This window comes from Trichechus manatus, unplaced genomic scaffold (assembly GCF_000243295.1).
Source record: "Trichechus manatus latirostris isolate Lorelei unplaced genomic scaffold, TriManLat1.0 scaffold00226, whole genome shotgun sequence".
In the NCBI taxonomy this organism is placed as follows: Eukaryota; Metazoa; Chordata; class Mammalia; order Sirenia; family Trichechidae; genus Trichechus; species Trichechus manatus.
Genome location: NW_004444162.1, coordinates 2,905,914 through 2,978,002, shown reverse-complemented (window position 1 = coordinate 2,978,002; position 72,089 = coordinate 2,905,914).

Below are 72,089 nucleotides of genomic sequence, written 5' to 3'. Positions count from 1 at the left end.
CTGTCATCAGTTCACACTAAATGCTAGAAATTGGGCAAGCGGAAAATAGCATATTCGTATTTTCGATTATAAGGGAGAGTACTTACAAAACTCCATGAAAATGAACTTTATGAAGCAGTCTTCTTGATTTAAAAAAATGAGGCCTTGACCAACAACCTAATAGAAAAAAAGGCAAAAAATATAGTAGGAGATTCATAAAAGACAATAGACAATGTCTCAAAAACATATGCAAAGATATTCAACCTCAGATAAAGAAATGCAAAATAAAAGGAAAAATACAATTCACCTATCAGATTGGCAAAAATTAATAAGATTGATAAGAGCCACTGTGGTTAAAGGGAAGGAAGCAGACACTCTTTTGCATGATTGGTGTAATTTTTGTGTGATGGGTTGTTGTTGTATCTGAAACCTTTTATCCATCACTTCGGATACTCTCGACCTCATCTTTGTCTTGTTCCAGTCACAGCTGTGGTGGCTCAGCGTGGGCTCAGGTCGACTTCACATGGTGCAAGTTGACTTGTCTCCTGTCCCACCCGGGGCTTCTTGATTTACCCTCAACAAGGGACTAATCAGGAACATGCTCAAGGGCCATCAAATGTGCAAACCAGAATTGCGGAGAAATGAACATCCATGGGGCAAATCTTTGCTCAACGGGGGATGGAACTTATGGATAAAATGCTTCTCCCCCATTCCCCTTGGATGGCTCTGAAATCTGTTTCATGTGGCTTCTCAGACAATCCTGAGACATATTTTTTCTAACAGCTTTTCAGAAATGTCTATGAGATTAAGCAACACGTGAAGTGGCAGCCAACCCAGTAGGGCATCTTGGTATGGGCTCTTCCTCTTTCCCCGCTTCACTCCATGTGCCTCCCTCCTGTTCTCTGGGATCACACTCCTCAGAAAGTGCTAGCACATAGGCCTTTGTCTCAGACTCTGCAGGAACCTGCACTGAGGCAGGTAATAGCTAGCATGCTTTTAGGGCAAGAGCTTTAGCCTGGCAATCTCAATTTCTAAAATCTATCCTGTAGACAAGCTAGCTACAGTGTGTCAGAGATATATGTTCAAGAATGTTCACCTGCAGTATTCTTTGTAACAGGCAGAGAGGATCATGCTACTATAGAAATAAGTGAAAAGAACCAAGTTGCAGGATGAACACACACACACATATATATACATACATACAAATGTATATATAAATACAAATATATACATACAGATATATATGAATATATATGTGTATATATGAACATATGTGTATATATACATATGAATATATATGTGTATATATAAATATATATTTGTTGTTGTTAGACGCCAGCAAGTCGGTTCTAACTCATGGCGACTCCATATGTGCAGAGTAGAACTGCTCCATAGGATTTTCAAGGCTGTAAAACTGTAACCTTTTGGAAGCAGATTGCTAGACCTGTCTTCTAAGGCACCTCTGGGTGGGTTTGAACCACCAACCTTTTGGCTAGAAGTCAAGCACTTAAGCATTTGTGCCACCCAAGGATATATATATATATGCGTACACACACACACACACACACACATAATCTCCTTACATATTGTATGAACATGGAAAAAGTCTGCAAGAAGGAACACCTAACTGGTAGTCATGGTTTTCTTGTAGGATGTGAAATTGAGAGGGGGTACCGTTTCTTCTTTACATTTATAGAAATACTAATAAAGCCAACCCGTAAAGATTAAAAAGACATAAGGCTTAGACCTTTTTAAAAAAGAAAATAAACCTGATCCCAATATTTTTAATGTCATCAAAAAGAAAAAAAAACTATAAATATATACTTAAGGTGTAGACGCAGCGGAAGTTTGTTTTCTTCCCCAATTTAAAATTTTTTCAAGGCTTTTGTCTCTTTTTCCCTAACAAATCGCCACTCACTCCTGGTATGAGAATGACTCACCTCCTACTTTCTCCTTCTTATCTCCAAAATCGTAAAAATTTAGTCCCTCTGAATTCCATTCCTTTAGGGTGCTAAGCTACAGGGGTGATAATTCATGTACAGAGTCAGAACTTCCCAGCTGAAGGATATCTTATCATTTTAGAGATGAAGAAACTGAGGCTCAAAGAGGCCAAGTGATTTTTTTCAGAGGTGCGTAGCCACAGAACTGGGACTAGAACTCAGGGCTCCTGATTCCTAATTAGGGGCCCTTTCCATTAAATGGTAATCAGGTAAAGTAATTAGGTTATAGCAAGGGCTAATATTGTGTGACTAGTTGATTTCATCCCTCCAGGTAATGTTATTGTTGTTGTTAAGTGCCGTCGAGTGGGTTCTGACTCATAGAGACCTTATGTACAACAGAAGGATACACTGCCCGGCCCCTTCTCCAGGGACTGGTCTCTCCTGATAACACGCCCAAAGTACGTGAAATGAAGTCTCCTCATCCTCGCTTCTAAGGCGCATTCTGCCTGTACTTCTTCCAAGACAGATTTGTAATAGAGTCCTTTAACCTACTTCAAAAGCACACATCCTCAAAGGGAAGGAGCAAATCTAAGGAAAGAATGTCAGTTAAATATTTGAGAGTGAGGTTTTCTGCTATTGCGCAAGTCACACCTCATGGGAACCTGGCAGTTCTGTGTACGTACTGCCCTCAGTTCTACAAAGAAGGCCATTACCAACCATGCAGTCACCATTGTGCAAGGTGGGAATGATGGCAGATGCTTTGATATCACTCCACAGAATTTCACTTCTTCTATAATTGCCGAAACAGGCCAAGATTCATGTGTGCCTTAATGCCCAAATGCATAAAAACTCATGATTGCCATCAGGTTCTTTGTGATAATTTTCCTTTGATTTGCCAACCTTTCTTGATGCAATTTATCTTATTTTTTTCCTCCTTTGGGGTAATGTCTTTCTAAACATCCATGTTATAATTGTTGCTGGAACTCACCCATTGTGCATGACAGAAGGAACTTAAAGAAAATTATGCATTGCTCTGATCTAGCCTAGGGCACACAAATCAAAGCCTCCACTGTAGACAAGACATAGTAAAATTGAAAGTACAACACTTTATATGGAAATTAGCTGCTCCTAGAATGTAATATAGTTAAGCATATATCAAAACCAAAGACAACGAACATACGATACATATTTCTGCACTTGGAATGTTCCCTTCCCCTTTTCTTCATATATACAGAACAATGCTTGGCGTATTACATTACACCAAACATTTTAAAAGTTTATTTTCTTAACATAAACATATACATGGTCAGTATTTTTGAGATGATTTAGAAAATTTTCTTCTTTGTTTTTTTCTTTAAGTAGTATTTCATGGAGGCTTCAAAAATAATCAGAACCTTAAGCACTAATTTGAAAACCTGTGTTCTGAATGCCTTTTGCTGATGTAATCAAGAAAAAAATGAGAAAAAGTGTATCTTTTTCCTCCAGAGGAGATATATGCAAATGAAGATCTTACTTTATTTTTCTCCTTGATTGCTTTTTCTTTTTAAATTACAGAAGAAAAATCTATAATAAGGTTAAATACTTATTTTCTTAAAACAAGTATTCAAAGAAAATTTTAAAGGTAAAAGAAAAATGGTTTTGTTCAAAATAACTGTCCTATTCATAGGTCACTCTGCACCTAGGGTCTGGCAATCAACAGCCACCTCAAGTCGACTCTTTGCACCTGAGGAAAAAACCCATTGCAGTCGAGTCGACTCATAGCGACCCTACAGGACAGAGTAGAACTGCCCATAGACTTTCCCAGGAGCACCTGGTGGATTTGAACTAGTGACCTCTTGGTTAGCAGCCGTAGCACTTCACCCCTATGCCACCAGGGTTTCCGAACCTGAGAAAAGAAAGGTCCAAACCTCGGGGATTTGGTCACTTCTTGCAGGTAGCGGTAGATGACAAAGGTTGCTGATCTTCAAAATTCTTGGTTTAAGTGAGATGATAACCTAGCTTTTTATTCTCTTAATATACTTCTGTTTTGGCTTGCAACAAATCAAACCACTTTGGCTAGTTTACACAGAAAAGGCATCAAAGGGTATCATGTGCTTCACAGAAAAATCTTGACTGGCCAGGGAGTGAAGCGTGGAGGCTGTGCAGCGCCCAAATCACCCAGCGGGACAGTGACAGCACCAGCAGAGATTCCATCACGGTTGTACACTGAGGTGCAGCTCTCAGCTCTCAGCTCGCATTCCAGGTGCCAGGCACCTCTTCAGAGACTGATCGAAGAAAACATGGCACTCGCAGGCAGCCTCGTTGCTCAAGGCCGGAATCCATTCTCATTAGCCGGTGCTCCATCACGCTGTTGCTTAGTATTTTTAAAATCACACAAGCATATACCTATTATATTAAAACAACTGAGTTATTACATTTCATAAAAAATTATGATATATGCTTATATGTTCGTATGTACCTAGAAAATATAGTTTCTTTTGGGAGTGAGATTAGGGAAGGATGGGAGTGGAAGGGAGAACTTAATTTTTTCTTTATAGATTTCTAGAGCTACGGCTGCTAACCAAAAGGTCAGCAATTCGAATCCATCAGGCTCTCCTTGGAAATTCTGTGGGCGGTTCTACTCTGTCCTGTAGGGTTGCTATGAGTCGGAATGGACTCGACAGCAACCGGTATGTTGCTTAAATTTACATGGGCATGCATTTCTTTTACAATAAGTAATCTGGAATAAAGAAGTAAATTATTTTTCTTCTTTAACATATTTAAAATCACTTTCATTTTTATGGACTACCGTTTATGAACCATAATCATTGACTATTAGAATTGAAAGAGACAGCTAAAGTGCAACTTTCCTAGCCAAATCCCCATAAGAAAAAACAAAAACCCAAACCCATTGCCGTACAGTTGATTCCGACTCATAGCGACTCTATGGGACAGGGTTCAACTGCCCCATAGGGTTTCCAAGGAGCAGCTGGTGGATTTGAACTGCTGGCCTTTTGGTTAGCAGCCAAACGCTTAATCACTGTGCCACCAGGGCCCCAAATCCTGTAAAAGACAGTCTGCATTTACTGTTTCCAATACTTTACCTGCTGGACACACTTAAAATAATTCTGACCTCATTTTTTTAATTAAAAGTAACTTTTTGTATTTAATTTAATCTTACTTTAATTCATTTTCAGTTATTTATTTCCTTGTGTTGTCATAGGAAAGCTACAGAGCTTGACTTTGCCCTTTAGGGTAAGGTAAGTCAGCTGCAGTCTGTGTGTTGACTCTCTGGGCTGACTCCTACCACTACCACAGCACAAAAACTTCTCCGGAAAAGGTTATGCGGCCTTGCAATTGGAAGTTAATGGAACTTTTCCATTTCTCAATTTATTTGACTGCATAGCTGCAAATAAGGAAATAAGCTGCTCCTTTTTAATTTCTTTGGTCTCCCTAATGGCATTTCCTTCTGGTTCTTCTAGATCTCCAGCCATTCTATTTCAGTCTCTTTGGATGGTGTCTCTCTCTTAACCCAATTCTTAAAAGACTACTTGACTGTCTCCTCTCTACATATATAACCATGATCTTACTCATACTATAGGACTTCAATCACCATCTGTAAGCTGTTGACCGCTCAATCTGTATCTCTAGTACTGACTCCTCCCCTTAGTTATTCATCATTTCTCCCTTGGATAGGTACAGCAATGTCCTAACAGTCATCCCTGGTAGGGGGCATCCCTGCTCTTGCTCATTTCTATTTTATTTTGGGTCTTTTGAGAGCAGGAACAGAGAACGACTCAAAATAGTTCAGGAAACAGATGCTACAACAGGGCTAGACCTTAAGGAGACTGGAGTTGGAGGGTAACTCTGCCTTCCAGAAGGCTCTGTAGACCTCAGAAGAAGAGTTTGCAGATTTGCAGATCTTCACACTGATGTCCTATCACAAATGTGATTTAGCTACACCCTTTCTATCTCATTAGAAATGCAAAATCTTGCCTTGTTTCTTAGTTTCATAAGAGAGAATATGACTGTTTAAACCCACATTTTACTTTTTTCTCCCTGTTCTCAAGTGGTTAGAGTTGAAATAATCATCCTCTGACACACTACCATTTATCTACACAAGGCCAAATAAATTGTTTTAATATTTCTCTCTTTTATTTCTCATCCTCACTCTTTTCCCCTTCATTCCCGTCAAAAACATTGACTCTAATATGTGTAACATACGTCCTTGGATGGTATGGGTTTTTGAAAGATATATTGTGTTGCCTTGTGTAGGTTTCCATTTAAAATCTATAAAGGATCGTTCGGGAGCAGTGAGTGTATATTAAATGGGGGAGGAACAACTCAGAAAAGGAGAGTGAGAATGGTTGCACAACCTAAAGAGTGTAATCAATGTCACTGAAATGTACGTGTAGAAGCTTGAATTGGTGTATGTTTTTACTGTGTATATTCTCAACAACAAAACAATAATATAAATTATTAAAAAAATAAAATCTATATAAATGATGCTATATTATAGTCCTGTTTCTATTTCCTTTTTTACTCAACACTTTTTAAAATTCATGTTTCTTTATATACATCCAGTTCTGACTGCTGCAAGGTATTTCAGCTTATGCATCCATCATATTTTACTTCTTCATTCCCGTAGAGATAGACATCTGGGTTGTCTCCAACTCCCTGCTTCCAAAACAATGTTGCAACAAACAGTCTTGTATATGTCCATTAATTCCTCTGCTTTAACATATCCAGGAGTGGGACTGCTGTGTCATCAGATAGATGCATAATTAATTTTATTAAATATTGCCAGCTTACTCTCCAGAATGGCTTACCGATTTATACTTCTCTCCACGGTGCTTGAGGGTTCCCGTTTCTATACATCCTCATCGATACTTTCATGATAGCCCTCAAGTTAGCTTATCTTTTGAAGACAGTTAACCCAGATCCAAGACTGGCACTATCATGTGTATGTAGCTAGTGAAGGGTGGAGTCATATGGTAGAGAATATTGCGACTTGCTTTCATCAAAGACAGTGAGTGGGCAGCTTCTCTTAGAGGGGTTTGTGGATGGGGCAAGTATTATGCCTCTTTAATTCTCCCTTTAAGCCTTCTCTGTTGCTAGAGTGATCCCTCCAAAATGCAAATCTGCTCTGCCTTATGCCCATAGGCCAAAACTCACCTTAACATGCCCCATCAACTCGTTCCTAACCTCTTCTCTGGCCACACTGAACCCCTCTGATTTTCCTGTTGGACTAGGCTCTTTCATACCTCTATGCTTTTCCTCTTGCTGCTTCTTGTGCTTAGAAAGCCTTGCTGCACCACACAAGTCACCCTTCTATTGCAATCCTCCTGGCAAATCCTAGTCGTTGTAAAGTCTCTACTTTAGACTCACCAAGCCTAGAAACTACTTTATGCCTGTCCCAAGCCAGGTGACAAAAGATGTCCCCTCGTTTGAGTTCTTTGCCTCCCCATCAGGAGAACAGTTATCCCTTTCACCGACTCGATCATGCCTTAGTCCCCTTCTGCTTGGTTAGTAGTCAAGCACTTAACTGTTTGTGCCAGCTAGGGACTCCTATACGGTGCTATGTAGATTTTTCAAACTTGCCTTTGGATTTCCTCTCCTCTACTGAAAAATGCTGGGTAGTATGGAAACACAAGTTCTAATAGCATTTTTGAACTGTAAAATATATGAAGAGACTCACCGTGGATCTTCAAACTAAGAGTAGAAATTCCTTAAAGCAAAAAATATACGTACTAATTTTTCAAAAGCTTACGTCAAGGACTAAATGATATTTTTCTCTTTTGTTTTAATTTTTTCTACTGTTCCTTAACTATATATCAGAGATACAGCAATCAAAAACTTTGCAGAGGAGTTTACAGTACTGAATGTACTGTTATAAAAGTATGTCCTTTTCAGTTGAAGTGTTTTGCAAAAATTCTCCAGCCACTTCAGTTCTCTCCTTGACCTAGAGCTGAGGAGGAGAGAAACGTTCCTTCTTTTTTCCATCCATTCCTAGAGTCGTTCAGCTGGAGCTGGCCATGAGCGTGGCCGTTAACTCCAGGCATTTTCCTTGCCACTTTAGAAATCTGACAGACAGGTGTCAGAGCCAGGGTGTGGGGCTTCAGCAGCAAGACCAAGGGACTGCTTTGTAGCTTTTCTAATGCCTTCTCAATTTACACAGGGCTGCGGAAGGGCATTAGCTCACCATAGCCCTGAGAACACAGCTCATTATTTCCATGCTGTCAATTACGGAAAGGAATAACAATTATCTATACAAATTGAGGGAACTCAGATGCACAGAGAAGTGATGTCCTTGACTGCAAATCTTGCAATAGAACGGGGAACTTCTGATTCTCAGCTTCTCATTTCTCGCCACTAAAAAAAAAAAAAAAAAAGTTGCCTTTGACTCGCTTCTGACTCCTGGCAACTCCTGTGTGTCAGAGTAGAACCGCACTCCATAGGGTTTTCAATGGCTGTGAAATTTTGGAAGTAGATCACCAGGCCTTTCTTTCAAGGTGCCTCTGGGTGGATTTTAACCACCAACACTTTGTGTTAATAACTGAGCCCTGAACTATTTGCACCACCAAAGGACTCCTTCCTTGTCAGTAGGAAAACAATCTTCCATAGATCAAGAGTGATACACAGGTTGAGGGACCTCTGCTCAGAATTCGGAGAGTGTGGCCAATACCCAGAGTCTGGAGGGCAGACCATTGTGTAAATGGTCTCAGAGAACAGAGGGTTGTTTTTCAAGCCTTGAGAGCTAATGTAATGTGTTCTGCCAGACTTGCTTGGTGCCTGTTATCCCTTCTTTCCCTCCAGTTTCTCCCATTTGTAATGGAAATGTCTAGCTTGTGGCCGTTCCACCATCATACTTTGGAAGCAGATAACTTGTATTCTAGATTTCACAGATGAAGAGGAATTTTTTTTTATTTTGGACTTGAAGCTGATTTAAGACTTTTGCTGTAATGGGGTGAATGTGTTTTACATGTGGCAAGGATCTCATACCACCAAGAAATAAGAGCCAGGAGAATAGCATGTCCCTTGGACCCAGGGTCCCTGCGCTAAGAAGGTCCTCGACTAGGGAAGATTGCTGACAAAGACCTTCCTCCAGAGCCAGCAGAGAGAGAAAGCCTTCCACTGGAAAGACACCCTGAATTTGGACTTGTAGCATACTAGACTGTGAGAGAATAAATTTCTGTTTGTTAAACATCCAGTTGTGGTATTTCCGTTATAGTAGCACTAGATAACTAAGACAAGTCACCTCCGACTCCTGACAACCCCCATGTGTGTCAGAGTAGAACTGCTCTCCATAGCGCTTTCAATGGCTGTGACCTTTTGGAAGTAGATCACCAGGTCTTTCTTCCAAGGCGTCTCTGGGTGGATCTGAACCATCAACACTTTGTGTTAGTAACTGAGCACTTAATATTTGCACCACCCAAGGACTCCTTCCTCGTCGCTAGGAAAACAGTTTTCCGTAGATCAAGAGTGATACGCCGGCTGATAGCTTTAATATTTATAACCAGAGGTATTACTATTTTTATGTCAGAGGCAAACTAGAAAATTATTTATGATGTAACTCGTGTACCATTTAAACATATAGCAATACTCTTTCTGGGAATACTTGTGAAGGGTTTTGATGGGAAGAGCTGATGGCCAAAGAAGTAGGAAGTAGTGGTGGTAGTAGGACTGGTGGCCAATTATTTGGTTTGGTTTTGTTTTTAAACACTGATAAAATGATTCACAAACCGAGCCATTTGAAAATCACTGCATTTAAAGCATGTCATTTTCAGGAACAAACTAATAACAAACATAATTATTGAAAACCTGAAAAATGTACTTTGGAACTACAGCTTTTAGAGAGAATACCTGGCTAATTAACATATATTAATCAACTAGATGCTTGGCACATCATTAAAAAAAATTTTGCCTTTTGCCCAAAGCGTAGCATAGTTTAAGACACAGAAAGGGTCTTTTGTGGAAAAGAACTGTTTGTGGACTCATAGACTAATTGAAGTGGGCCAGTTAGTTTCATCACAATAAAACATTAAAAACTATTAAAAACTAACAGAAATATTTTCTCAGTTTTACAAGAAATCTGTTTTTGATCATAGGAGTATATGATAACCATACAATAAGCACAACAAACACAATCTTTAAATCATAGTTTTTCTGTGTTACCCAGGACTTGGTGACTTCTAAAGACAGGGAAAGACAGAAGAACTAGTCTCTACTTGACCAGGACTGTATTAGTTCTATTTAGCTGCAGACTGAATCTTTAAACTTAATTTTTTTTCCCCTGAATTTGGACAGTTTTCATATAGCAAGAAGTGCTCAGGAAAATTTCAAGAAAAAATTTATTTCAGCTTTTATTTCTTTCTTTAATTCATAGATCTCATAAAAAGTTAGAAAGATACATTAAGTTGTCTAGGGTTTCATCTTGTGCCATGACAGGATTGTGATATGTCTAGTCTATATTAAAACACATTTCAAAAGAGAAAGTTCATTCTCTTTTTGTCAGCTAAACCTATGGGAGGGCTTGATGAGACCCACAGTGCAAATCTTTGATTTCTTCTATAGATTAATTATGGGACGAGATAGGCTTTAAAAAGGTATTTTATGCAGTCCCATACATTTTGAATAATACTTTACTGAAACCAACTACAAATGATAACTTCTTTTCTTTCCATTCCTTAAAATTTGCTGAAAAAGGAAATGTTTTAGATTCTGCTGACAATTCACCCCAAAAGAGGATATCTTCTACATAGGGTGGCAAATCTTCTGATCTACAAAACGTTCCTCTACTGGCTTCCACTGTCAGCATCTGTGAGTGCTTGAGGCTTTTTTTTTTTTTTTTTTCCATTGTTCTTTAGTTGAAAGTTTACAGCTCAAGTTAATTTCTCTTACAAAAATTTGTACACATATTGTTGTGTGACATTAGTTGCAATCCTTATAATGTGACAGCACACTCCCCCTTCCCACCCCAGGTTTCTTGTGTCCATTCAGCCAGTTCCTGGCCCTTCCTGCCTTCTCATCCTGCCCCTGGACAGGAGACACCCATCTGGTCTTGTGTATCTGATTGAACTAAGAAGCACACTCTTCGTATTATTTTATGTTTTATAGTCCAGTTTAATCCTTGTCTGACGAGTGGGCTTCGAGAATGGTTTTAGTTCTGGGTTAACTGAGCATCCAGGGACCATGGCTTCAGGGGTTCCACTTGAGGGCTTTTTAGACTCTGGTATGTCTGTCAGGATCATGGCATTCTCACCAAGTAGAACATAATCAGGTTTTTGTCCTGGTGTCTCCTTGTTGAGGATTTAAGAAGCATCCTCAGCCTCCATTTTCCTTGTGAACCATTTGGAATCTTTTAGTCTGCAGTCCACCAGAATGTTCTACTTTTTATTTCTCCTCCTTCTTGGATGATGACTGTGGGCCTCAGGTGCCAAGCTGTGGAACATAATTGTCTACTGACGGTGACATCTGGTTCTTTGGCAAGCTTCTTCCAGAGTTGTTTTTTTTTTTTTTTTTCCCAGTGAATAAATGATAGCTTAGAGCTGTGTAATAATCTATTGTCTCCTAACATGTTTGGGCCAGGTTTATTTCAAATTCATTAGCTATGCTAAGAGTAAGCTAGGAAACAATGATAATTCTTGGTGCAAATTATTCTTCAGAAAGTCTTGCAGCCAGAATTTGCCTGGAATAAACTCTGCAGCTTATTTTTTTAAAAAAACATTTTTTCTATCTCAGGGGATGCAAAACAGGGAAGAATTTTGACTCATTTACAAGAGAAAAAAAACCCAACATTTACAATTGTTAACTGCTAAGCCAAAGTAGGAACAGGATACTTTTGTGAATTTCCCCCAGAGATAAAATTTACAAAAGATTTCTGAATTTACATGATATAGACACAGTCTAGCGAGATTCTTTGCGCTTATTAACATACTGCACTCACTACCCCTGTTGTCCTTTTAATATTTCAGGGTTGTCTTTGTTAAATTACCATCAGACACAACTTGGCCTTAAATTTACTGAAAACGGAAGCAAACTTATGAGTGTTTACAAAAGACAAAACAGTAAACCAAGTTACTATTCAAAAGTAAAAAAGCAAAAATTATAATTTTTTTAATAAATACAAAGAAAATACAAAGTGCTAACTAATTCAGTTGTAGACATTTGACCTCAACCTTCCTGGTAGTATAATATATAGCCCATGAATGTGTTTTTAAAGACAGAAAACTACGTGTTACAAAGTTCAATACTGATAAATTGATAAGCTTCTACTTGCTCAAATAGCATGTCTGCTACTTTATCATTTTACCAAAGAATTGATACAAATTACACTAAAAACTACGTGACACTACTATGTGGCATTTTTTTCTTAACAAATAATTCTTAAGGAGAAAAAGATGATTCAGAAAATGTGAAATGTCACAAAGCTCAACACTGACACATTTGTGAGGTTGTATTTGCTTAAACCTATTTTCCTAGTAAATATTTGTTATATGCTTGTTCTACAAAGCCTAGAAAGAAAATACAATGATTAGAATAGCCAATAATCAATGTTACCATTTTCTAGAGCTTTGAGGCTAAAGCTACAAAGGGTCAAGAATAAGATTTAATATATAAACCAAACTCAGACTTAAGTAAGGGTGTAGCTGTAAGTGGAATCAATCCCTGAAGAGGTGGGCAGATTGTCATAGGAAATAACCTGGAGCCAGAGAAGATAATAGAGTAGGAGGCTGCAATATTCAAAAGAGGAAATAGTAAGGGCAGAAGAATATCTTGGCAGTGAGGCTGAAAAGGAATAAAGTAGCTGTAGAAATACTACAGGAAAGTGTTGGCAAACGTGGCAATTGCCTGGAAGCAAAACGGGAAAGAGAGAAATTTAAAAGGACTATAAAGGGAAGAGCAGCCTGGTGGCACAATGGTTAAGAGACAGGCTCTAACCAAAATGTCAGCAGTTCGAATCCACCAGCTGCTCCTTGAAAACCCTATGGGGGAGTTCTGCTCGTCCTACAGGGTCGCTGTGAGTCAGAGTCGATTCTACCGCAGTGGATAAAAGGAGGAAGGAGCCATACTGGTGCAGTGGTTAAGAGCTTGGCTGCTAATCAGAGGTCAGCAGTTCAAACCCACCAGTCAGTCCAAGGGAGAATGATGTGGCAATCTGCTCCGGTAAAGATAATAGCCTTGGAAACCGTATGGGGCAGTTTTACTCTGCCCTATAGAGTTATGAGTTGGCATCACCTTGACGGCAACTTTTTTTTTTTAATAAAAGGAGACTGGGTCTGGGTAGTGCAAAGCTTTAACACACTCAGCTGCTAACAGAAAGGTTGCAGGTGTGAGTCTACCCAGAGCTGCCTCAGAAGAAAGACCTGGTGATTTATTTCCAAAAAATCAGCCTTTGAAAACTTTATGGAGCACAGTTCTACTCTGACACACATGGGGTCCCCATGAGTTGGAGTCAACTCAAGGGCAACTGGTTTATAAGAGAAGACTTTTAAAAAGGTTAACAGTGAAGAGTTAGTAAAAGCTGTAGCAGAGATTTAAAGAAGCAGACCTTTAGAATGATGGATGTGGCTGGGCTTTCTGAAATAATGTCTTTGAGACAGCCTTCCTGACAACCTTTCTCTCCTTCCCTGAATCTCCGAACTATTGTCAATTCTCCTTTCACCTTCTCACCCGCGACTCCTGTTCTTCTGCTTCAGCTTCCATTCCTTACTGAGATGTCTCTTCCCAGGGGCTTTTGCTCACTCTCTTCCCTGTTTGACACTGCTGACTAGCTCCTCCTGGCTCTGCTGATTCTCCTCCTCCCTCTCCATTGCTCCTTCCCTGGCTGTCCCTCCTCCTTCTGCCCCTCAGTGTGCTGTCTCTGTTTTCTCTCTACACTCTCTCACAGGGCAATCTTGCACAATCTTAAGATTTCAGTGACACCTCAGTGCAGACAAGCCCTAATCATTGCCTCACTCTGACTTGTCTCCCAAGCTCCACCCCCACACTTGCCTGCTAGACTCTATCTGGATACCTCACTGGTACCTCAAGCTTAAGGCGTTTGAAAAATAATTACCTCCTCATCACAAAACTTGCTTCTCTTCTTATGTTCCCTAACTCTGCTATTAGCATCACTGTCTTCTCAGTCACCCAGGCTCAAAAAGATGGATTATCCTGGATGTCTCTCTCTTCTTTGCACCAACCCTAGATTCAGATGTCAATAGCTCATATTCATTCACTGTCATTGTAACCACCCTGTCCAGGCTTCCATAACAATAGCTTTCTTATTGTTCTCCCTGACTTCAATATCTCCCATAGTATGGGCCAATAGTATGATATGAATAATATTTGCTGGGTTAATAAATGCTATCAATAGTCATTCAATCAACACTTATTTATCAAGTATCTGCTATATGCTGGACAAAAGTCAGGGAAGATAGGGAGGACAATAGAAGTTTCTTACATTTTTTAAAGAGAATATCAAGTTTTCTTAAATAAAAATTCTGCATTTCTCATCTGCTACAATAACAGATAAAAAGACTGAGGAATATGGCTGTATTTGTGGCAGTATAAATTTAGTAAAGAAGAACTTGTTGATGGCAACATCGGTTAAATAACGAAATTAAAAAAAAAACAAACCCGTTGCCATCAAGTCGATTCCGACTCATAGCGACCCTATAGGACAGAGTAGAACTGACCCATAGGGTTTCCAAGGAGCAGCTGGTGGATTCCAGCTGCTGACATCTTGGTTAGCAGCTGTAGCTCCTAACCACTGCACCACCAGGGCAGTTGCTTATAAAGTCTCCTTTCTTGAGCATTTTTAAAAATAGGATTGATTATTCATGAAATAAACACTAGGCTCAGGACCAAAACAAAACCATGTGAGTAAGACTCAGTGTACCCACTGATCCATCTACTGTAGTCTGTCTTGTTTCCATTGGCTTTTACACTGGGATCCATGCCTGTGGGTGACCTCTAGTACATTTGCTGGAGGAAAATGCTGCTATTTTCTTTGCTTATTGGTAACCAGAGAAAGATGTGGCTATTGTTCAAAGGGAAGTGAATAGCCTTAAGATTCTCTTTAAAAGCCCCAAGTTTTTGGTTTAAATGCTGTTTTGAATAGTTCATTATTGAAAATATACTTCTGCTTTCAGAAAATGCCCAATCGCTGCATCAAACGCAAGCTGCTGATTGCTAAAGGAAGGGTGTGGTACAAGAGTGAGCCAAGTGTTGATTACAGGGAAAGGGGAAAGCTTCCAGCTAGTTAATGAAGCAACCTGGTAACAGTTTTCTGGTTGGAAAAAGTGATCAAGACCTTTCCTGTAGACAAACAGCATCATTTAATTTCTCTCACTGTCTCCTCATCGGAAGATTTGTGCAATAGAGTGGGATGTTGTGGAAAGAGCCTGCATGGGATTTGCTAGCAGACCGGGGGTTGAGCTCCAGTTCTAGTCTCTTAATGCTTGTATAATGCTGAGCAAGCCAAACTCCTCCAGCCTCAGTTTCCTCACTTGCAAAATGAGAATAACAACAGTCACCGAGTTCAAATGGCTGCTGCGAAGATTTCAGGTATGTCAAAGGGCACCATGAGTTAAAATATCCTAAATTACCTAATGCAAGTATTAACTAATAGTAATAATTAGAAGCAAAGTACAGAGAACCAAAATAGCATTTTTGGTTAAATCTGTATCTGAAAACAAGCTGACAGTCATAAAGTATAAGGAATAGCAAGAAAGTTCATAATCATATTCAAGTGTTTATTTAATTCCACTCCAATGGGAATTCCAATTTACTTATGAGTTGTGCTCCAAAACTCATTTGTAGATCAGTGTTTGAAATGCAGAGCATATTTTCTCATAGAAACAATGCTCTAAATAACTGGTTAAGTTCCCAGCACACCCTAAAGACTGCTTTACCCCAAAGTAACTGAAACATAGGCTTTTGCAGGTTGATCTGGGACCCTAACCACTTTTTATAGTGTCTCCGTGCAGCAAAAAAGAGGGAATGCAGAGGCTTGGGGATCCTTTGTGCTTTCACTGCTGCTCCTTGGAACATGGGAAGAAGGGATCCTGTGAAGAAGAAGGCTCAGATGGTGGCTGTGCCCTTTCCATATCCCCAGTGCATGATCAGAAGGAAACACGGCTGCTTGAGAATATCTACAGCCCTGTCTGCCCTTCACCCAGAATACATCTTCACTGAGGCCGCATTTCCCTTCCATTCAACCTGTACTTCCTGCTTGAAAATAAATGCTTGGAAAAGGTAAACGTTGTGGTGGAATCACATCCACCACTGCTTCTCCTACAGCAATTCCTTAGGGAATGTTTCTCTCTGTCATGACTCCAAGAAACTTCAGGTCATATGGGGAGGGGGCAAGAGGAAGTAATTAAAGGGTTTAGGATGCCTGATTCTTCTCAGAAACTTCTTCCTCTAGCACAGAGTAGAAGGCATATGAGTGAACATTTTCAGTGGTAAATGTCTAAGTTATAAGTCCCCATGTAGTATTCTTTCACTGAATTTCAATTTTCATTGAAAATTCTTGTATTATTTTAATAGAGGGAATATTTTTGCTTTTTGAAAGAACAATCAAAAGAAAAGGCACACTTGTTAATCTCTGCTAAGTCTGGTCAATAATAAGGCATGACTTTGATAGCTATACCCATATAAAATTATGAGAGAAATGTCTTAAAAGATACAGTTCAGTGATGGACAAATGAGTTTGACTTAGAAGACTAATATATATGGGTTTCATGGTTAAAGCAACAGATGTAGAAGACTCGTGATAATTTATATGATTAGGAATAGCTGGGGCAATATTTTCAGCTTGAATGATATTGTAGTGATTACTAAATGCTAGAAATTTCCAATATCCCAGATTAAATACGATGATAGAGCTGCCATCTATGGTTGTACAATTTGTGCCTGAATGAAGGGAGTTTATCTGGAGTTGAGTGGGGTTGAAATCCAGTCAAGCGCCTTGGTGCAGACTTGAGCCAGGAGGAAGAGACACCCTGATATTAACACAAAGTTACTGTATATGCTAGCAACTAACCTGTTTGGAGCCCTAGTGGTGCAGTGGTTAAAAGTTTGGCTGCCAACCAAAAGGCTGGCAGTTCGAATCCACCAGCCCCTCCTTGGAAACCCTATGGGTCAGTTCTACCCTGTCCTATAGGGTCACTATGAGTCGGAATCTGCTTGACGACAGTGGGTTCAATTTTGGTTTGACCCTGTTTGGCTATCATCAAATGCCATATTTTCCCATCTACCTGCCAAAAGAAAAAACTGCAGCCAGGGGACGTCCTAAGGGAATTAGTATAATCAACTCCATTAATCTCTCTATTCTACATTACAATTGACATTTTGGGGAAAGAGGAGAGGAGCTAATACTTGTTGAATGCCTACGATGCGTTAGACACTGGGCTACTCTGATGAAGGCTACTGAATCGCTTTAATCAAAATGGCAAAGGAATACAGCAGATAATAATTACATTTTAAATGCCTTAAGTTAGCATATTGCTTTTCACAGCATATGAATATACATTATCCTATTTGTTTATCACAATAGCTTTGTGAAAAGACTGATATTTTCTGCATCTGACAGGCGAGTTATAGAGAGGTTAAATGACTAATAAACATTTGCTATTAGATTTACTAATAGATTTAGCCCAAGCCTCCAGACCCTTAATTCTGTGCTATTTTCCATCATGCCATTAATAGACAGATTTCAGTAAACCGAAGTCTGATAGTGTGGAATCCTAAGGTAGGAAGTAATGTGTTGGGGTTGAGGTTAGGGGGACAGACCAAGACTGGAAAAGCATTAATCCTTGAAAATAAATTCTAAAGTTAACAGAAACAAATGCTAAATACAGCTTGGACCTGAAAACAGTGCAAGTAAAGGAGGAAAACAGCCAGAAATGTTTTTTAACGCCCTATGGAGAGAATACAATGCTCTCAGAACTTTTTGTGTAGCAAGTACCTTAAAAAGAAGGTCCTGCCACTGTGAGGTGGAAAAGCTGGAAAAAATAGGCACAGGTTCAGTCTGAAGGAGAAAAGGAGGGCCAGACATCAAAAGTAATTTGTGCATTTAACAATTTGGATTATCATCCCAGGACATTATAAGAAACATAATAATATTGACTTGACCTAGCTGATTGTAGCATATTTGTTTGCATAGATAAAAAAGCTTAAGATAATTGCATGATTATGAATAAAATATATGCCTAAACATCATGAAATTATGGAAGACATCACAGTAATAAACAAAATCCTGGGAAACAGAAGCAATTCAGAATTTTCAACTGATGTGCAAATTCACCTCACCAAAGAGAATCGTAGTTAAAAACACAACTTTTGATTAATTATGAGTTGAATATTTCAACTGGATTTCTCAGAAATCTATTATCCAATTTCAACATACTCTCACTACATAGCTTTTATCACCGTTTGTAATTAAGGATTTATTTATAAAACTGTTTGATTAGTACCTGTTTCCTCCACCTGAAGTAAGCTCTGTGAGGGTAAGGAATGATTCTGTGTTGCCTACAGTCATAGGTCCATGCCTGGCACAGTGCTTGGCACAGAGTAGACAGTCAGCATTTACTGAATAAAAACAGCAAATGGATGAATGGATGAATAAGCACAACTAAAGAAATTAAAATATAGGTACAGAATTTTCACAAAGGCAGAGCATCAATGTTGTGTTAGACATGTTTATTTGTGTTAGAGTGAAAGAAAAGCAAGGAGAATGGAAACTGACTGCCAATTCAATTTTATTGCTATAGATACAATGGAATTTTTAAGAATTATATTCTGTCAAAGAAATATCTCTTGTTAAAATCCAAAGGCTTTTTTCAATGTGCTAATGTTAGTCAGACCAACCTCTTTCCATCTATCCTTCCATCCATCTGTCCTTTGATCTTTCATCTATCCCTCCCTTCCATTAATCCATTTTTTCATCCATCCATTCTTCCATGCATTTCTTCATCTATCCATTCATCTTTCTCTTTATTCTTCCATCCATCCATCCATCCACTCATCCACCCAATAATTCATTTATTGTTTCTCCCCAGCAAAAGCTAATTATTTGTTGATAATTAGAAGTCATGAATAAATAGCACTGGAAATCATAGCTGCATTTAGATGTGTAATTTGGAGAATGTATTAATTACATCATTTATTGTTGTCCTGGTAGCTATGTGAGCGAGCCCTGGTGGTGCAGTGATTGAAGGGCTCGGCTGCTAACCAACAGGCCTGTTGTTCGAACCCCCCAGCAGCTCAATGGGAGAAAGATGTGGCAGTCTGCCCCGTAAAGATTTACAGCCTTGGAAACCCTCTGGGGCAGTTCTACTCTGTCCTACAGGGTCGCTATGAGTCAGAATCGACTGGACGGCAGTGGGATTTGGTAGCCACGTAGCTAGTTTATCATACTGCAGTTCAGAACTGAAAGTAATCAGATAAAATTATCAAGCTTAATTTAATAACATTTTCTATTTACCATTTGCATTACTTGTATACATTATGAAAACTGCCATTTCAGTTTCTTAAAGTACATTAAATCCATCCTAGCTTTCCTGATAAAAGCCCTTTATTATTAATTTTAGACAAGTTCTACCCACTTCTGCAACATTTCAGAAATGTATTTGTTTTCATTTATCAGCTTTGTGGCTAGAAATAATTTATTCCTTTTGTATAATGCTTTACAGTTCACAAAGCCCTTTTTAGATCCATCATCCCTGACTCTCAATTAAAAGCAAACAATATTTTGCATATGTTTTGCTGCACTTCTCATTTCATCTCAGGTAAGCCAGCCGACCCTCGTTCTCCTCCTGGGACGTGCCCCGGTGCTGTTTTCATTAACTTTCCCCTGGTGTTTGTTTGGATATTCAGATGATGATGAAGTGGATGTTGTTCTCATTATTCCTGCCTCAGGATGTGGTGGACCACCATCTGCAGATGCCGTGTAAGTGATCATCTTGGCACTGACCCATATGCCACCTTTGTAGTTGTGAGTATTCTATCCGAGAGATGCCATCTGGTTTTCACGGAAGTCGATGGAAAAGCGGGGGGCTATGTTTTACCACTGATACGAGCGTTCAGAGAAAAAATTGAACATTTTCCACTCCCTTTAGGGACAGAGCATCAACTTTTGTATTCTTTGCATCAAATTTTCTCATAGCTTACACCTTAGTTGTTACAGATCTATTTTTTATCAAAAGTGTTAAGAAATCCTCTCCTCTCTATGGAGTGGAGCTGGGATTGGGGTTGGGTAGGAGAAAGAGGAGGGGAGAACAACCGCACCAATCACAGAACTTAAAGATCTTACATAATTTAGCCCAATACACGGATCGTAAAATTTTAGTTATTTACGTACAGATAAGTCTTTAAAGTTATCGTCTTTATTTGTTAAATTTTATTCAGAAACGATTTCAAATTACAAAAGAATTACAAGAATGATACAAATAACCCTCATATATCCTTCATTCAGAGTCATCAGTGACTAACATTTTGGCACATTTGCTTTATATATATATTTTTTCTGAATAATTTCATAGTTAATTATAAAAATTGTGCCCCATGTATCTGTAAGTACTTCAGTGTATATTTCCTAAGCAGAAGACATTCTTTTAGGTAACCATGGTGCAAAGTTCAGGAGATTTAAGAGATACAGTATTATTATCTAACATACAGTCCATATTTTTAGGACTTAAAACCAGTGCTAAAATTTCAGAAATTCACCATATTTCTGCACGTATCAGGCCGGTAAAATTTTTATAGCCCTTCTTGCCATTTGGCCCCTTCTGCTATGGAAACTTGACAGCTTTGAATGCCCAGTACACTTAGCTTGTAGCGTAGAATAAGTATGGAACAAATAGAAAACCGCTATACACTTGACTCCTTACTGAGCCCCACTTGTAGAAAGAAGTTCTTTTGTCCTGCAAAGTGTTTCTCAGATTTGGACACATTTCAGTTTCTTATTTCTTTCTTTATCTTTTTGGCCTCACTTACCTAGTGCAAAGTTGCAGCCAGAGCAAGAATCTTAAATGCTTGCTTTTTTGTTTTGTGTTGTTTTGTTTTCTGCCTTAATCTCTGGTTCTTTCTCAGGCTGTACTTAAGCAAGGCAGCCTTGTCTTTAAAGTTGTTTCTTCTTATTCAGAAATACACCCACTCCTTCAGTAATGAAGCTCCCAAATGATCAGATGTTAGGCGAACAATATATACTTTTAAGGATAGCATCATTGATTTTCTGGAAGTCTTCAAAAGGAAATGCATAGAAGTAAGCATTATTTTTAAAGATATCTTTTTTATAATCAGTAACTATTCATCTCTTCTATTAACAGGTTTATCAATCACAAAGAGGGAAACAGGCACTTGAAAGTAGCTGGCAATCAAGAATACCACAGGAAGCTTGCTTCTGGCAGTACATATATTCTTACCTATTCCCTTATCTATTTTGTTTCATAATTTATTCCCATGCTTGCTCATTTACCCAGATAAAGGTCTTCAAACTACAAAACATGATGATAATTCATTACAAATATTATTTCTTATGTTTACTGTGTACTGATAATAGCTAATCTCATATTTCAAAAGGAATGTTTTCTAATACCTTTTTTTTAAAAAAAGTGGTAAGACATTGAGATAAAAGACCCCAATCTGGCAGAGTAATTAGATGGTCAACTGCTTTTTTATCAAATAAATTACTTTTCTGTCAAGTGACAACAAATGCAATTTGAACTGAGATTAATTATGTAATAATTATGCTTAACATAATTGGTTAAATAGAAGTATTTCTTATGAAATGGTAGATTCTTAAATTTATACTAATAAGACCAGATGGTGAACAGCTAGTTTTAATTAAATTAGGTTTGATAATTATAGGTGATTAATTTTAGATTTGACTCAGATTAGAAAGACTATATTAAGGCAATTATTTTTAGTTAAGTTTTTTTTTTTTTTTCACTAGGATGATACATATTACAATGATTATAAACCTTGATACCTGGAATCAAATGAATAATCCCTTAATTTCACTTTGATAAATAAGACCCTGGAAATGGTTACTAACAAAAATTATAGGATCTCTTTCCTTGGAAGTCTTTAAGATTCAATCAAACACCTGTTTGTATAAGAGGTTAGGTTTTTTTTGAAAAACAGAAATGGAGAGGGGTGTTGGGAAGATGAACTAAATGATTCCCTGAAGATAATTCTAATTCGAGAATGTGGTGACTAAATCTACTATTGTAGAATTATGCATGTTATATGTATCACACTCCAAAAATGGCTTCTGAAAAGGATGTAACAATCCCACAAAAGCACATATTCTAGAGGAAGAGTTTGTCTTCCCATTTCCTTTTCATTCAGAAGGTCGTTTCACATGGTTTTTCATATGAACTCCTGCACAAGGCATCTGTGAATTGCTTTTAACCACAGGAGCCATGTGTCACTCAATCTGTGAAAAATTCTGAATCTAAAAGTGCAAAAGAAGATAAGCCTGTCTCACTGAAGGGCCTGTCCCATATGAGGGAAGATTCATTTTCATTCTAGATGAATAGCTTTTAACTATGTTTGTTCGTTCATTCATTTATTCATTCATCAAATATTTATCATGTGCAAAGCTCTGTATCGGATGATGTGGTTTTATTAAGCACTTTCTTTCAAAATAAAAACTGTTAATGCAGAAGCTCATGTTTTATATTTTGATTGTCTTTGGATGCTTCCAGCAATATGTCTTCAACTGATCTTACTGTTTCTTTTAATAGGAAAGCAAAACCCAACTTTAGTTCAAAATCAACCTCATGCTGAAGTGGCCTGAATCTTCAAATGGCCCAACCAGGAGAAGAGTTGCCAAGACCAGATCTCCAAATGAGAGCACACAGAGAAAGTCACATGCAAATGGTCGTGTGTGTGAGGATACAGGTAAGGCCACTGGGCTCTTTTGGGGCAGCCTCCCAGGGAGACTCCATCATGGAGGATCAATAGATCAGATTGTCCAGGTGGGGGATTAGGTCCTGGTTCACTGGCTTTTGCAGACCTCATCCTGGCTAAAGCAGCCATTCACTTTGGAGGGAGTGGGAGAAGGGGAACCATTGCTTGGGAAGCCCTGAGTTTCTGTTTGTGGTGATGGAAGCCTGGCACAGATTAAGGGTAATGATTGTACAACTGATTAATGTGATTGATATTACTAAGCTGTACACCTGAAAAAATGTTGAACTGGTAAGCGCTGTATTACACGTCTTTACGAAAAAAAAAAAGCAGCTGCTATTGCTGCTTGCGTACAAGCAAACACCTCTCAGGATTCATTTTCTTGATTTGGAGCATTAGAGTCATGATTTCATGGGACATCTCAGTGAATTGGCCTAATACTATTTTTCTTCCTAGTTCATTGCATAGTGCCTAGGGTCTTAAAAGCTTGCAAGTGGTCGTCCAAGCTACAACTATAGGTCTCCACTCACCCGGAGTAGCAGAAGAAGGAGAGATAGGAATTAGAGGAGAAAATGGAATGCTTGTCTGGTTGCCTCCATGAATAACTGCCTCGTATGTTATAAGACCAAAAGAACTGGATGGTGTCTAGCTACCATTATTGAACATTTTGATCTAAAACTCTACAGAAGAATTTTGATCAAAAGGGGGAAAACATCGGAATAGAGTTTCAAATTCTCAATGGAATTTGAGCTTCTGGAGCTATTGAGGCTGGATGAATACCAAAAACTATTGCCCTGAGATAGTCTTCAAACCTTAAACCTGAAACTAAAATGATCCCCTGAAGTCTGCTTTAAACCAATTAGTAGTTTAGCTTAATTGATAAAGCATGTCTGCCTTGAGCATTGTGCTCTTTCAAAGAATTATCTGTGTGGGATAAAATTGACAGCAGCATTTTGAAAGGTTAGATGAGAAGCTTAGGGAGCAGTGAGATCATATTAATGGTGGTGAAATAATACGGAAAAGGATAGCAAGAACAGTTACATAACTTGAAGAATATAATGAATGCCACTGAATTGTACATGCAAAATTTGTTGAAATAGTGTATCTTTTGCTGTGTATATTTTTACCAGAAAAATAAAATAAGTTTAAAAAAATTATACCAAGTACACCAATGTTCATTGTAGCACTATTCACAAGAGCCATCAGGTGGAAACAACCTAAATGTCCATCAACAGATGAAGGCGTAAACAAAATGTGGTCTACACATACAAAAGAATATTATTCAGCCATAAAGAGAAATGAAGTTCTAATACATGCTGCAACATAGATGAACATTATGCTGAGTGAAATAAGTCAGTCACAGAAGGACAAATATTGTATGATATAACTTCTATGAAATAGGCAAATGTATAGAGACCAATGCTTATTAGTGGTTAACTAGAGGTGGGAAGGAAGCAATAAAGGGAAGTCATTGCATAACAGAAACTGTTTCTGTTAATGGTGGAAAAGGATAGTGGTAATGGTAGTACAGAATGATGAATATAATCAACGTCACTGAATGTAATGTAAAAATTGTTGAACTGGCAAATATTTTGTCATATATATTTTCACCACAATAAAAGAAAAGAAAAAAGTTATACTGATACTTTTTTTAAAAAAAATTATACTGGTAGCTTTAACTGGCCTAAGACTGTATTCCTCAAGCCAGCAAGGATAACCTTTTAGTTTTGAGGTAGATTCACTAAATATGCCAGATTATATTTTAGAAGAATACTTTCATGAGCATGAAATTAGGACACGAGAGTTGGATCTTCTAAAGGACTATTTTTTAATTATACTTTTTGCTACACAAATCATTTATAAATATCATAGAAGAGTTACCAGATATCAAGAGGCAAAAGAAGAAACAGTCACTTTCAATCTCAACATTCAGTAAAAACCACTCTTGACATTTTGGGGATACCTCCTTCTAGATATTTTTCTATGAATATCTATTTTTATTTTACAAAGAAAAATGTGATTCTATAACCCACTCTTTTCATTTAATAACATATTGTGAGCATTTCTCTGTGTCAATATATACACTTCAGAACAACCATCTTTATGAAAGCACAGGATTCCATAATATGACCCATATTTTACTTAGTTGATCCCTTATTTTTGGACATTAAAGACTCTATTTTACTTTTGTTTTTAGCCTGGTGCCTCTCCTCTTCCACTGTTGCTGAATTTCTGTCCTGAGAACAAGGGGTATTCATCTGGAATTAGACTACTCTCCGGGCAGTGTTGGTGAAAATAGCAAATTTAAACTCTACTTCTCTCCTGGATTCATTCCTTTTTGCACAAGTGATTATAGCTTATTTTTATTGAGTAAATTTTAGGTTAGTTACCTCCTGGTGACATAAAATAGCACCCGAATTTAATCAGTAAATTATATTAGCATCACATGGACTAATAGGTTAGTACAGAAAAGATATCTTGAATCAGTGGTTCCCACCCATCGCTGCATATTAAAATTAGTTGGAGGAGTTTTTAAAAATCCCAACACCCAGACCTCAGCCTCGTCCAATTAAGCCAGAATCTCTGGGTGAGGGTCCTGTGCACCAGTCTGTATTTTCAAGTTCCCCAACCATGGTTGGGAACCACTGTTTCTATATGGAGTCCCTCACTTTTTTTGAAGATGAAGTTTCTTTAGATTTCCCTAAACGACTAAATCAAATAGTGATGAAGATGGGGTGGTGGGACTGCCATGAAGTGGGAATTAGCAGATGGGGAAGAAGTGAAACTCAGATGCTGCCTGGCTGCTTTCCCCTGAGGCAGAGACTGGGGGTGTGGTGGAGCAGCAGCTGTCTCTGAGATCCACAGATAAAGCCTTGCCATGCAGAAGGGATAAGCTGTGCTCTTGACTGTAACAGCACCAACAAGAATGATGGCTGCTACAGTCGTTAAGTCATTCAGTGTTCACAACAGCTCTGTGAGGCTGGTGTAATGACCAATTCAGGCAGTAGAGACTAGAGGTGAAAGTACATACTTGGAACCTGACACCTGGTTTGTTGCTCAGCTCTGCCTCCTAAAGCTGTGTCACCTCCTAGAAGTTACTTAGTTTCTCTGCGCTTCAGTTTCTGCATCTGTAACATGTAGATAAGAATAGTACCCACTTCTCTGTTTGCTGGGTTCCTAGGTAGCACAAATGGTTAATACGCTCAGCTGCTGATGGAAAGGTTGGAGATTCAAGTCCACCCAGAGGCGCCTCAGAAGAAAGGCCTTGTGATTTACTTTCAAAAAATCAGCATTGAAAACCCTATGAAGTACAGCTCTGCTCTGACACACATGAGGTCGCCCTGAGTCGGATTCAACACCATCTGGTTTTTCTATGTTCGTTGGCAGAAATAGATAAATTAACACTTGAAGAGCTCTTAGAAAAGTGTCTGGCACTTATCACAGTACACTAGAACAATGATTCTCAACTAAGGGTTGAGGCATTTGACAAGAGACATTTGAGAATGTCTGGGGACATTTTTGGTTGCCACAATTGGGGGGGTGAGTGCTATTGGCATCTAGTGGGTAGAGACCAGAGACACCACTAAACATCCTACAATACACAGGACAGCCCCCCACACCCCACATCAACAAAAAAATTATGCAGCCCAAGCTATCAACAGTAATGAGGTTGAGAAACCCTGCAGTTAGATATTGGTTATTTAGCTCTTTAGACACCAATTTATTGAAGTTGAGTAGCTTATCTAAGGACATACAGCTGGTAAAGGATGAGGCTAGGACTTGAACACCAGCTGGAAAATGCAGGTGTGTCTTTATTATGCTATGAGGACATTATCTACGGTTGTAGGACTTAGCTTCACTTTCTAGAGTGTGGGCAGTGCTTATCCTCATCCCAGATTTTAAGATGAGGTTAGGGTCTCTGGCTTTTGGTCTACTGATGGCATTATGGGTGAGTGTGTGACAGAGACACATGTGTGCTGTGCTAGAAATGCTGACACTCTTCGCCAGCTCTGATTACCGTTATCTCTCACTCTTTCACGTTTATCTAGGACAGAAGGAAAAAGGAAGCTGAAACGAGGTGATGTAAAAGTTAATATAAATGCCATTATAGGCTGTTTGCAGTTGCTAGGAATATTAAGATAGATGTGTGCCTTCAAAAAGTGCACCAGATATACCCAGCTTCATCCTTCCCTGGAAACCCAAGCACACTGCATATATGTCGTCGTACATTTACTGACGCAGACAAACCTCCCCCTGGGTAATTTAACAATAGTACGTATTTCAATTTCTAGGTGATTTCATTCATTTTCCAGACCCTTGAGTAGACAAGAACTGTAATGAACAGACTGATACATTATAGCAGGCCTCCACAGTTCAGACAATTTAAAAGCCAGTGAAATTAATAAATGGTACATCAAAGTGTGCTTTTTCAATCTGTTAAAGGAATGGGAAATTGCATAACACCTAGCAGAGAGACTGTAATAAGACAGAACTACGTGACAGACTTTCTATGCAAGTTATGGTCACCTCTGGTACCCATTGCGGAACTTAATGAATCCCTCTTAAAGCATCATTTGCACTGGAGGTTTCTTGGAGCAGCTCACAGGCTGGGACACAGGCAGAGAGCTGGCTCACGCCCCTCGCTCCAGAGCCCCATCCCTTTTGTGTGGTGCTCTGTCTGAAAGCCTCTTTCTCCATTATGTGTTTCCCGGTACAAATTTAATTCTTCCCCTGCCTTTTCGTCTGTTGAAAGCTACATTCTCCTCATGCCCATTTTTTCAGCCATATCAGCTATGTAAATCAGCACATCTTCCTGGATTGATTTTCTTTGTGAGCCAGGAGCCATTTGTGGTGTTTCTGCCTGAGAGTGTAATTTGAGCTGTTTCATTGTTGAGTTTTTCAGAGGCTATTTTAATTTCCATACCGTAGGTCTTCTTTCTTTCACTTGTCCCAGATCTCAATCTGTTTCTATAGAGAATTGATTCTGCATTTGATAATAGCCTCACTTACAGTACAGTATATTCTAAAGTTTCCAACGTCAGACTTAGTAAGTATGAAATGCATGTACAACGTAACAGTTTTTCAACACTTCTGAACGAGGCATAATGCTTTAATGCAGGAATAAAATTACCTGTCTGGTAATGGATAATGGAGAACACAATGATCACTGCCTTTTCATCATGAAAATATTAAAAATGAAATTTAACAATGCCGCTTATTTGCAAACAGTCTCTCATAAATGTAAAAAAAAAATCCTATATAGACTAAAATGGGAGTATTTGATGGCATACTATGCTTTTTGCATACTGGAAATTAGAAATCAATTACAATGTATTAAACTAATGTTTTACAGAAATGTCAAATAAATTTATTCAAGACTTGAAAGCACCGCAAACTTTCTCCCCAGTCTAGATTAAAAAAAAAAAATAAGATTGAAACATATTAGTTACTTGGAGCAAAACAAATAGCCTTATTTTTCTTTACCTATTTTTTGCGATGTGGGGAGAATATTATTACAAGGATATGTTTCAAGGCATGAGTCTATATATTTTTATTTTTATTCCATTTATAATAGTTCAAAAATAATAGCCTTGGCAGAGTTTTTACGCTGACTTTAATAGATATGCAAGAAGCCCTGGCGGTGCAGTGGTTAAGTGCTTGGCTGCTAACCAAAAGGTCAGTGGTCTAAATCCACCAGCCGCTCTGCAGGAGAAAGATGTGGAAGTCTGCTTCTGTAAAAATTACAGCCTTGAAACCCAATGGGGCAGTTCTACTCCATCCTATAGGGTCGCTATGAGTCGGAATTGACTTGATGGCAATGGGTTAACAGATATTCAGTAAATGTTAATTTTATACTTAATAAATCAATTTGCAATTTGAGCATTTTATATTATCATGTCAGTTTTCTCCGTGTTTGAATACAGAAAGACTAAAAATGTCATTTGTTAGAAAATAAACTTTAGCTAAGACTAAAAAGTAATTACAAATTTGTAATCGACTTACGCATTTAATTGCAAATAATCTAACCTTTAAAGTATCTCATAAAAGCAATGAAATATTCAAGACCGAAATTTTAAATTAAATTAAAAATCATTATGTTGGTTCTGAACAAATGTGTGAAGCTTTTATGTTTAATAGTGAATGTTAATTTTAAACTGAGAAATTTTAGCCTTTTGAAAATAGTCATACAGTTTTGTACACTACTGAAATCACCAATGTACAGAACTTAAAATTATTTTTCTTATTCAAACTGCAGAAAGAAAAAATAGTTAATTTTTAAACAAAACAATCTTGTTATAATAAAAAGATAAGTTATAAGGCAAACTGTAGGTAGAAAGGGTTATGTGTTATTCTTTGTATATATTTTAATTCAGTGATATGTTGTTGAGACTTATTCATGTAGCTATATAGTTCATTCATTTTTACTGTTGTGTGTAGAGCTTCCACCATATTAATATGTAATGCCATCATTTATTTATCCATTTTAGTATCGGTGGGCATTTGACCTGTTTCCATTTTCCTGTAACAATCAATCCTGTAAAGGATATTCTATTCATGTTCCCTGGTACACATAAGCAAGAATTTTTCCAGCATTTATATCTAGGACTGGAAATACTGGATTAGAAGGTATGTGCATTTTCAAACTTCTAAGTAATTCCACGTTGTCTTCCAAAGTGATTGTGCCAGTTTGCATTTTTACCAACATGGAAGAGAGTTCCTATTATTTCACATTTATGCCATCACTGAGTATGATGTTTTTAATTTTTGCTATACTGTTGGCTGAGAAATGAATTTTACTTTGGTTTATTACATAAATTGCTATGATTGTTAACAAGGTTGATTGTCTTTTCATATGTCAGTTTGATGTTTTGTGTTCCCTCATCCGTGAAATGCCTGTTCAGGTATTTTGCCCACTTCGCTGTACGGATGTTTATCTTTTCCATATATATTTCTAGGAGTTCTTTATATATTCGGGATATTAATCCTTTGTTATATGTAGTGTTATTCAGCTGGAATGTACTGGCAGTGCTATAATAGTAGTTTATGATTGGCATCCATTCTAATTGACTGATTTTTATGCAACAAAAAAAACCAAACCAAACGCGTTGCTGTCCAGTCGATTCCGGCTCATAGTGTCCCTATAGGATGGGGTCGAACTGCCCCATAGGGTTTTCAAGAAGTGGCTGGCAGATTAAACTGCCCACCTGATGGTTAGCAGCCTGAGTTCTTAAGCAGTTCTTAACCACTGTGCCACCAGTCCACTGGTGGTTAAATACTTTGAATAACAATTTCATTTATTTGTATTGCAAATACCTTTCTCCAGTTGGTGTTTATCTTTCTACACTCCTTTTTGGTGTCTTCCAGGGAATAGAAATTCTTAATTTTAATGGAGTTGAACTCATAAATTTTTTCCTGTAAGTCTAACACACTTTTTATAACTTGTTTAAGAAATCTTTCCGTACACTGATGTTGTAAAAAATTTATCCTGTATTTTCCTCTAAATGTTTCAAAGTTTTGTCTTTCACATTAAAGTCTTTGATCCATTTGGAATTAATTTTGTGTATATAGTGAGGTAGATATATTTTCATATGATTAACTGATTGTCCCAGCCCTCTCCTCAAACACTACCAAGATACAGTGTGAGACCCCCCCACCCCCCAAATCTATCTCTCCCCATTAGCTCTATTTCTTCCAATGGTCAGCAAGTCCCTGCTCACTGCCTCCATCACCACTTTGGCTGATGTTACTACTGCTGTTACTGTTCCTTTCCATTGATTTATTGCCATTTCATCATCTCGCTTCTCTATCGTAATACCATTTCCCTTAAAAACTGTTTTGACCCAGTTTTGAGGCCCCAGTTTCGCTTCTTGAGTAGCTAATTAAGTCCATTCTCCAACTGTTCCCCTCAGGTTCTCACACTCCTGAGTCAATATGAACTCATCCTAATCACCCTAGGGCCAGGTACCCAACAACTATGACAGAGACTTTATGCTCTCTGAGTCTGCAGAATCAATCAAAATGCCCAATCCCCAGGAAGTCCACAAAGCCTAGCTAACCCCACTCTGCTTACCATACATAAGCCCTCTCCTAAAATTCCAAGTTGTTGTTACCTTGTCCCCAAGTGCAACCACCTGTATGGCCTTCAGTCATGGCATGTTGTGCCTCCCTGTCTCTGGGACCTGTGAGTAAGAAGTTCTATATGTTTTCTGGCCTTCCTGCATGAATCTCACTTCCTGTGTCATATCTGACAGACTATCAAAGACACCCACAGACCCCTTTGGGTCAAACTGAACATACTTCTTCACTGCTTCTTACTTCTGGGCTCATACCCAAAGACTCACCTTTTAGAGACATTGCCCACGAATAAAGAGATTCCTCGTTTCCTGTGTAATGTTGTTATAATATTTAGGCCTTTGATCCTTGCCTTTGTCATTTGTTTCTGGGTGCTCAGAGTCTCTTTATTTATATCTTTCCCTTTCCTCTTGAGTAATTTTAGAAGACTGGTCTCCATAAAGTACTTTTTTTTATTATAACCATATCCAAGATTTGAAGAACAGACCTAACACATAATTCAACACCCATGCTATGTTAATGACTTATAGGATCCAGATGGACCTTTAAAGGTAAGCACCCTTTTCAGTGTGGAGTCTCTGGAGTCTCACTAACCTAGGGATGGCAGGCCAAGCAGTAGATGCCAAGATTGAGTTAACATAGTAGTGAGGTGTAGCAAAGTGAAGGGGTCATAAGTCTTAAGTATAACAGGTAGGATTTAAATTCCAAATCAAGTAGAGAGTGACTATGTAGTTTCTTCCTGAAATGGTCAGTATCTCCCATCCTGGCCAATTCACCCTCTAGACAGATCAGTGCTGGCCAGAACCTAAAGGACTGACCTCCTGGGCTGCTGCAAACAATTGGAACGGTTCTCAACAAAACCAGTAGGAGGGAGCCAGTCCTGGGTGATCCAGCTGAAAGCAAAAGGAGAGAATCTTCTCCAGAAGGCAAAACATGGTGCCGCAGGAGTTTTACTCCAAACGAAAAGAAGCTAGCTGTCTTCAAAGGACAAAATAGCAGATGTCCAGGACAGTTTTAGGGACAGGAGTCTCCAAACCAGTAAATATGTGAGAAACAAGGCAAAGTCACATAGCCAGCGGCTATGTCTGTTAATCATCTCCTTCTCTACCAATGAATATTCTCATGGCTGCCCTTTCCTGCTAGGTTACATGTTGCTGCAGTCTTTTGGAAGACTATAAAACATATTTTGCCCATACAGAATTCATAGTCATAAGTTATTACAACAACAAAGACACAATTACAAAGGCAGCTCTTCAAACTGTATTGATGTAAGACCCTGGTCCAAAATTGGTCCCTTAGGTCACTCTACCCATACATGCAGCCGCCACTCCCACAGAAAACTATCATCTGAACAATTAAATAGTTCCAATTTCCCAGAGGATGATTAAACTGATCAAATTGTTTCCAGTCTAACTATTGAAGTTCAAGCCTTGCCCAAAATACATACCCTTATTGATATGATTCAACAATTCATTCTCTCTTGCATTCCTTCAGTGAACATCTGTTTCATGCTAAACACCGTGCTAGGATCTGCAAAGAAAGTTAAGCCTCTGGTAAGGCAAATGAAAGTAAAAAGTCTCCCCCACACTGTTCATTTAAAGAGTACACAGCTTTTTGAAGCAATGAAGGCAATTCTTATAGGACAGGAACCCCCTCATAGCCACAGGAAAACTCATAAAATAGAAAAAGCTCTTTATTCTCTGTGGGTCACTACATGTAAAAGCTTGTAAGGCCAATTTTATAAAACTCAAGTTTCCACATACACACACACAAAAAACAACATCACAGAGTCACAAATTCATTTCTTAAATGTGAAGGTGAGTGGATACACTGACAAATTATATGAAGTCACATAGTTAGATGTATAACATTACAAAGAGGGCAATTTCTTTTCTAGACCCATGAAAGACTTGCAAAGTCTAACCATCAGCCTTCTGCACATGGAATCGCTCTGTACCTTTAGGGCATTTGTTCAAATACAGGCAGGACAAAACGTGAACTTGACAGGTAGCAATGAAATGCTCTTCTTTTGCCACCACACTCTTTATCCTCCAGCTCCCACTTTTTCTGGCTTGAGCCTTTAATATTGTTCAAAAAATAGCTCTCTCATTTATAGGACATAACGCACTACTTAGTGAATGGTCTTGCTTGTTCATAACAAAGCACTTGTCTATTAGAACATGTTTAGTTTTGGATGCACACCATTCAATATTTAGCTTGGAGTTAATAAGTGTTGGGGCACAGTGTCCATGACTGAACACTTACATAATGGATATTATGTCCTTTTGGCTCAGCAATCATCTAATAAATTCATATTTGCGGCGTGATGGATCGTTGTCATATGACCTTTCTAGCCATGGTCTTGTAATTCCCACCAAATGACTGCGCAAACCAAAAACCAAACCAAACCCATTGCCACTGAGTCGATTCTGACTCGTAGCAACCCTATAGGACAGAGTAGAACTGCTCCATAGTGTTTCCAAGGAGTGGCTGGTGGATTTGAAATGCTGACCTTTTGGTTAGCAGTCATAGCTCTTAAGCACTGCACCACCAGGACTCCAAATGATTGGGTGGGTCTATGCAAATAAAGTGTTTGTAGCCCACTAAGGGGATTGGACAGCTTGCTAATAATACAAATAAGGTCCAAGGCACCCTTGTGGGAGTGGGACCATGAAAATAAGGTGTTTGGATCCCTAACAAGGGGATTGGTCAGTTTTGCCATCCCGATAGGCTTAAAATGAGCCAACTCAGAGGCAGAGATGGGGGTCCTCACTACAACCAACAAAGAAGAGCTAAGAGTGGTGCGTGTCTTTGGTCCTGGGATCCCTCTGTTGAGAACCTCCTAGACCCAGGATACAGAGAGAGCTGTAACACTGGAGACAGTGAGAGACAGTGAGAAGCAGCATCAGAGAAACAGCAGCAGCAGAACCAGGAGACAGGTAGAAGATGGCATGTTGGGCTTCGTGGCTCACAGAGCAAGAAAGCTGAATGTCTTCAGGCTGGAGGCTTGCTGGCAGAGTGGGGTGCCTCTCGGCACTTGGTGGAGCTAAACTCACTTATCCACAGAGTGAGAGAGTTGAATGCCTTCTGGTAAGATACTTGCTGGTGGAGTAGGGTGTCTCTAGGCACTTGTCAGCAGAGCTAGGCTTGCTGACCCATGGTGCTAGAGAGTGGAGCACCTTTGGTTCAAGGCTTACTGGTGGAGGCAGCTGTCTCTGGGCACTTATCAGTGGAGCTAAAGAGCTTTGTAACACTTGCCTGAGCAGGGCAGAGGCCAGGCCAGCCCAAGAGTCCCAAGCAGCAGAGAGCTAAGGAGAGGCCTACCTATAAGCACAGCTGAGAAGCTGTCCAGACCGAAGAACTGTATTCTGAGTCATTCCTGGTTCTGAATTGTAACCTGTTACCTCCCTAATAGACTCTATAATTGTGAGTATTGTCTATGAGTTGTGTGTGGGCATTGCAACGAATTATTGAACCCAGTAGAGAATGCCATGGGAAGGACAGCTGGTGTCAGAATTGGTAAAAAGTTTGGAGAGAGGAGGAATGTCTGACTTCTGCTTCATAGAAATCAGCCTTGGGTTGATGCTGATGGTGATTCTCTTTCCCTCTCGTGAACTTAGAGGAAGTCAGATGCCTCTGACACACCATTTTGACAATATTAGACAATAATTTCCAGGCTGCTCAATGCACGGTGAATGCCCATCCTTCATATTCTGGGCTTAATATTCTCCTAGCTTTTTTCCACCCATGAGACCCTTTAATATGCCTTATGAGACAATAAAGCAACATCAGGAATTGACACAGTGCATTGAAGAGATGAAAGTTCACTGAGTGTGCTGCTTATGTCTATTGACAGAATCAGAATTTAATCTCTTTATTATGGTTTCTTCCAAACTATTGAAACTACAAAAAAACAAACAAACAGAAAACACCCTCTTTAAGCTACAATGTCATATATTATTATTGGTCCCAGAAGATGGTGGCATTCTTGTTGGACTAATAATAGTAACTATTTTTAATATTAATAGCTTATTGTATATTTGTAAAATAAATTGTTTGCAGAGAACATTGTCACAGGTTGAGAGAGTAGTTGATCCAATAGTCAATGTCAATGTTTGAAGATGAAGATCACCACATAAGAAATAAATGTTGGCATCTTTTTCTAGCCTGTGGAGGTTGCACATAGAAGTTTAGCTCCAGCATTCTTTCAGTATACTTTTCTTACCCAGTTGTCATCTTCTGTCTAGCACCAGTGTATACCTAGGAAGTGAGGAGAGGGCATAGGATGTGTTGCCATAAAAACCCATTGCCATCAATTCGATGCCAACTCATAGCGACCCTATAGGACAGAGTAGAACTGCACCACGGGGTTTCCAAGGCTCTAATCTTTAACAAAGCAGACTGCCACGTCTTTCTCCCACTGAGTGGCCGGTGCATTCAAACCGCCCACCTTTGAGTTAGCAGCTGAGCACTTACCCACTGCACCACCAGGACTTCTATAGGATATGTGAGGGAAGAAGAAAAAGAAGGACTAAAGAAAACGAAGTTAAGGAAGTATATGCTATAGACACGAAGACAGTGGTGGTTCATTGGTAGAATTCTAACCTTCTGTGCAGGAGACCAGGTCAATGCACCTCATGCGCAGCACCACCCATCTGCCCATGGTGGTTTGCATGTTGCTATGATGCTGAACAGGTTTCAGTGGAGCTTTCAGACTAAGATGGACTAAGATGGGGAGTTTACTATGCTTTTCTCTAATTCTCCGTATGTATAAACATTTACATAATAAAATTTTTAAAAAATAATTGGAGTCTTTGTATGATTTTTACCGTTTTTTCTTATAATTGGTCTAGGCCTCATATCATTTTCTGCTGAATTGAGATGGTTTTATAATTATTAACAATTATTATTGTTGTTATTATAAAATAATAATAACTATACAGTGTTGGTGAGGATAGGAACAACTGGAACTAAGATACACTGCTGGCAGGAGTATAATTTGGTACAACCATTTCAGAAAACTGTCAGTATCTACTAAAGCTACATAATATTTCATTTGTATAATGTTCAAAAAGAACAAAAACAGGATAGTTGTTAATCTTGGGACAAAAGTGTTAGTGATGGAAGGAGGTGCAAGCTTCTGGGATGCTGATAATGTCCTACATTTTGATCTTAGTACTGGTTACATAGGAGAGTGGGCTTTGTGAAACTCACTGAGTTGTGCACTTAAGATTTGTGAACTTTTATATGTGTATGTTATATGTAAATGAAAAGTTTACATTACAAAAAACAATATACGTTCATCATAATGAATTCAAACAATAATATATTACTTTCCTTAGGGGAATCAACTGCATGTCCATATGGAATTAGTCCATAAAAAATGGCACTTTATGGACTAATTACAGAATCTGTTTGCTAACCCTTTTGTTCTTTTACATGAAAAGTTATGATTTCTCCAAAATAATCTCCTTCCCATCTAACAGGTCAATGAATTTAATCCTTCTGTTAAAAAAAGGCTTTTGTATAATACCTCTGTTTGAACATGCACTGATGGTATTTTTAGACAACAACAGCTGCTCTATATTATGTTTCCAATGTAATACATTGAAAAGAGTGGAAGCTTTAACATGGAATGTTCACTTTGTGAGGATTGAGGTGAGAGATTTAACACAACCAAATCTCAAAGAGGTATTTCAGTTTTTTGACAAAATGTCATACTCAAGTGAGAATAAGCTATGAATTTTGACATTTTCTGAATTATTACTTTATGTACTATTTTGTATGTTAGGGCCTTATACTTAGATATGATTTAAATGTCAAACAAAGCAACGGTATTCTGCTACCAATACAAGAATATTTTTATGCACTTGGGAGCCTTGTTTTAGTTGAACTTCTAGCCTCATCAGGGTACCTCAGCAGTTCTGGCTTCTCTGTAGCCTGTTGCAGAAGTTACTAGACCACAACTTTATGGGGAGGATGGGGGCATGATGGAAGCATTAATTATTTTCATCAGTACAATGAACAAGTAGTTATTAAGATCCTACTACATAAAAGAGAATAATATTACCCCTGACTATGCCCGTTTGTTCCTATCTGCATGCCTCTGTCTCCTGCTGTTACAGTATGGTACTACCTTAAAGAGATTTGTATAAAAGATAGGTAAAGTAGTATTTTTAATGATAATAATAACAATAATTTATTAAGCATCTTCTGTATGACAGGCACTCATATGTTGTTTCACTTGAGTGTGGTCTATTATATTAGTTAAGGTAATATTAGCTTCTATAGCTGTAAACCCTGAAATCTCAATGACGTAAGGCAATTGACATTTACTTCTTGCTCACATAAAATCTAATCTATGGTAGAAGAGGGGCTCTGCTCCACACAGTCATTCAGGGACCCAACTGGATGGACGTTTACTCATTTTCAACATAAAGATTCCTAGATGGTCCTGAGCATCAACATCTAGCTAGCTGATGGGAAAAGACAGAGTGGAGGGTCATGCCAAAGGTATTATGGGCCAGGCCTGCTAGTGGTGTATATCAATTTCCCCCACGTTTCGTTGGCCAGAACTTCATTACATAACTTACTTAACTGTAAGGGAGGCTGAGAAATGCAGTCTAGGCTAAGAGGGCAGGAAAATGGATTTGGTGAGCAGCTAGTCTGTCTCTGTCATGTGGACCTTTCAGGAAAAGAATGAAGCACACGCACATGGTTTATGGAAAACAATAAGTGGATGGGGAGAGAAAAAATTGATTGTTCTTAACAATCACCCAATAATCACGTTATAATCCCAAAAGACACATTTGTGATCCCCAGGCGTTAAAAATATCAAAGAAGCTTCTCTAAGTTGTGGGCAGATGGAAATGATAAAACTTGTATACAGGGAGCAGGGCCTTGCACAAAATATGTTTGGCAGCTAATGTTATCACTCGGTTTAACACTAGACAAAGCCTTGGTATTTGCAACCACCTTCATTTACCATCTTCCCAGCAGTCTTATGAGTATTGATAATTAGATTTTTATTTTGAGGGCAAAATTAAGGAACAGTAATAGGGAGATGGGGCAAAGTGGAGGAAGGAAAGTGGTAAGAGGTACCTCCCAGACTGCCTGGTCTGAAGAACATGTAAACTTAGTTCTGTCTGTATCTACCAGCAAGTGATAAACATTCTTCCATTCGAACATTTTGTCGTGTTGATCAGACAAGATTCATCAGTCAGCATGTCAACTTCAGCATACACACCATAGGTCAAGCCTTTCTGTGTTGTGCTAACCCTTTAACTGACTGTTAAAACAGGGAACAAAAAACATGCTCATTAAGTTTATAGAAAATTATCAATTTGTTTATGATAAAATATAGAAAACATTTTTTAAATGGGTATGAACGCCAAGATATCCTTGGGAATAGTAATAGTTAGAATAAAGTATAAAAAAGAGTAAGGGTCAAGTAATGCAAACACATACAATAAGCTGGCAATCAGCAACACATTACGATGGAAAAATAAGATCTTTTGACTTTCCCTTTTAACAACCCCACATTGAAAACATTTAATTTCCTAATGAACATATATTAAGATGTATTAAGATGTGTTTGTGTGTGTGTGTGTGTACATATATACATATACATATATATATGTGTAAGCATTGCTGCCGAGTCGATTCCAACTCATAGCGACACTATAGGACACAGTAGAACTGCCCCATAGGGTTTCCAAGGAGTGGCTGGTGGAGCTGGTGGATTGGAACTGCCGACCTTTTGACCTTTTAGTTAGCAGCTGTAGCTCTCAACCACTGTTCACCAGGGTTTATATATATATATATATATATATATATATATAGCAAAAACTGAAAGGAAGTTCTAGGCTAGGAATATTTTCACTGACCTATTTTGAGGAGATTTTCTGACCTTGCTTGAGGCTTCAGGGATTTTTAAAATATTAAGCTAAACATTGGTGTGATGTTACCAAAGAGTGCTTGATCTTAGACAGTGAAAAACGGGGTAAGGCCAGCAGGCTATACAATGGCTAAATCAGCAAAATAGTTCCATTTAGTTTGCCTACTGTTTCAGACAAGTGCACAGTCTAAATCAAACTTTATGTTGAACACTTTCTATAGGGCCCTTTAAAATCTCTAATAAAAACTGAGCACTATGCATGTACTTTCAACCCTCCGTTTGGTGCTTACTGTTGCATGAAAACTGAATTGGATGCTGCTTGAGATCAGAACCACATAATTTTCAGAAATACCTTTTTTAAAATAAAAGGGGTAATCATCACTATCAAAAAACAACCTAAATATCTTTCTTTAAATGCTAGAAGTGTTAAGTATATCATTTTACTACTTCTTGCTATAAGGTTATCAAGCAATAGTTATTTACTCCAGAAAATAAACCAGAGAAGAAGAATAAAAAAGAAATGATCCACTAAAAGAGTTAGAGCTATATATCACTTTAATGTTTACTTGGTAGAAATTTTAGAAATATATATTTTAAGAAATGTTTGCTAAATTCTCTCAATTCTCTTTCACCCTGCATGAGTTAATTAAATATTTCAAATCTTCTAAAGATTGAAGGTGATGAATGTTTAGGATGTTTTATGGGAACATTTAGGAAAAATATGTAAGTGTGCTGAAAATCAGCATTGCTTCTTTGAAAAGTGTTTAGTTCTATGATCTTTAGTATTTAGCCCTTACATAACCTTTATAGATGGGAGAAAAAAGTTCAGGCTTTAATGTATAGAGGCTGCCTGTTTACTATTGTTGGGCCAAGGGAACTTTAGGCTCAATGAAATTTATGGGAAAAGAGTGGAATTCAAGATGTGATCACAGAGTAAAAAATTTTAATTCCATGGAAATTCTGTTTCTGGAGAACATTTGAGTTCAACTGCATGTGGCAAGTTCAGAACCCCACATCAGACACATCCACACACAAACACCATATTATACACATGCAGACACACAGATGCCACACACAGACACATAATACACTGTCACTACACATACATCACATCAACATACACATCACACACAGACATACATATCACACATACTTGCAGCTCACACACAGACATAAACATATCACACATACTGTATTTAAAAAGAAATCATATATGCATACATATACACTACACATATGCATACACACTCGTTACATACACACACACCATATAAACGTATATACATACCACAGATACACACAAACCATATACACCATAAACATACATATACAGATATCACAACCACACATACACAACAGACACACACACACCCCATACTCTTAAATACAAATAGCTACACACACACACTACCCACTCACCAAACATTCACACAAAGACACACACCAAATACACACACACTCATTTCTGTACACATTCACTTATCAGCCTAAGATAAATTGCAGAAAAGTCACCAGAATACTCCATTATTTTTTCTCCACTGTATGCATTAACAAAAATTCATGATGGAGATTTTGTCCTGGTATTTCCAAACTCACTATCTTAGTTATCTAATGCTGCTATAACACAAATACTGCAAGTGTATGGCTTTAACAAAGAGAAATTTATTTCCTCACAGTCCAGTAGGCTAGAAGTCCAAATTCAGGGCTCCAGCTCCAGGGGAAAGCTTTCTCTCTCTGTTGGCTCTGAGGGAAGGTCATTGTCATCAATCTTCCCTTGGTCTAATTGCTTCTCCACACAGGAACCCCAGATCCAAAAGATGCGCTCTGCTCCTGGAGCTGCTTTCTCGGAGGTATGATGTTCCCCTGTCTCTCTACCCGCTTCTCTCTTTCATATCTCAAAAGAGACTGGCTCAAGACACAATCCACTCTTGTAGATTGAGTCCTACTTCATTAACATAACTGCTATTAATGCCATCTCATCAACATCATAGAGATAGGATTTACAACACATAGGAAAATCACATCAGATGACAAAATGGTGGACAATCACACAATACGGGGAATCATGGCCTAGTCAAATTGATACACATATTTTTGGGGGACACAATTCAACCCGTGACACTCACCATCTTTATGCATAAATCATGATAATCTAGGAGGCCCTAGATTTGCATGCATTTTATTATGCAACAAAAATTGCAAAGAAATATTTTTCTATTTGTATCAGCCTTTCTGCTCATCTTTTGGACATGTACTATCTCTCATAATATTTCTAGAATGATTTACAATTTACATTGTGCTTTCACTTTCACATGAGCTGTTTTATGCAATTTTCACAGTGATGTATTGAGTTGGATATGACTACCTCATGCTGCAGGTGAGGAAAATGAAGCTCAGGGTGTTTAAATGCCTTCCCAGAAGATGCATAGCTAGGAAGAAACAGTGCTAAAATTCCAAACTAAGCCAAGGCATTTGCTCTTTCTACATGACTTTTCCTGTCCATATGTATCCCTCCCCGCAAAGCTGTGCTATGGATCTGTGAAGGACAGTTCTGCACTCTGAACTGCTTGAAGGCTATATATCCTTTTTAATTTCTACTCTCAGAGATTGCCACAGACCTCACTGGCACTAATTGTAAGAAAAGGCAAGGGCACAAAGTCATCAAAGCTGAAGTGCCCAATCCCACAACTGACTCATGGACAGATTGTCCCTCCGGGTTATAGGATTGTTTGAGGCCATCTCTGAGAAGCTGATCACACATAGGGGAATCACCAGCCTTGGAAACAGTCAGCTGTCTGCTTTATCAGAGACACTAATATTTGGAAAAAACCAATTTTAGAGCTGAAAGAAAATTTGCTGATCATCTACAACTTTTACACTGTCCTGCACAGGGCTTGGCACATAATTGGCACTTAAAATCATTTGATATATACATTATGACATAAAATTAGGTGCACTGAAGAAATTAGAAAATTGATTTCATTTGTTTTGCAACCAGATTTACCTCCAACGGAAGTTAAGTTTCTTTTTTCCTCCATTCCTCCCTTTGTTCCTTCTTTCCTCCCTCCCTCCCTTTCCTTTCTGCATTGGTATCTTAGTTATCTTATCTTTCAGGAAGGATTTATATGTATGTGTACCTTCATTTAGGTGGCTGATTCTAAAAGTTACAAATGTCAGTTCTTCTACATGTAAACCACACCATAGCCAATTACAAAAGTCAGACCATAGCCTGAGTTGTTCTGAAAAGTATTCCTTCCAGAAATGAATGACCACGCAGTAATGATTCCTGCTTGGCATTCAGAAGCTTTCTCTCCACTAATTCTTACCATTTATCAAAATGCCAGCATGAAAGTCGACTTCTCCACTTATAAATAATGAAAAATTTTCCCCCACAACTCCAAATGAAGAAAACCAATTATCTTGCATTTGTTTTCTGAATTTCTTGGTAAACAGCCCCTTCTACTTTGGGAAGCTAGACCCTCTTTTTTGAAGTGGCTTCATTCATCTCAGAAACCCTGGTGATGCAGTGGTTAAGAGCTATGGGTGCTAACCAAAAGGTCGGCAGTTTGAATCCACCAGGTGCTCCTTGGAAACCCCGTGGGGTAGTTCTACTCTGTCCTATAGGGTCACTATGAGTCGGATTTGACTAGGCGGCAGCAGGTTTTGGTTTTTTTCATTCATCTTACTGTAGTGAAGTTACCCGAATTACAGTTCTGTCAGCCAGTGAGATGATGCTGAAGACATTCATGTATGTGGAGTGTATTTAGATCAGGGGTTTTCCTGGGTATCTGATTTATACACACCCAAACATTCATTCGAAGTTTAATATTTTGACAATCCGTTAGGGTAAAACCCATTGCCGTTGAGTTGATTCTGAATCATAGTGACCCTATAGGACAGAGTAAAACTGCCCCATAGGGTTTCCAACGAGTGGCTGGTGGATTCAAACTGCTGACTTTTTGGTTAGCAGCCGAGCTCTTAACCACTGTGCAACCAGGGCCCCAATTCATTAGGGTAGTCATGGTCAATGACTAGAAATAGTGTACCAATGAAAAAGTAGCATAACGTCCTATAGACTATGAAATGTTATTATTTGATTCACTTTAAAAAAACAACAGAAGATGTTCTCTTTAGGATGTTAAATTCAAATGTCATTCCTATGCACACTTTGCTGCTTACGAATCGAACATACAGAGGTGAGAAATGTTCTGTATAATGAATTATGGGAATAATTGTCATCACAGCCGTGTGATGCTTAGAATATGAAGGAACATAAAATGGTGTGCAATATTTTCCTTGTAGGATCTTTTTTGTGTGGTAAAAAATATATATAACGAAACATTTGTCACTTCCACGTTTTTTACATGTACAATTCAGTAACATTAATTATGTTCATCATGTTGTGCAACCATCACCACTATCTGTCCAAATTTTTCCATTATTCTTAACAGAACCTTGGTACTCCTCTCCCTCCTGGCCCTGGTAACCACTAGTAAACTTTCTGGTGTCTATACATTTGCCTATTCTAGATATTTCATAAGTAGGGTCATACAATATTTGTACTTTTGTGACTGACTTCTTTCCCCCAGTGTAATGTTTTCAAGGTTCCTTCTTGTTATAGCATGCATCAGAACATCATCTCTCTTTATGGCTGAGTATCATTCCATCGTATGTATATACCTATATACCACATTTTGTTTATCCATTCATTTGTTAATGAACATTCAGGTTGTTCCACCTTTTGGCTACTGTCAATAGTGCTGCAATGAACATTGTTGTACAAGTGTCTGTTTGTGTCCCTGCTTTCAAATCTTTAGTGTATATACCTTGGAGTGTCATTGCTGGGAAATGTGGTAATTCTAAGTTTAACTTTTTGAGAAACTTCCAAACTGTTTTCCACAGCGGCTAGTATCTTTAGTAAATGGTGCTTCGACAAGTGAATTTCAGTATGCAAAAGAATGAAGCTGGACCCATACGTCATACCATATACAAAAATTAACTCAGAATGGATCGACGGCCTAAATGTAAGAACTAAACCATAAAACTTTTATAAGAAAACCTAGGGGTAATGCTTCCAGATCTAGTTTTTGACAATTAATTCTTAGAAACGACACTAAAAGCATGAGCAACAAAAGACAAAATAGATAAACGTGGCTTCGTCAAAATTAAAAAATTTGTGCATCAAAGGGCTTTATGGGAGAAAATTTGGGGGAACCATATATTGAATAAGAGTTTAATATCCAGAATATATAAGGAGCTCCTACAACTTAATGACAAAAAGACAAACAACCGAATCAAAAAATGGGCATGGGACCTGAATAGATATTTCACCAAAGAAGATATACAAATGACCAAAAAGCACATGAAAAGATGCTCATTAGGGAGATGCAAATCAAAATCATCATGAGATATCACTTCACCCCCAGTAGGATGACTATGATCAGAAAAACGGAAAATAACAAGTGTTGATGAGAATGTGGATAAATTGAAAACTTCTTCCATTGCTAGTGGGATTTGCAGTTTTTTTTAAAAGGCCTGGCTAAAGAGCAGCTGTCCAGGGTGCTGATCTCCAGCCACAGTCAAATCTGGAGCTAATGAGCAATGAATTCATGACAAAAGATCAAGGACTACCTATTCTAAATGTGTGCATTCTCCAGAAGGATAAGGATTAGTAACAGACTTAACCACAGAGACCCTCATACTGCTTCCCACTCAACCTTTAACACACAACTAGATCCAGTCTTTCAACTCCAAGACGTAGAGAACATACAGAATTGGTGGAAGCAAAAAATGTGCATCTCAGATGCTAAAAGTCAACTGAAGAGTTATATTTTTACATATTATGCAAGCACAGGCATAAACATCCAATCATTTCACTATAAGTAGTTATGATTGATGACAGAAGAGTTTAAGTTTTATTTTACTGTGTAACCTTAGGAAATTCACCTACTTCTCTGAATGTGAGCTTCTTTATGTATAAGAAGAAATAATGAGTATCTTGCATGGTTTCGTCTCAGTTTTTTCTTGATATGAAATTCACATAACACACAATTAACCATTTAAACGTGTACATTCAGTGGCATTTAGTGCATTCACAATGTTGTACAATGATTACCTTTGTCTAGTTTCAAATGTTTTCATCACTCTAGAAGAATACCACATATTCATTAAACAATCAGCTCCCTATTCCCTACTCAGCTCACCCCCTGGGACCCACTAATCTGCTTTTTGTGTCTATAGATTTGCCTATTGTGGATACTTCATATAAAAGGAAATCATACAATATGAGAATTTTTGTGTCTAGCTTTTTTCCTTTAGCATAATGCTTTTGAGGTTCATCCAAGTTGCAGCACGTATCAGTACTTCATTCCTTTTTATGGATAATATTCTCTCATACGTATATGCCACAGTTTATTTACCCATTCATCCATTGATGGATATTTGGGTTGTTTCCATCCTTTGGCTGTTGTGAATAGTGCTCCTGTGAACATTGTGAACAAGCATCTGAGTACCGATTTTCAATTTGGGGGGTTTATGCTTAGGATTAGAATTGCTGGGTAATATGGTAATTCTGTGCTGAACTTTTTGACAAACTGCCAAACTGTTCTCTACAGTGGCTGCACCAATTTACATTCCCACCAGCAATACACGAGGGCTCATATTTCTCCACATTTTTGCCAACACTTTTATTTTCCATTTTTGTTTGATTATAGCCATCCTAATGGGTGTGAAATTATATCTCATTATAGTTTGGGTTTGCATTTCCTTAATGACAAGTGACATTGAACATCTCTTCATATGTTTGTTGGGAATTTGTGTATCTTTTTTGAGGAAATGTTTATTCAAGTTCTTTGCCCATTTTTAAATTAAGTTGTTTGTCTCTTTGTTGTTGAGCTATAAGATACTAAACTTCATCAGATATTTAATTTCCAAATAGGTTCTCCAATTCTGTAGATCATCTTTTCACATAATATCCTTTGATGTATAAAAGTTTTTAATTTTAATAAAGTCCAATTTATCTATTTTTTTCTTTTGTTGCTTGTGCTTTTGTTACCGTATCTAAGAATCCATACCAAAATACAAGGTACTAAAGATTTACTTCTATGATTTCTTCTAATAGTTTCATAGCTTTATCTCTTGTATTTAGGTCAATTCCTTTTGAGTTAATTTTTTTTTTTAATTGTACTTCAGGTGAAAGTTTACAGAACAAATAGTTTCTCATTAAACTGTAGTACACATATTGTTTTATGACATTGGCTAACAACCCCACGACATGTCAACCCTCTCCCTTCTCGACCTTTTTTTTGTTTTTTTTTTGGTATACATAGCCAATGATACACCATTTCAAAAATTTCTACATGCACAGTTCAGTGACATCGACTACGCTCTTCCAATTGTGCTGCTATTCTCACTTTAGATGAAGGTTTACAGAACAAAATAGTTTCTCATTAAACAGTACACATGTTGCCCTATGACAATGGTTAACAACCTCACAACACATCAACACTATCCTTACTCAACCTTGGGTTCCCTATCACCAGCTTTCCTGTCCCCTTCTGCCTTCTAGGCCTTGTCCCTGGACTGCTGTGCCTCATCAGTCCCATTTGGTTTTAGGGGCTGTCCACTCCCCGGCTAAACGGTGAACCTCGGAAATGACTTCACCACTGAGCTAAAAGGGTGTCTGGGGGCCATACTCTCGGGGTTTCTCCAGTCTCCTTTAGGCCAGTAAATCTGGTCTTTTTTTTGTGAGTTAGAATTTTCTTCTACATCCTTCTCCAGCTCTGTCCAGAACCCTCTGTTGTGATCCTGATCAGAGCAGTCAGTGGTGGTAGCCGGGCACCATCTAGCTGTACTGGACTCAGTCTGGTGGAGGCCGTGGTAGCTGTGGTCCATTTAGTCCTTCGGACTAATCTTTCCCTTGTATCCTGTTCTCTCCTTCTGAGTTAATTTTTGTATGTAGAGTGAGGTAGGGGTCCAGCTTCATTCTTTGCTTGTGGTTATCCAGTTATTCCAGCACTGTTTATTGAAGAGACAATTCTTTCCCCATTGAATTGTCTTGGCACTCTTTCTGAAAATCAATTGGCCATAGATATATAGGGTTATTTCTGGATTCTCAATTCTATTTCATTGGTTTATATGTCTATCCTTATGCCAGTACAACACTATTTTGATTACTGTAAATTTGTAGTAAGTTTTGAAATTGCAAAGTATGAGTATCCAACTTTACTTATATATATAAATCCTCCAATTTTGCATATATACATATAGAGGCTACTTGGGATTCCTTGCAATTCCATATGAATTTGAAAATTGACTTTCCTGTTTCTGCAATAAAGGCCATTGGGATTTTGATAGGGACCTCATTGGATCTGTAGATCACTTTTGGAAATATTGACATCTTAACAATATTAAGTCTACCAATTCATGAACATGGAATGTCTTTTCATTTATTAAGGTCTTCCTTAATTCTTTCATCAATGTTTTGTAGTTTTCAGTGCACAAGCCTTTCACAACTATGTTTCAATTTATTCCTAGGTAGTTTATTATTTTGAATGCTATTTTAAATGGAATTGTTTTCTTAATTTAATTTTCACATAGTTAATTGCTACTACATAGAAAGATAAATGACTTTTGTGTGGTGATCTTATACCCTGCAACTTTGCTGAATTTGTTTATTAGCGCTAGTAGTTTTTTTTTTTTTTTTTGGTGGATTCTTTAGGATTTTCTGTTATAGAAACACATTATCTACAAATAGAGATAGTGGCATGGTTTATTCTTATTTCCTGTCACACCTTATCTAAATGTAAGCTATCTGAAGGTATGAATATTTGTCTATTTTGTTCACTGATTTATTCAAGCACTTAAATTAGTTTCCAAGAACACAGTAGGTGCTCAAGAATATTTACTGAACAAATGAACCAAGGAACAGGAATTTGTTTAGTTTGGAACTAATAATGTCCTTGGATCTCTAGATGTTAGAGAAAGACATATGGGAAAAAGGCAGCTGAATAAGAAAAAAAGAAAACTGGAAAGAAAATAAAATAAGAATGAAAAAGAAATGTTATTACAGATAAGGCAAAGTTGTGTGAAACTAACCGGCATCCAAGGTGCCACTCAGGAATATATTCCAGGTGGTGCCAGTCTCCATCCTAGACTAATTTATAGAAGGTGCATTTCTTGTTTAAAAATTGCTACATCTAACACTATATTCTGCATAGAACATACACTTTGAATTATTTGGAATTTTTTTTTAACTTTAGCAGGGAGTCAGGCACCTGGAGAAGATACTAATTGAAGATCTGAGTCTCAGAAAAAGAGATATTAATCTAGCATTGAAGATTCTCCTTTAACTTTCTGTTCAAAAACCTCATCTTCTGGGATTGCCCAGCATGACCCTGCCCTCTATCTTTCTCACTGGTCAGTACAGCCCTGGCTTGTTCTCACCTTCGTACTCTACTCATAATGTTTTTCCCTACCAAGAAGAATGGTCCTTTATTTCTACCTAATCAAAAGGATTTTAAAGCACCCTAAAGTATCAGCAGCTTTCATGAAGATAACTTTAACCATTCTTTACTGCATTAATCTCTCCCATTCATATATTTTCCTAGAACTTAATACTGTACTACTCAGTTTGTCATTTAAACATAAACAAATCAATATTATTTATTTTCCTTTGCTTAAGTTTTTTCTCCTATGTCTCCCATATGTTAGTTTATTTTCACTACTTGAAGACAAAGACATTTATTTTATTTCTTTAATATCCTTGGAAATAGTACGTACGTTTCTTGAGTGCATAGGAGGTACAAAATAAATGTTACTTAAATAAACTGATTGCTTGAGTTTCTTTTCACATACACCTTGAAAAACCATGAACAATTAAATCTTGCTCTTCACAGGGGTTATTTAATGTTCTTCTGTTTAGCTGTGGGTTTATTGCAACTTAATATCTTATTATTGACATATTGGTACATTTTCCTGATGTATGTGGATGAAGTTAAGATGGAATCATTCCCAGTAACCTGAAAGGAGATGAGAATTTAAAAGGCTTTAACTTGGAGGTGAAGTTGTTAAAAGTAAGCTTAATAAATCAAAGAATAAAAAGTACATTATAGTATATATAGTAAAAAAATAAATTCTAAAGAAAATTACTCAGAAACCTATTGTGGGACCTTAAATTTCCCCCTTTGATTCACACACAGATTTTAATGCCTGCATCTTCCAACCTGCTCGCTCTCAATCCCATTCATCTGTTCCACTGCCCCACTCAAATCTCTCTGTCCACCAAAGGCAGCCACTTCCTACCCTCACGTTCACGCTTTCCTCTCTACCTCGGCTTACTACCTTCCTCACATAGCTCCATTTTCTCCTCCTCCTTTTCTTCTGGAGATAACCCTCTCTTCTCTGAGGCCTCAGAAAAACTTTCCTGATGAGCCCAGGTCACGCTAAATGCTTCCTTTTCTAAAAGCTTATTGGATAATTGTTTTCCCAATATAATTTAGCACCTGATTATGTCCAGTCTTAAATTAATCTTTGTTTTCTCTGCATAAGTCTTGTCTCTATATAGATGGTGAATTCATCGAGTGGAGGGAGTGCCTAGCAGAACTTGAGCGTGAAATACACGCACAGTAAAGAGTCTATATGGAAAATAAGCATTCCTCTGCCTGGGGTCATACAAGCACTGTATGGCAGACAAGGTCCATAGCACTCTTGCAAAAGATAAACTTTTACTGAGAAATAATAACCATTTTCATCTACTGAGCTATATTCTAGAAAACATTTCTTTATATCAGCTAATATAGTCCTAACAACTTTATAAAGAGACTACTATTATATAGTCCCATCTTACAGATAAAGAAACTGAAGTTAAGACATTTGGGCAGTTCCAAATAGCTAATAGGTTGATGATATCACAATTTTAACTCAAGTGGGCTGACTCCAGAGCCCTTAACCATTAGAGAAAACTGCCTCCCAAGAGCTGATATCAGAGTCAAAAAGAGGCATAACAGGACACAAACTTCTAGCAATTGCTATGCTTCTATCTCATTCACTCTTCTGACATCAGGCACACTTAACCTAAGACATACCTGAATGGAACACCAATGAAAGTTTCAAGAGTGGCCAAACAATCGCTGTAAATAAATGTTGGAGGGGCTGCGGGAAGATCGGAACTCTTATGCACTGCTGGTGCGAATGCAAAATGATACAACCATTTTGGAAAATGATATGGTGCTTCCTTAGAAAGCTAGAACTAGAAATACCATACGATCAGCAATCCCACTCCTAGGAATATATCCTAGAGAAATAAGAGTCGTCACTCGAATAGACATATGTACACCCATGTTCCTGGCAACATTGTACACAATAGCAAAAAGATGGAAACAACCTAGATGCCCATCAACAGATGAATGGATAAACAAACTATGGTACATACACACAATGGAGTACTATGCAACGAGAAAGAACAATGATGAATCTGTGAAGCATCTCATAACATGGATGAAACTGGAGGACATTATGCTGAGTGAAATAAGTCTATCACAAAAGGACAAATATTGTATGAGACCTCTATTTTAAAAACCCATGAAAAAGTTCACACACAAAAACTAACAATCTTTGTTGGTTACGAGGGATGGGAGGGATGCGGGGGGAAATTCTAAATAGGCAATAGATAAGTGGTATGTTTGGTGAAGGGTGAGACAGTACACAATACTGGGGAAACCAGCACAGCTTGTACCAGGAAAGGTCATGGAAACTCCCTAGACACATCCAAACTCCCTGAGGGACTGAATTGCTGGGCGGAGGGCTGTGGGGACCATGGTCTCTGGGAACATCTAGCTCAATTGGCATAACACAGTTTATAAAGACAGTGTTCTACATTCTACCTTGGTGAGTAGCCTCTGGGGTCTTAAAAGCCTGTGAGCAGCCATCTAAGATACTCCACTGGTCTCACCCCTTCAGGAGCAAGGGAGAATGAAGAGAACGGGATACAAGTAAAAGATTAGTCCAAAGGACTAATGGACCACAGCTACCAAGGCCACCACCAGACTGAGTCCAGTACAGCTAGATGGTGCCCGGCTACCACCACTGACTGCTCTGACCAGGATCACAATAGAGGGTTCTGGACAGAGCTGGAGAAGGATGTAGAAGAAAATTGTAACTCAAAAAAAAAAAAAAAAAAAAAAAAGACCAGATTTATTGGCCTGAAAGAGACTGGAGAAACCCCGAGAGTATGGCCCCCAGACCCCTTCTAGCTTCAGTGGTGAAGTCACTTCTGAGGTTCACTGTTCAGCCACGGGTTGGACTGCCCCATATAACAAACCAGGACTAATGAGGCACAGCAGTCCAGGAATAAGGACTAGAAGGCAAAAGGGGACAGGAAAGCTGGTGATAGGGAACCCAAGGTTGAGTAAGGACAGTGTTGACATGTAGTGGGGTTCTTAACCATTGTCATAGGGCAACATGTGTACTAACTGTTTAATGAGAAACTATTCTGTAAACTTTCATCTAAAGTGAGAATAGCAGCACAATTGGAAGAATGTAATCGATGTTACTGAACTGTGCAGGTAGAAATTTTTGAAATGGATGGTGTATCTTTGGCTATGTATATTTTCACCAAAAACAAAAAAAAAGGTTGAGAAGGGAGAGGGTTGACATGTCGTGGGGTTGTTAATCAATGTCATAAAACAATATGTGTACTGACTGTTTCATGAGAAACTGTTTGTTCTGTGAACCTTCACCTGAAGTACAATAAAAAAAAAAAAGAAGAGTGGCCAAACACATGAAGATTAATGATGTTAACTGATTAGAAGAAAGGAATATTCCCACTGTCTGGCAAAACCTTTCAAAGCTGAATTATACCATTCCAACAAAGAAAAGGATAAGAAAACATAAAGCCAAAGAAAAGCGTGAGTGAGGAGGAAAAGTAAGATATTAAAAGGCAAGAGAGTGGAGTTAGGAGAAAATGGGGTAAAGAGTGACCAAAAACAATGACGAGGAACCACAACTACCCTGATGGAGAGAAAAGGAAACAAACAGCAGCTAAAACAATGCAGTTCTTGAGGACTCCGGCTGTGTCAAACTCTCTTGAGGGTATCACAGAGTTAAGAGGGGCAAATTCATGTCAATAGGAGCCCAACAGCACTGTCCAACAGAATTATGTGATAATGGAAATGTTTAATATTTGCACTATCCAATATGGTGACTACTAGTCACATGTGCAGACCCATGAGAACCCCTGGGCAATGTAAATTGTTAAGCACTCTGCTGTTAACTGAAAGGTTGGAGATTAAAGTCCACCCAGAGGCATCTTGGAAGAAAGCCCTGGCAATGTACTTCTGAAAAGTTGTCCATTGAAAACCCTATGGAGCACAGTTCTACTCTAACACACATAGGGTGGCCATGAGTTAGAATTGATTTGAAGGCAACTGGTTTGATTTCAGCCATTTGTGGCTATTGAGCACTTGAAATATGGAATTTTAAAATTTCATTTATTTAAGTTTAATTGATTTAAATTTAAATGTAAATGACTACATGTGGCTAGTGAGTACTGGATTAGACAGCAATGTTTAGCGGTTGCAGGTGACTCTAGGAACTTCTCCAAAAAAACCATATTCCATAATTCCCTGTCTTGGAAGAAGTACAGCCAGAATGCTCCTTAGAAGCAAGGATGGCAAGACTTTGTCTCACATACTTTGGACATGCTATCAGGAGGAATCAGTCCCTGGAGAAGGACATCATATTTGGTAAAGTAGAGGGTCAGTGAAAAAGAGGAAGACCCTCAACAAGATGGATTGACACAGTGGCTGAAACAATGGGCTCAAGCATAACAACGATTGTGAGAATGGTGCAGGACCGGGCAGTGTTTCGTTCTGTTGTACATAGGTTCCCTGTGAGTTAGAACTGACTTGATGGCATCTGACAACACCATAATTCCCTCACTCTCTCTATATATATGCTAACAGCACAGAACAATACATGGATGTCCAAAACCCAAATTCTGAGTGATTAGGAAAAGGATATATTATATTGTTTCCTAAGACAGTTAAAAACATGCGTAATACATTTTTAAAAATTCAGTGTGATTTAAGTCAAAAGTTGTAGGACCTTTGTTTATTTGTAAAACCTTATTTCTGAGAACTCACAATCAAAAACCAATGCTGCAACGATAAAGAACAATGATGAAGCCGTGAAACATCATATAACATGGAGGAAGCTGAAACTTATTACGCGGAGTGAATTTAGTCAGTCACAGAAGGAGAAATACTGTATAAGACCACTACTATAAGAACTCAAGAAAAGGTTTAAACACAGAAGAAAACATTCTTTGATGGTTATGAGGGTGGGGAGGGAGGGTGAGGGTAATTTACTAACTAGATAGTAGATAAAAATCATCTTAGCCATAGGGAAGGACAGCACACAATACAGGGGAAGTCAGCATAACTGGACTAAACCAAAGCTAAGAAGTTTCCTGAATACATCAAACACTTTGAGAGACAGAGTAGCAGGGGTAGGGGTCTGGGGACCATGCTTTCAGGGGACATCTAGGTCAATTGGCATAAGAAAGTTTATTAAGAAAATGTTCTGCATCCTACTTTGGTGAGTGCCATCTGGGGTCTTAAAAGCTTGCAAGCGGCCATCTAAGGTGCATCAATTGGCCCCAACCACCTGGAGTAAAGGAGAATGAAGAACACCAAAGACACAAGGAAAATAGTAGCCCAAGAGACAGAAAGGGCCGCATAAACCAGAGACTTCATCAGCCTGAGACCAGAAGGACTAGATGGTGCCTGGCTACCACCAATGACTTCCCTGACAGGGAACACAACAGAGAGTCCCTGATGGAGCAGCAGAAAGATGGGGTGCAGAACTCAAATTCTAGTAAGAAGACCAGACTTAATGGTCTGACTGAGACTGGAGGAACCCCAGAAAACATGGCCCTGGATTCTCTATCAGCCCAGAAATAAAACAATTTCCGAGGCCAACTCTTCAGGCAGAGATTGGACTGGACTGTGGGACATAAAGTGATACTTGTGAGGAGTGTGCCTCTTAGCTCAAGTAGATACAAGAGACTAAACAGGCAGCTTCTGTCCAGAGGTGAGATGGGAAGGCAGAGAGGTTTAGGAGCTGGTTGAATGGACATAGGGAATCGGCGTGGAAAGGAGGAGTGTGCTGTCGCAGAATGGGGTGAGCAATTAGGGTCACATAACAATGTATGTATAAAATTTTGTATGGGAGACTAACTTGAAATGTAAACTTCATTTAAACTACAATAATAAAAAAAAGCAAAAACCAATGCTGTGTAATGCTCAGAAACTTATAGTGGAACATTCAAAAGAGGAAACAAATGATAGAATACAATTACCTGCTGCTAAGAAGTATTTTATATGCTATTTCAATTTAAATACTAAAAGTCATATCTGATGACAGTTAAATGGTAGTTCTCTAAGCAGGATGACAGGCTTTAAAATGTGACTCCTGCGTGGAAGATTGAAGGGAAATTTCTGGTTTCTGGGCCATGATTTGATGCTGCGAAGGTCAGCATTCTTAAAAGTAGAAAATTTGCTGCATAAATCACCTACCGCAATGGTCAGCTCTTTCAAAGATTCCTGTTGGCAGATATGGTGAGCGTGGAAGGAGAGAGGGAGGCTTTCTCTATATTTTGCTTGTCAACAAAATATGTTGTCATATCTTATCAATTATGCTTCTCTTGCAATGAATGCTGTCTTCATACATATTTTGCTTTTTCTGATATCCTCCAATTCACCACATGATTGCTAGGCATGGTCTGACCTGTAATAGCACTTAAAATCTTGCAGATATCAGGGAATTATGACAAGGATCACAGTTTTGCTGAAATGTGAGGATTCTTCATAGTCTAGCCTAAAGCAATATGCTTTAATAGAAAGTTTCTATAAATTGTAATAAATGCCACATATTTGGGAGTAGGTGATAACTAGGTAAATCTTACCTAGTAGACTAAAAGCTATAAATTTATTTACAGAGACTCAGGGATTTTAATAGAAAATTGCCCACCCCCCCTTATATCCTATTACGGATATACATCTCCAATACTGGGGATTTTTCTCAAGAAAAACAATTGGAATCAGTGTTAAAGCTAGTTCTTCTCCGCGATGAAATCATGAAGTTGGCAAAATCAATTATCCATGCTTCCCCATGTCTCCTGTTTTGCTGTTCACAGTGTGTTATCAGTTCCTTTGGGAAGTCCCCTCTTGCCTCAAACCTTTGGTGTCTCTCTTCTCTTCAAGATTTACCTATAAGGTATCTTATTCTCTCTGTGCTATGTGGATTTTTAATTAACAAACAAGCATGCTAATATATTAATGAGTCACAGTGGACTCAGCCTTTCTAGGTATCATCTTTGTTATCAGACTTGTATGGTAACAATGTTAAATGAGAGATGTAAATGGAAAGTAATCTGACTCCATGGTGGATGCAGGGAGGGACAAATTTCCTCCCAGTGGTCCATTTGTTGTCTCTGAAATCTTAATTCCCAGGAAGCTATCTACACCCTTAGTGAAGAGCTTTGCTTCAATCAATTGGTACTTCGTTCATGGGGCTGGTCACTGGACAATAAGGATTCTACTTGTGGGTAGAAAGGGTGGTCACACCTACACTGGAATACATCCTCTTCAGGAACCGTTTTGTAAGTCAGGTACCTTATCTGTCTATCAGAAGCAGTAGAGATGTCTGAACCAGATAGATGCAACCTATATTTTCAGAATAGAGATTAGAAATGTAATTGGTCATTCAAAATATCGGTATCAGTCAGTATAGGCTAGGGTATGCGTCCATAATAAGCAGCTCCAAAATCTTTGTGACTTGTTACAATAAAGTTTATTTCTAGCTTATTGCAATGTGTCCATCATGGATGGGCTAGGGGCTCTACTCCATATTGCCTCCTCCCATGATCTAGGCTGAAGGACAGCCATTGTATTGAATGTTGTCAGTTGTCATGCCAGAGGGGAAAAAAAGAACTCTGGAAGGTCTCACAGCAGCAATTCAATGCTTAGCTCAGAAGTTAGGTATGTTAGTTCTGCTCACAACTCATTGGCTGGAACTAATAACAGAGCTCACTCAGTCACAGAGGTCTCAGAAATGCCATTCCCATTTTTTTGTGTCTGAAAGGGAGAAAAACTGGACATATTTGGCCAATGGCATGTATGACAACTACAGTATATGAAGGAACTATTTTATTTTGGAATTTTATAAAGACAAATCATTAGTTGAAAGCTGGGCAATACGAAAAGAAAACAGAAGCAGAATTGATGCGTTCAAACTATAGTGTTGTTGAAGAATATTAAATATACCATGAACTGCCATAAGAATGAACACATCAGTCTTAGAAGAAATACAAACAGAACGCTCCTTAAGAGCAAGGATAGAGAGACTTCAACTGGTTTACTTAGGACTCGTCACTAGGAAAGATCAAACTCTAGAAAAGGACATCATGGTTGATAAAGCGGAGGGTCAGCGAAATGAAGGAAACCCTCAATGAGATGGATTGACACAATGGCCACAGCAATGGACTCGAACACACCAACAATCATGAAGATGGCTCAGGACCGGGTAACATTTCATTCTGTTATACATAAGGTCATCATGAGTTGGAGTCGACTTGACGGCAACTAACAACAGCAACAACAATATTACAGAAAGAACTGTATTCATGTTACTAAAAAGTTAATCATAAACAAACAAAAAAAATTGCTCTTGAGTTGATTCTGACTCATGGTGACGCCATGTGTGCAGAGTAGAACTGCACTCCATAGGGTTCTCGAGGCTGTGACCTTTCCGAAACAGATAGCCAAGCCTTTCTTCTGAGGTGTCTCTGGATGGATTCAAATCGCCAACCTTTCAGTTAGGTGTGGAGCACTTTTGCGCCACTCAGGAACTGCTAATCATAAATAAGTGCATAGCAAATTATAAACAGCCCCAACCAAAAGTGGCCAGAGAAACAATCCTATCCTAGGCCTGGTTTAGATGATTTTAATGTGGTGTTCTGGCCTATGCTATCTGCTTTGGTATTCTGGACCAGTCCTTGTCAGACTGTCACCTTTTATCAGACTTGATGTATTAATTACAAAGAGTTCTCAGGTTTTACCTCCAAATGGTAAAATTTTAATTTTGAATGTATAGATACTTTCTGCATTAATTATACCAACTTTATTAAGTAAATGTATATTGCTCTGGCTATTTCTCTTTTTTCTTTTACACAAAAAAAAATCCATGAGTCATGGGAAATATTGAGGTCTCTCCAATATGAATGTGCTCTGCAAAGAGCCCCCCATCTATGAATGTCTTCTGCAGCTATATTAGAAGGCATTATAAGCAAATTTGATCGAACCATATGAAATTGCCATTTTTGTAGGTCAGATAGTTAAATATTGTCAATTTCATGTGCTTGAATCTAATAAATACCTGATGGCTTTAGATTTAAAAAAAATATTTTCAAGTATGCATATTGTTTTGAGCTATCTCCCATTGGTTAAAATTCCTAACAGGGCTTAAGGGTGTGGATGCTAAATGCAGATAGCCCTGTACTTTTTTCAAGTTTCTCGTTTTCATAGCTACACAGCCATATGTAGACTCTCTGGCCTTCAATTTCCTTGTGGGCATAAAAATAGCACAAACCTCACAGATACATGTTGTGTGGACAGAATGAGACTGTGTAACACACAAGGAAAGGTACACATCAGGGTTGCATCCTTTCCCCATACTTATTCTTTCTGTATGCTGAGCAAATAATCCGAGAAGCCAGACTATATGAAGAAGAATGTGGCTTTCGGATTGGAGAATAACTAATTAATAACCTGTGATATGCAGATGACACAATCTTGCTTGCTGAAAGTGAAGTGGGCTTGAAGCATTTACTGATGAAGATCAAAGACCACAGCCTTCAGTAGGGATTACACTTTGACATAAAGAAAACAAAAATTCTCACAACTGGATCAATAAACAGTATCATAATAAACAGAAAAAATATTAAAGTAAAAGGTTTTCATTTTACTTGGATCCACAATCAACACCCATGGAAGTAGCTGTCAAGAAATCAAGACACATTGCATTCGGCAAATCTGCTGCAAAAGATCTCTTTAAAGTGTTAAAAAGCAAAGATGCATTTTGAGGACTAAGGTGTGCCTGACCTAAGTCATGGTATTTTCAATCACCTCATATGTATGTGAAAGCTGGACAATGAGTAAGGAAGACTGAAGAAGAATTGATGCCTTTGAATTATGGTGTTGGCAAAGAATACTGAATATACCAAAGACTGCCAGAAGAACCAACAAATGTGTCTTGGAAGAAGTACAGCTTGAATGCTCTTTGGAAGGACATACTTTGGACATGTTATCAGGAGGGACCAGCCCTGGAGAAGGACATCATGCTTGGTAAAGTAGAGGGTCAGCAAAAAAGAGGAAGACCCTCAAAGAGATGAATTGACACAGTGGCTGCAACGATGGGCTCAAGCATAGCAATGATTGTGAGAATGGTGCAGGACCAGACAGTGTTTTGATCTGTTGTACATGGGGTTGCGATGAGTCAGAATCAACTCTATGGCACTTAACAACAACAACAACAATGTAACACACAAAACATAGTCCCTGGCATCCACTGAATGCCCCTAAATTGTAATGTTATATATTATTTCTTCTCACTTGCAAATACTTTTGACTGCCACAGCTACATTAAAAATGGTCTGCTTGTAACCAAATTCTGCTTACCTGGAGTTTTCCTGATCAACCATTCCATGCCCACTACGTGTGTACTGGAGGGGCACTTGCTCCTTTTGGAATGGTCCACTCCATTCAAGGACAGTCAGTTCACTGGCACACTCTCACTGGACCCCTTCACAGCCTCCACATGATGGCAAGTGCCTCTGACTTCATCTCAGAGAAAGGAAGAACCTAGAAGAAGGGTTAGGAAGGAATGATTGAAACTCTTGCATTTCCATGGTAACCTTGATGCTACCTGGGAGAGACACAGAGGAAGGGCAAGTAGAGGTGCAAGGCCCCGTCAGAACAAGAGGTAGCCTAACTTTCCATGCTCATCATGCCACACACTCAACCTGTTTACTCCTCTACAGGAATTTCTTAACTCTCCTTAAGCAGCAGCTCCTTATTTCTCTTGCTTAAGCAATGGCTCCGGTAGAATGAGTTGGTTAATGAGCAGAAGACAGTGGCCATTGTGGGTTGCCAATCACCAGGAGTACCTAATATGTGGAACTTCCCACTCTTTCCACTCTTACCAATATACATTTGGTAAGTATTCTGTGCTTTTAAAAATAAATTTCATTGCTATACAGATTAACATTCATCAAACTGAGAAAGAGCTCTAGGAGAATTTTAAATTAATATTGATAGTATGAAAACATTAGGGCAATTCAATTTACTCTTCTCTAATAGCAAATATGAGACAACACACAGAGTTGGAGGAACATCCATTCTAATTTCTTATACTCTAATCATGTTTGCTCAAAATAAAAACTCACAGCTACATGACATGAGTAAATAGGATGTACCCTCAATGCCTGTTTAAGACACTGCATTTCATATAGTTAGAAACTTATAAGGTACCAAAAACCAAACCCAAACCCGCTGCCATCAAGTCAATTCTGACTTATAGCAACTCTATAGGACAGAGCAGAACTGCCCCATAGGGTTTCCAAGGAGCAGCTGGTGGATTCGAACTGCCAATCTTTTGGTTAGAGGCCATAGCTCTTAACCACTGCACCACGAGGTACAGAGGTAGAATTATTTCCAAATTCCTAAATCCATTAAGAATATTTATAAATCCTTATACTAATTATATCCTGCATTCACTTAATTCCTTTCTTAAAGAAGTTATAATTGCTTTGTGTATAAGGTCTCAGTTTTTAAAACACTTTTCTGACATAGGAAGGCGTTTGACCAGTAATTTTCTATGATGTCTAAGACACCTTACATACAGAAGCAGGCTTATTTAAAATTCAGTAATCTTACAGTCTCTACGATGAACACTTATCAGCATTTTACAGTATTTCCTAAACATTAAGTGTCATGGAAAATTATCATGTATTCAATACTCAAGTAGAAATTGAGCAATGCTAGAGAAATCAGTGATAAAATTTTGTTTTATGCACAAGAGCCTACTGGTCTCCCCACACACCCAGAGGCACCAAGCTACCTCTCCATTCCCTAGGCTGGGCTCTCAGCTCTGCACTACCAGCCAGATCCAGGGCTACTCCACTGTGTTGTGGTGGAGCCTGTCCTCTTACCAGGAAAAGGCCGGGGTGTAGATATAAATAATTCAGTGCCAAACTCTGGAAGCCAGTCTTGGGCTAGTAACCCTGGGCACAGTGGTCTTTATCAGGAGACAGAGGCTACCACCGGCTATTTCCTTTTTCAAGATTCCTCCACCAAAGCATTCTAATGGAGTCAAGCGAGTCCCAGGATCCTCTCTCTTGCTTATTTAGTAGGAGGCATTGTCTCACTGCCAGTCTCCCTGTGAGAGTTCAATCAATATTAATTGAATGAATGAATGAACTGACATGAAGTATGTGGTAGATGATACTGAAAGACTTGCCCTGCCATGTTCATATGGCCCTCTTGGCACACAAATAATAGAATTTCTGGAGGTTATTACCTCTCCTAGCTGGTGGCCAAGACAATGGTTTTGCAATTGACAATGCTCCACTATGTGAGAAAATAACAATGTGCCCTCTGCCAACATTTGTTCTGTTTTGGCATTAAATAGAGCTGAAGAATTGGTTTAGTCATGTAACATTTTGAGTAGAAAAGGTGAGAGAATGGAAGGCACACTCTGCCATTTAGTCATACACTTTTAAAAATTATCCAAGAATCTGATAGAGCCAATAAGTGTCAGAGCTGGTTTTTCCCCTTAGAGTTCTGATCAAAATAGATTTCTGTATGCCTATGTTAAAGAGGATTGATATTATTAATGTAGACATGCATTTTTGGAGATCTTATCTTTAATAGAGATCAAGGAACATATACACTTTAATCTATTATCTAATCATAGTAGATAAAGCCCTCCTACTTGTTTTGATTGAGACTATCATTCATTGTTTGGTTTGACATAGTTCAAACAGTGAGTCACAAAAATAATACATATAATAAACATTTTATTTTAACTTGGTTAATAAGGAGGACATAGATGGAGCTTTTCCTTTTTTTACCCGTTGGGCTTCTCCTTCCTCATCCTCACTTACTAGCCAGGATTGGAAAGGTAGGGAGAGTAAGAGAGGGAGGAGTGGTAGGTGGATGGAAAAGGTCTTACTCAAATTGGTGCTATTGTAAGCTGGCTTCACACTCTCTGGGCTTGGCTGATGAGAAAAGCCAACTCTTTTTCCCAAGAGATGTTCTCATGGTCTCTTCAGAAGTTCTCTGATGGACCTCATTGATGATATTTCTCACGACCTGGGTGGACACATTTCTATTCCAGAATGTCACTTGAAACTCCACCTATAGCCCCTAAGAATCCTGCAATCGCTTCCAGCTGCCTGTTGCTGGGATTCCTCCATCTCTATGTGTGGCCCTTTAGGACAGGACCCAAGATGACCCTGCCATAATTTTCTTTTCCATGTGACTCACATCTGGTCTACAGGAAACACTCACATATCCCTTAGCCCAGCAAACTCTGGAAGTGCAGGCTGCTCCCAACGCAGCCACCTCTAACCCTGTTGACACAGGAATACTTTAACTTTCTGAGGCATTGCTCTACTGTGTCTCTCAACTCTTAACACATTTCAGTTCTCCAAGTCATCCCATAAAACCTCCCTCACAAAGCTTGAGATGATCGAGTTAGATCCCACCCCCTCTAAAAGGAGACTCATAGAGTGGCAACAGCTCCAAAGAAATGTCATCACCAAATTTTCTCCCCTTTCCACCTGTTTCCTTTATTTATAGCTCTGATTTTGTTGGGAGACTACAAGCCATAGAAGTCCTCCAGAACTTTTCCATTGTAAATTCTGCAAATGAGGGTTTGTCTCACATTCATTCTGGCTATCTATTTTATTGGCATTTCCATCATAACTGAGACAAGGAGAGTCTCATTCTAATATCCTGTTAAATAGTGTTATGGATTGAATTCTGTCACCACCCCCCCCAAAATAAGTGTTACATTCCTAGTCTTTGTACCTATATATGTGATAGTGTTGGGAAATAGGGCTTTTCTTTTGTTATGTTAATGAAGTTATACCGTTGCAGGGTGGATCCTAAACCTAATTATTTCTGAGGTTTAAAAAGACTAGAATTGATACAGACACACACACACACACACACGGGGAAAGACAGGTACCATGTAATGACTGTCTACAAATCAAGGAATTCTCAGGGCTACCGACAAGGCAGGAATCGACGTGTCTGAGAACTTAATTTGGACTTTTAGCCTCCAGAACTGTGAGAAAATAAGTTTTTGTTCTTTAAAATCACCCACTTGTGGTATCTGTGTTACAGCAGCATGAAAAAAACCAAAACCAAACCCATTGCTGTTGAGTCGATTCCAACTCACAGCTACCCTATAGGACAGAGTAGAACTGCCCCATTCGGTTTCCAAGGAGTGCCTGGTGGATTTGAACTGCCAACCTTTTAATTAGCAGCCGTAGCTCTTAACAACTACTCCACCAGGGTTTCCACAGCATAAGAAGCTAAGATAAATAATAATTTCTGTACCATGCTCATGGTACAGATCAAAGTGAGTATCACCTTTAAACAAATGAAGAAGCTGAGGTTAAGAAAAGTTTGTAAGAAATATATGACACCAGGACACATCTAGAATCTAAAGAGTTCTCTAATACTCAATTTGAATCATATAATTCTTACAATTTTCCTCCTATAAAAATCCTGCTAACCTTTAAAGAATCCTTAAAACTGGTATAGAGGAAGTATTAGTTGTCAAAATGAGAATGTAGCTCCATAGAAAGCTACACTAAAGGTTAGAGGTGATTCTTGGTCAGAAATTCCAGATGCCCTCAAAGATCTGAGTTACCTTTAGGGAAATCACGCTCTTCTTGGCTTGAGTCCTCACCCAGGACCCTAAGAATATCTTTCCATCAGGAGGCTCAACAGGCTGACACATCAATTCTCTCCTTGTCCTCTTGAATTGCATATATAAAGTCACATATAAGTATGTTGGCACAACGTAATAAAAGAAAATGTTATTAAGAAAAAAGGGAAACCAATGTGTATATCAAGTATTACACCAAAGAAAGATCATAGCAGTCCCAAACCTAACAATGCTCATTATCAGAATTCCCCAAATGTCGTTTTCAATTTCTGGATAAAATACCTTTTCCTACTGGGACCTACTGTCACCTATGCTGTGCTCTGTTGGCAGGAGTTGCTACCATGTGGTTGGTTATTTGCCTCCTGTTGGCCAATTATATGGTCTACCCCTGCCCCACCCACACACACACTCTGCCCCTACAAAGATGCTCTGGCCTGGCCCACTCACCTCCCTCTTCTGCAGCCTGATCTCTTGTGCTGAGTTGATTGTTGGCCTGCTCCTCTAAATTCAGTGACCTTTATTGTGCACCTCTTCTGGGCAAAGCACTGAACTGGACAGGACTTTTCTGGTTGCAGACAAGAGAAACGTGGTTTGAACTAACTAGGTGAAAAGGGTGAATTTACTAGCTCAGCATCTAGGTTGAATAGGAGTATAATTAGTACCACAAAATCCAGGAACACCAGGACTCTACCTCCCTGCCCCTGATTGCTTTGTGACTTCATTCCCCACAACTGCAAGCTTTCTTCTTCCATGTACTGAGGATATGGCCTACAAGGCATGTTTTCATCCTCTCGACCAAACACTAAGGTCAGGGAGGCAGGATCATATCAGCTCCCATTTGGAATACAGAAATATGAAGTGGTGCTTCCAGAAGGATGGAGATGAGCTGGACAGTCCAAACAACAAATGTCCACCAAAGCACAATACTAAGCACTGACATTAATGAGAGGGAAACTAAAAATTTCCCAATTTATGCAGTAATTACAGGCAACCTCATTAAACAAACTTTTGCTTTTACCCTGAGAAAGAATTCACCCCTTGAGGCCATCTGCCATCTGAGCAGTAGGGGGTCATGCCCAAGGAATTCAGAACTAGGTTCTTAGTGCTTTCCCATGGGGGTAAAACCTCTTATATCCTTCAGAGCTCTCCATGTATTGAGTTGGAAAGAGTTAGGTAAAGCAATATAGGGCAAGTGAGAACATTTCTCAGATCTCAATATTCTGTTAATACTCAATTTTATCTGATTTATCAAATTTTCTCCCTATAAAAATCCTTCTAACCTTTGAAGAGTCCTTGAAAATGGCAGAGAGAAAGAACAAGTTGTTGACAGAAACTGGATACATAGATCTTCAGAAAGTTACGTTGAAGGTTAGAGGTAGCTTTTGCATCAGGGATTCTGTGGTACACTTGCTCTCACATGTTCTTTGCGGGGAGTTTAGACCTTGGTTCAGTCCTGACATCTAACTTGCCTTTCCTCTGGAATCAGGACAAGTGGAGCGACTTCTAAGGGCCACCTGGTTAACCAGAGGATGCCAGGCCCCTGATTATTCCTCAGTTAATACCGTGATGGGCATGTGACATATTGTAGAAGTGAAGCAAGTAATTGCAGAATCCCAGTTGTATCTAATTTCATGTTCACAATTTAAAAAATCAAAGATTACTTCCCTAGAAATAAACTTCATTTTATTATCAATTTTTAATTACACAATTAATGCATCCAACTGCTTCCTCCTGGAATTCATTTTCTTCTTGCTGGGGTATATCCTCTAATAATCCCTCCCCTACTCCCACCAAAAAAAAAAAAAAAAATACTACCAAAAATAAGCTTGACGAGCATTTGTATGTCTGAAAATGTTTTATTTTGCCTTCATATTTGAATGAGAGCTTGGTTGGATATGGAATTAGAGACACAAAGCTATTTTCCCTCAGTTCTTTGAAGACAAATACTCCTTTGTTTACAAAGACACTGACGATGAGTCTAATGTCAATATAAATCTAATTCTTAATATGTAGGTAATCTGATTTTTTTCCTCTCTCCTAGCTTTTAGGATTTTCCATTTAGGCTTGATATAACTACAAAATGCCACGATGGGGGTTTTGCCATCATTGTTGCTATGTTTGGTACTTGATGAGCCTCTTCAATTAAAGGACTTACATCTTTCTTTTTTTTTTTTTTTTTTAAATATTTTATTGTACTTCAGGTGAAGGCTTACAGAACAGATAGTTTCTCATGTAACAGTAACACACATGCTGTTTTATGACATTGGTTAACAACCCCACAACATTTTAACCCTCTAAATTCTCAACTTTTTTTTTTTTTTTTTTTGGTGAAAATACACATAGCCAAAGATACGCCATTTCAAAAATTTTTTTTACATACACATTTAAGTGACATTGACTACGCTCTTCTAATTGTGCTGTTATCCTCACTTAAGATGAAGGCTTACAGGACAAAATAGTCTCCCATTTAACAGTTACTACAAATGTTGCCCTATGACAATGGTTAACAATTTCACAACACATCAACAATATCCTTACTCTACTTTGTGTTCCCTATCATCAGCTTCCTACTCCCCTTCTGCCTTCTGGGCCTTGTCACTGGACTCCTGTACCTCGTAACTCTCATGGTTTTACTGGGCTGTCCACTCGCAGGCTGAACAGTGAACCTCTAAGGTAACTTCACCACTGAGCTAAAAGGGTGTCTGGGGGCCATACTCTCGGGGTTTCTCCAGTCTCCTTTAGGCCAGTAAATCTGGTCTTTTTTTGTGAGTTAGAATTATGCTCTACATCCTTCTCCAGCTCTGTCCAGAACCCTCTGTTGTGATCCTGGTCAGAGCAGTCAGCGGTGGTAGCCGGGCACCATCTAGCTGTACTGGACTCAGTCCGGTGGAGGCCTTGGTAGCTGTGAACAATTAGTCCTTTGGACTAATCTTTTCATTGTATCCTGTTCTCTTCATTCTACATCTTTCTTTAGGTGTAGATTTTTTTTTTTTTTCTTTTTGTTTTTATATTACCAAGTATTACTTCCTCTGCATTGTCTGTATTCTCCTCTCAACTTGGAACCCCAAATTGATTGTTGTTGACTTTCTAACCCTGTTTTTCATCTTTTTTTAACTTTCTTTTTGTGTTTTCCATTTTTCCTCCTTTATGGTATATTCTGGGATAATGTCTTGATGCAATTTTTTAGATCATTAATTTGCTTTTCATTTGTGTCTATTGTTCTAGTCAGTCTATGTTTTAGTTTTTTTTTTTTTAATTTATTTCAAAAGGTAGAGTTTTCATTTCCATGATATCCAATTGGTTCTTTTTTGTCATTACTCCTACTAGTTTTCTGAACATGATTATTTCCCCTTATCTCTTGGATGATACGTGTTGTTGTTAGTTGCCGTTGAATTGATTCTGACTCATGGCGACCCAGCGCGCCCAGAATAGAACTGTTCCATAGGGTTCTCAAGGCTGTGACTTTTTGGAACCAGATTGTCAGGCCTTACTTCCAAGGCGACTCTGCGTGGGTTTGAACCATCTACCTTTCAGGTAGGACAACAAGCTTATATTAGAATCCTGCTCTGCTTCCACTAATATAAACTCCTTTATTTGTTTCATTTCTGGCTTTTTGAGAAAAATCACCCTTCCATGGTGTTGGTGTTCCTCAAATTTTGAGAATCTTTTCAGCTTTTAATGATTTGTTTTGGTAGCTGAACTTATTTATTAGATTTTGTGTTAATTCTCTTTGCACAGACTGGTGAGGAGAAGGACCTGCTGCTGGGGCTCGCCCTGTAAGAGCGGTGAAAGAGTGAGCCATGATACTCTGTGAAGTGTATAGATGCTCCTGATTCCTCCAGGGCATTGTGGATACCTATGGGAACTGCCTTCCACTCTATCCCAAGCTTCGACACTGACTGCTCCTGGGTGGAGATGGATATGCCTCATATGTGTGTGCGTGTTTGTGCGTGTGTGCATGTGTGTGTGTGTGTGTAGAGGTCAGCCTGTCTGGCTGCTCCCCCTGTGTACACTTGCTAACCGCCTCTGGTCTCCTTTCTGCCTCCATCTCTAATCCCTGCTAGCAATGGAGTTCTTTTGATGTTACTCTTACGCGTGTTCTGAGAAGTGATTTTCCAGTTTGGTCTTAAACAAGAGTTTTCATTTTTCAAGGGTTTATCAGTTTTTTGTCAACTAGAAGTACTCCTTCTTCATTTTTATTACGCCTATGTATTTTAAGATCATTTCTATGGATGATCCATTTCTATAAATGCATTATATGCAAACAGTACTTTCTAGTTCTACATTCTATCATTTTGAAATTAGAACTTTAGTTTTTAAGCAAATATTTATCAAGTCAACTATGTGTTAAACACAGAGCTGGGCATGGGGTTAGAATCATGTCCAAAAAGGCCCTTTATCTCTCCTCCTACAGCTTTTATTCTGCTCCCTTAATACAAAATTCAAATTGGCAGGCAAAAACCATTGCATTTAGGGAACACTAAGTTATTATCTCTAAAGATCAGATCAGTTATATCAAGTCAGGTAAGGTGTCAGGAAAACAGACAAGACAAGGGATATAGGCAAGAAAAATGTCCTCTGGTTCTCCAGGGCCTTCATAATCCTCTATGTATAGGGTGACCATATGTCCCCATTTGACTGAGATAGTCCTGGTTTATGCCTGTTGTCCCGGTGTAATTATTGATAATATCCCTTTCATTCTCAAAAGCATCCTGGTTTGAACTGTAAATTAGATGATCACTCTGTTAACAAACTTTGTGAAGAAAATCAACAGATGAACATTTCCAGTTGGTGTTAATATTTAGGACAGTCAAGGGAGTAGAGAGGAGTAGCAAGCAAGCCTTCATTCATTCATTCATTCATCCATTCATTCATTTAATGAAGGTTTACTGAGGCTCTGCTATGTACTAGGCACTGGGCTAAGGGCTGGATATACAATGATAAGCAACACAGACACACTCTTGGATCTTTCCCTGAAAACGATGAGCAAACTAACAAATCTATTTGTCAGAAACCAAGGATGAGCTATATGATCTCTCAACATTTTTTTCTAGTTCAAGGACTTTATAAAACATTGTAAACTCTCTGCCTACTCAATCATACACTGACAGATAAGTATCAAGTTAGCATATGAAAAGCACACCATCATTTAAAAAGAAAGATGAAATACTTGCCTATCAAACAAGAACAAAGCAGGGGGCTGTGCGGTTAATGATGGATTTGAAGTCACTGGATGGCCAGTGTGAATAATTAAGCAAACAAAACATACCACTGGAAAAATTATCTAGGTTGATGATCAGCATGGTTTTGAATTGAAAGGATAATTTCACCTCCCTCTTCTTCACTTAGGCACCAAGATAATGTATATAACAGATCGATCACGTAATTTTCTGCTCATTATGCTCAAACACTCTTCATCAAATTCCCATTTAACCACAATATCAAAGGAAAAAGCAAGTTGCAACCTGCAGCCACTATTTTTCTTTTATTAAAAAAAATGCAATTCCTTTGAAGATATAGAATAGCAAGTATCCCTTTTGTTATTTCATTTGGACAAATTTTTCAAGGAATATTTCTGTCATTTCCTAGAGATCAGTATTCCTAGAAAGACTCTCATCATAAACCCCAGGGGAACTTCGAAAATGTCAGGAGCTTCTTAATGGTGTGAAAGCCAGTTACAGCTTATTCTTTATATGCTTTGATATGGAAATCACAGAATGGGTATATAAAGAAAAAAATCCAGTAGTAATAAGAATACATTGTTTGTGATATTATCCATTGTCAATTAACTCCTGGTGAAAAGATAGTATTGAAGCCTCCAAAGGCTGGGGTTTGATCTCACAGAGATAATTTTTTTCCTCTCTGGATTACATCTGTTGCCCTGGTCCCAGATTTTGCACAGATTTGATTACAGAAGGGAAAGGACAGGTAAGCATAGAAGAATCAATGCAAATCTATTTTTATTATTAGAAAAGGAACTCAAAAATCAACAACGGTGGCCCAAAGGACTATCTAGGTAAATGTAAATATCTTGATAATATCTATATGTAGTCAAAACCACCAAACCCCTTTGCCATCAAGTCGATTCCAATTCATAGCGACCCTATAGTATGGAGCAGAACTGCCTCATAGGGTTTCCAAGGAATCAAACTGCATATAGATATTATTATAAGATATTATAAGCACTGAGGTCTTATGTTTGCACACATAGTTAATAAGTCTCTGCCTCTAAACCAGTTCCTCTTCTCTTATTACCTTTTTAAGTTAATGGCACTGTGATCTACCTTAAGTCTCCTAACCAGAAAACCAGAGTTAGTCTCAATTCTTTCCCTTGCTCTCTATATCCAATCTTTTTTCAAATCTTTCAATTCTAACTCCTGCAGGTCTCACACTGGATTTTTCCTTCTGTTGCCCTGCCACTGCCATACCTAGCACTTTCATGTCTCTCTCCCAGCTACACTTTATGCCTATAGGCATATTCCTAAGATTCTAGTCTAACCATGCTTCTCTCTTTACTTAGAAATCATCAGTGGTCCTTCTAGCATAGCAAGCAATGATCCAGACCCAAACTCCCTTTCCAGCCTCATGCCCAACTGCCCACACCAAGGGCATACAAAAGCATTTGTGTTCCAGACACATCATGTTCTTTGAGGTCTCCATGGTTTTGTACACTTTCTCATGAACCCAGAAAATCCCTCTGCCACTTGTCTACCTAGCAAATTTTATACATCATTCATGGCCCTGCTCAGCCAACCCTCTTCTATGAAGCCACTGCGGAGCTCCTGTGACAGGCACTCGCTTGCTTCTCTGAGCCCTTAAGCCTTTACTCTTACTTCTATTATATTACATACTGCCATAACCATTTGTCTCCTCCAGAAAACTGTGGGAATCATACTCTTTTCTATTATGGCAGCTCCTCACTGAGTTTGGCAAATGCTATGTTCCTTAAATATTTGCTGAATAAATTATTAAACATTTCTTTGCTAAATAATAAAATTTATGAGAGCTAATAAAGCTTTCATCTATAAACTATTGCAAGGAGATTTCTTTTTCACTTATTTCTAACATGCTGGAATGTATGTGAATATGTGTGCATTAGATTTGCATAAATTGCCTCACTGCCTCATGACAGTGAATACAGGAACTACCAGGATACTCTGATGATGCCTGCAGAGCCAGGATGAGCTTCTTTCAGAGAATGGGGGTAAGAAGAGCATCAGAGCTAGGGTAGAACAGAGTCCCTCATCAGGGCCTCCTCTAAATCAGTGTCAGAGCAGGAGGTTCTAAGGGGCTACATCTGAGTGACTTGTACAGGTTAGACTCACCTGTACAGAGGAAATTAAGCAGTACCTGTCCAGTAACAACTGGAAATGAAGCTCTCAGAAAGAGCTGATCAAGGAATCAGAAAATTCTGATCTTCAAAGTAGTTTCCATGGCCTACATGTGGCAGGTTACCCCCAGCTGACCCTATCCTACCCACATCCCTGGCCATAGACACCAGCAGGCTTGTCAGCCTGAGTCTCCCCGACCACCGCTCCAACATAACCAGCTGACTTGTGTCTGGGATCCTGCATCCTTAAGAGTTCTTTGTGACACACTTGAGTTTCAATCACCCCAAAAGAGTTGGAAGTTCTGCTTCCCTAGGGTTGACTTTGAATGCCTTCAAAGTAATTAGTCTGAGAGATATTTGTTAAATAAATACTCACTTAAGTAGCATAGAACAGTGCTGTAATTCTCAAAGTTCATTGAACCCAGATCACTTTCTGCAAAATAAAAGTGTAAGCATAATCTTACATATAAAATAAACAAAACAGGAAAGGAACTGCTCTGGTTACAGTGGGAGTAGGGTCTTGAGAATCCCACTTGCTCAGCCCTACCAGTAGTCTCTGAATGGGTCCTCAGATATCTAAGTTCTCAGAGAACACTGACAACCACGGTGTGATTGGATTCCAGTCCCAGCTCTGTCTTCTACCAGCTGCTTTACCTGGGATCCCTTTTCTTCATCTTTCCCCTCTCGCTCTTGGCAGTAGCACTCGCTTGCCCTCTCTACTGTATTATTCTCACTAACATCACAAACGCTCTCTACCACTTCTCGTTTTCTGACATCTTTCCCTTCCCTCCAGCTTAACAGTCCCAACTGCATTAGAGTCGATTCCCACTCATGGCAACCTCATGTGCATAAAGGTAGAACAACGCTCCACAGGATTCTCAGTCGCTAACTTTTTGGAAGTAGATTTCCAAGCCCTTCTTCAGAGGTGCCTCTGGGTGTATCCGAACCATCAATCTTTTGGTTAGCAGCTGAGCACATTAACTATTTACATCACCCAGGGACTCCTGATCCAGCTACCACCACATTTCCCTGCTCCTCCCCTCCCAGAAAACTATATAACTGCATTGATTTTCTCACCTCCTGTTGTTTCTAAAATATATTGGACTCTGTCTGCTGCTTCTATCCCCACTGCCCCCGTTGGTGTTCAAGTCAACATCATCGCTTACCCAGGTGATTGCAGTGACATCCTTACTAGTTCTCCTGTTTCCATTTGTGCCTGCCTAATCTCCATTCTCCACAGAGCTGCTAGACAAATATTTAAAAACATAAATTAGGTCCTGACAACCCAATGAGTAAAATATTTCAGTGGCATCTCAAAGCACTGAGAATGAAATTCAAACTCCTTCCCAAGGTGTATTAAGCCCTGCAGGATCTGCCTTTTCCCTATTTCTCCAATTTCAGTTCAGGCCACTCTCAGCTCCCCCTCAGGGCCTTTGGGTTCGTTTGCTGTCTCCTGAGTCTGGAACTCTCTTGTTACATCTTCGAGTGCCTGATGCTGCCTCTTGTTTTTGTTCTCACTTTTAAGTATCATCTCCCCATAGAAGCAGTCCTTGACCCTGTGCTATAAAATAGCCCCCTTAGCCCCATCTTTCTTTATTTCAGTTACTCTGCTTTTTATATTCACAGTACGTACCACAGCCTATAATTACCTTGATACTGTATTTTTTGCACATATATGTCTGTCTTCCCCATTGGGATTTAAGGTGTATCAGGGTTGGGGCATGCCTTTCTTGTTCACCGACAAAGTCCAGTGCCTGACACAGGACCTGACACATAGGTTATTTGTTTGTTTTTTATTATTGCAAAAGTAAGGTCAGTTTGGGGTGACAAAATATCCTAGAATTAGATTGTGGTGATCGTTGCACAACTTGAAATATACTGAAAACCAGTTTGGGTAAATTATATGACATGTGAAATATCTCAATAAAGCTGTTTTTAAAAATGAAATAAGTTACTTTACCTTCTGAGCCTC